This window comes from Mauremys reevesii, linkage group 6 (genome assembly GCF_016161935.1).
Source record: "Mauremys reevesii isolate NIE-2019 linkage group 6, ASM1616193v1, whole genome shotgun sequence".
Taxonomy (NCBI): domain Eukaryota; kingdom Metazoa; phylum Chordata; order Testudines; family Geoemydidae; genus Mauremys; species Mauremys reevesii.
In genome coordinates, this window is record NC_052628.1 from 62,417,474 (window position 1) to 62,489,562 (window position 72,089).

Consider the following 72,089-nt stretch of genomic DNA (forward strand, 5'->3'; position numbering starts at 1 on the left):
TTTCAAATCATTCTACAAAACTGAATAATTTTTATTTTTGGCAAAAATAGTTGATATTTGGTAGAGATCGTTATTATTACAGCTGGTAATTTTCACATTTGTAATGAAAAGAAATGAAACTATTTTCAAGATTTTTAACTTGCTGCAGAGCTGGTTAGAATTTTTTGCTTTTGAAACACTTTGACAAAAATTGTTATTAAAATGTAATTTTGTAAATCTGGTCACATTTTTTTTTAAATCAAGAAGTAATTCACTGGTTTTTGACCAGCTCAAGATTCTCACTTGTGCCAATTAAGCAACTCCATGTATCTGCAGAGAGAGAGCCCATTTACAGCTCCCAGTCTTGAGGGTGGGTCTATGCTGGCCTAGTTCCTGGAGTAGTTCAGAAGGGCTGTACTAAACTACACCATCTGCCAAGAAAGGACAAGGACTACGCCAGTATTGCCAACCCTAAACATTCAAAAATCATGAGATTGGCTTAGAAATCACTTCATTTTTAAGAAAGGGTAAATTTGGGGCTCATTTTATTTTTCGTTTTGGTTTATGAGCTTTTGGAGTGCACTTGAATCACATTTTCAAAAATTTCCCCACAACATAATGGACAGAAATATACTTTTTAAAACATGAAAGCTGAACTTCACATTTAATCATATGACTCCAGGAGCTAGAGCTTTGAGAAAAAAACATAGAGCAGGGGTTCCCAAACTTGGTTCATGTCTTGTTCAGGGGAAGCTCCTGCCAGGCCACGAGACTCTTTGTTTACCTGAGCATCCACAGGTACGGCCGCTCGCAGCTCCCAGTGGCCATAGTTCCTGGCCAATGAGAGCTGCAGGAAGTGGTGGCCTGGCCCGCACCAGTTCCCACAGCTCCCATTGGCTAAGAATGGCAAATTGCGGCCAGTGGGAGTGCGAGCGGCTGTACCTGCGGATGCTCAGGTAAACAAAGTGTCTTGCAGTCCCCAAGGGGCTTACCCTGAACAAGCTGTGAACCAAGTTTGGGAATCCCTGCTCTAAGCTTTGCAGCAAACATTTGATTAAAACGAAAAACTAAACTGAGAAAATCTGATCAAACAAATTCAAATATGTTATAAAAACTAAAATAAAAGGAGTTACAGTCAGGTACTTGGCTAATTCACTTTTTATGGTGTCAAGTATCAGAGGGGTAGCCATGTTAGTCTGGTTCTGTAAAAGCAGCAAAGAATCCTGTGGCACCTTATAGACTAACAGACGTTTTGCAGCATGAGCTTTCGTGCAAGTCATCCGAAGAAGTGAGTATTCACCCACGAAAGCTCATGCTGCAAAACGTCTGTTAGTCTATAAGGTACCACAGGATTCTTTGCTGCTTTCACTTTTTATGGGAATTCTACATTTTATAATCAAACCACCTGCTTGGAACAGCTAGAGAAGTGACCAAGAACATCCTATGAAAAGATTTTAGCTAATGCAAACTAATGGCCAAATTCTGGGCAGCCCTAAAGAATTTTAAAAACACTTAGATGACCACACAGGAAATTTTGAAACAAAAGCCATTTTGAACTGAAAATTTTAAGGTTTTTACTTACCAAAATAACATGGTGAAATGGACAAAATTCATGATACTTCTCGGTGGCAATTAATCTGCTTTTTTATTTTTATTTATTTTGTTTTGCCAAAACAAAGTTTAGGTCGAAAAATGTTGCCCCACTCTGATTAGAATCCCCAATGTTCTAGTGTCAAAATATTATGAAGAAACCTGTGCTTTGGTTAAAGAGCATTAAAATCCAAGGATGTTTATAATAAGTTGAAAGGTAAAAATTTAATTAAAGGAGCATGAACATGAATCAACAATTTTCAACAGATTTAAAATGGCAACATAGGAGAGGTTTGGATAGCTTTTAAAAGAGGTTTCACAGGACAGATTTGTCTATCAGTTAATATCTGGAATGCAAAGGAAAGTACTAGCACAACAGACCTTACATTAAAAAAGACTATGGGCAAAGCTGTCAACTGTGAGACAGTAGAACACCAAGCAAAGAAGTTAAAATGTTCCCAGTTCAAAAGGTAAACTCAAACCAATTAGAATTTTTTACTGTGATAAACAAAACCACTCAGCTTGTGCATGCTATTATAAATATGCAGAATGTCACAAATGCTAGATTGCACATAATAAATGGGCATGCAGAAAGAATAACAACACAGGAAGAAATGAACACTATCTGGGAAAGAGAGACAAAAACCACTAAATGAATAAAACAAGAACAGCAAAAATGTGGCTTAGCCCAAAAAGATACTGTTAATTCTTTTTAGGGGGACAAAAATGGGTTAGGAATAACATGTTCAGTGACAAAAACAACATATAGCACAACTTGAAATACCACACTTCTCTTGAACAAATGCAGTGTCCATAGTGAATAATGCTAAGCTACAACTGTTCAACATTTCCCCCTCTAACCCTGTGTCCATTGACTTAATTAAGATAATTACTAGAGTTTGAATGAATAATTCTCAAGAAATAATACAATCAATTTTGCCCTTTCCCCTATTTTTGAAGTGTCCATGACCATGTTGTGAAAGTCTAGAATTTATTTATTTAAATTTATTTGCATATTTCTTAAAGAATAATTCATGCTCTGATGATCTTTCACAAAAGTTTATTATAAATATTTACAGTCTGATCTGTGTCGTTATATAATTCACATACTTTTGTATCCTGAGTGACTGACATACATAAATCCTGCTCTAACAAAGCAATTAAGCCCAAAATTAACTTTAAGCATGTGAGGTGTGCCATTGAAGGCACATGTTTAAATGCTGGATATAGGGCAGGCCCTGAAAAACAAATTGCAAATTACATATTCAATTGCAAAAGCCTTAATTTTCAAAGTTCACTCTGCATTCAATACTTAGGGAAACCATGTGGTATTGTATCTGTTTCCTTAATGGAGGTTTAAGTGATTATGCTAGTAAAACTGGAAAGCTATTATTATTTTTACTGAAAGTGAATATGGTGGCAACAAAATTCATTTTTGATCTTGGACAACTATTCTCAGAAATATTTTTGTTTCATTTGTTCAGCTCTAGTAAATACACAATAGTTTAGAGTATTCTTGTTGTCCAAACAGAGAGGAAAAAACACTAGCTAGAGAAAATTAATTTATTTACCTTTTATACCTAAGATGTAATATAATTCTTAACACACACTAGGATTAGAAGCTAAAAATATATATATTATTTTTTACATGAAACAGGAAGATAATCAGCAGCAACATGTCACTTCTTTCCTGGTCCCTATGTTGCTTTTCTCTTGTACCCTGTATTTACAGTGTAATCTGGGTGTGAACCCCAATAAAAATAATATTTAACAAAAGAAACTTTTTGCTCCCTTTCCCACTTTACTGAATCTGTGTTACAGGAATAGGTTAATGTATTTTAAATCCTTGTTTTTAAAATGAAAATTGTTGGGTCTCATATATTCTACATATCTCCATTGTACCGTGTGTTTGTATTCAGACAGTTTCAACATTGGGGCAGATTCTCTCCCCTGCTCTGCTCCCTTTGCACTATTCAAGATGGTGGTAAGGGAGCAGAGACTAGCTGCAGCCCACAGCTGGGGATTCTGTTGGCATGGAGGAGTCCCTAAGTGGGCTCAGAGCTGGCATTGCTTACAGAATCCCATCTCCGCTTTGCACAGCATAAACTAGGCAAAGAAGAGAATCTGACTGTGTATATTCAGTAAACAGGGTTCTTTGGACCCCATTGTGCCCAAATGTTTATTTCATATTATGTTGGTTGTATAAAACCAGCTAAAGACACAATGTTGATCTTAGTGTGTCTAATCTTCTCCTCTCACAATTGCATCCGGGCAAACTTGAATCAAAGGGGTAGAATAAACATTCACAAGAAAATAAAGAAAATCAGTCTAGATCAAAATATTACCCTGATTCCATTTCAAAGCACATTTATAGCAGCCATTAAAATTCTAATATCAGAGCCTTAGACAAAATTTAAAGATAGGAGCAAATGACCAAACATTAATCAGACCTCTTGACAAAGGTTAAAGGAATGGAAAGTGCTAATAACTTATCCTTGTTATAGTTTTCAGATTATCATCTCATGGCCTACCTGGGTTACTGCACAGTATGCATTCTAAAGTGAATCGAGAGAAACTGGGCCTCTTTCTCCCTCTGCTAGTAACTTTCATTTAAAGATTGAATAATGTTAACTGTATCCTTGTTTTCATAGTTTGAGCTTTGTTATCTTAAAGCTGCTAGCATGAATTCACTAAAGGACTCTGGTTCTCCTATTCTCTAAAGTCCTTAATCTAAACCTTAGGTTTTCATTGCAGTTGTAATAGAGTCCATTAAAATTCCTGGATTTATTGTTGCACCAGCTTCCAGTAAGCAAGCCCCTTATTATGATTATCCTGTGATAGTTCATTGAGAAAGACCTTTGAGAAAATGTAGTCAGGGAACTGCGGCATACTTACCATTATTTATGTTTACTTGTCTTAAGGGGGCAGCAACAGCTCACAGTGAACCTGAAGAGCTACTCTGTCTTCTCTGTCTGTGGATGATTAAGTACAACTCTGTATGATAGTAGAGCTTAATGGGAGTATGGTGATGTTTTTCATATCAGGTCTTTATGAAAACAAAGTCCGGTGTTCCAGCCTGATAGTGTTCATTTTTTGACATTTGTTAAAGACATGTATAATTTACTAGCATGTTGAAGCACTTGGTATGTGTCACAGTAGTTTAGCCAGACAGGTATAAGACTGCTGTTGCTGTGAGCTGCAGCAGTGTATGCATGTTTTCACAAGCATAACTCATCTGGAATTGCTTTCTGAAGTCATTACCGAAGCCTAGGGGACATAATATGGAAATAATAGAATGCAAATTTACTCCAGCATCACTCTTTTAAAAAGCCACAAGGTTTCTGTTCTTTGACATATTGAGTTCTAAAAGACTTACATACAACTTAGTTGATCTAATGCATTCTGAATCACTTCCACATTCCAGTTGAATGTGATATTTAGTAGTCATTTGCATGACTACACAGAAATAAATTCTGAAGTAAGCCAGTATCTTTCTTAGGACAAGTTAATAGTTGACCACTTGGTCTGTTTTATTATTGAATCTTCTTGACGTCATACTGCAGTTATTGCATTAATATTCAGATTTGTACTCCTACCTGTTTAAGAAGCAATGAGTCACTGGAATTTAGATAAGATGCAAATCCATATTAAATGAGTTGATTCAGTCTATTCAAGCAAAGTCCTTGCCTTTAAAAGGCTAAGCAATATCTTAACAAAAGCAGATACTTTTTTTTCTGTAAGTGGATTTGTCTGCAAAATCTTCAAAGGGTTTATTTGAATTTATCTGTTCTTCAGTAACTTTTTGGAAGGCTACATGGTCTTAGGAATATGGAACTTATAGCTAAATCTCTTCATATATTTGATATCAAGCAATGAAACAGCTAATATGCATATCCACTTTTTTTGTGTGTCCTAGTATACAGTTATATTCCTGAATTTCTTACTGTACATGAGTTGTGAAGACCACAGATAGTAATTCCAGTGTTTATTTTACTTGTTAACCACTTAAAGAAACTGCGATGTAGTGATCAATGGCAATTTAATTATAATTGCCACACCTGTTAAACTGAATCTTGGAAGAATGGTATTTAATTGTTAAGAACCGTGCACCAAATTAATGGGACCATCAGGTAAATATAAGATCCTTAACAGGCTTCCGGTAGGAAGTAATTTTGTTATCTTTAAAGTTGGTTTGTTCTTGTTATTTAGATTTGGTATGCAACTGCACTATGTGATAGGCTTTCTTTTATACACAAAAAACAACTTTATTTTCAGTCTGAATTATTTTGGTTTTACATCAAGTGAAACAAAGCAAGGAAGAACAAATTATCTGTGAGAGAGCACAGTGTGCATCTCCTCTGTAACTTGTGGCATCTCTTCTGTATCACAGAAATGGCAGATCTTCCTACAGGCATGCAGAGTCTTTAACAGTATAATACAGCCAGAACAAACCCAGAACAGTTACTTAGCTCCATGTCCTATTATGCTTACTTCCTTAACAGTTTGCAACATATACAGCTAGAAAAAAGATCTAGAAGAAAAAAGGTATCTCAGCAAGGGATGCCTTGGGCTATATCTTTGTAGTAGTATCTGATGAAGTTCTTTGCATTTGTTATTGCCTCTGGCTACCAGTACAGTATTATTCTCCCCCTCTATGCCCTTCTGCGTGGAAGTTGGTGAATTGTGCAGAGCTGATGACAGACAGGCGGAAATATTATATGGTAGGTTCCTTTCTGGACTCTGGGGAAGCAGGAAGAATCAGAGCCCTAGTTCTCTAGAGAGACAGAATTAGTCTGCTGAATGAGCTGTAAACAGGTAAAATAGTGTCAGTTGGAGGTCAGATTGTTCCTTCTCATTTTGCAGAAGTCTCTCCAGCAGTTCTTAGACTTTCAGACTAAGCACATCACATCTAATACACAATATACTTGGAGAACCATGTTTCTAATTTAATTAGTGTAAGCATAATGTATTCTTGTTATGATACTATACTTTGAACCCCAGTGTACTTCCTAATTTTGGCCCATATGCTGCTATATACCACAATTAGAGAACTCTGTTCTCGAATATTGAAGATGTTTGTACAACACCAACAGACACTGACTCCTTTTAATTTTATAGAGTAATAGTGAAAAAGGCCTGCTTCTCTGAGGTACTGAGTGCCTCTTATGTGGGATAGAGCACCTCCAATGCCCACTCATTAAAATCAGTTTGGAGACTATTCTACATGTAACAGAACTGAGAACTAACGCTGTTGTTTTGTCAGAGATGCCACACAGTTCTGGGTACTAGCCAGAATGCATCTCCAATATGATAAGGAGCTCTGTACAAGTACTACTAAGAAAGAGATGAAGGTCAAAAAAGATGTAAAACATGAAGGCCTTTTGAAGATGATTTCATCATTTTATTAGCAATAACAGGGAAGTTTCAGAGCTCTCTGAAGAAGCATCTAATTGAAGCTGTAAGAAACAGGATAAGAACGATATATATAAAAATCAGGTTACAACTGAGGAGATTTACATTGGAACTGTCCATATTTTATTTGCTATTGACTATGAGACAGTTTGAGAGTAGTGGGGTGCATGTTTCCATTAAAAATGTAGATATACCCTATACAACAGCCTTAGATACTTAATTTAAAATTCACTGCCCATACACAAACTAGAGTAGGTATTATCCTTCTAGAGAGAAATAATGGATTGTGGACTATTCAAACAGATCTTCTACAAAACTTGCCTCTTAGAAATGAAGAAACTGATGACTGAGTTTTGCTCTTAAAGAAGGGATATTGCCTGTTTGCTATTATGTATAAAAAAGTTAAGTTAAAATGTTCTTAAGGTTGCAAAAGTAAGTACCAGAGATAAGGTTGTCTATATAACATGAATTTGGCTCCCTTATGTATATTCCTAATGATACAGTCTTTAATTACATGATCACACACTATGATTTTCAGAGCTGCTTGTTGAAATATTGTGAAAGATCCTATATTGTAACATTTTCAGAATTTCCTGCATGGAAATAAGAATTTCCTGACAGTAGCATTTCAAACAGGACTTTTCCGGCAAAAAGTTCCATGAGAAAAAAATCTCAATTTTTCTGTCTGGCTCAGTAAATTATTAAAATTATGATATCAGATTGTTCTGATTACAGACTGATTCAGATCCATAACTCAGGTTACTCTTAAGTGAGGCCATTGTGACATCAGAGATAATTCAAGCAATCATGAACTTTCCTGTCCAACCAGTTTACCTGCTGTAATTCTATTGTCTGAAAAGAGTCCTGGCAATGAGGGAGACTATGCATGCCAAGACTTCTCAATGGTAGAAAATTGGACTCCAATAGTCAAGTTTACAGGTTCCATGGCACACACTGGCTCCTGTGTTTCATCAAAGGATAGTTCTGCACTGATGTTTAGGATTATGTTCATCTGAGTCAGACTCTTATGGCACAAAGTGAACAGCTCTTTCAGAGAATTGGGGGAATAAATATGTCTCCTTTATTTTCCTCCTTTGTCCCTTTCTCTGCCTTTCACAACCCCTCTGCATGCTGAACCTTCCCGTTCATCCCCACACATGACTGCTTCTCCCTCTTACTTGGCTCCCCATGATGCTGTGTTGTGATGTTGGAGATAGAGCTGTGCAATTAACACAATTTGAGGTGCACTGGAAATCCTGAAAAAAAATTGTTTCCAGTTGACTCAGAAAATGAAATATTTCAAACATTTTGATGCATTGTGAAGTAAAAACAAAACATGTAGTTCAATCCAAAATTCAACAATTCATTTTGTTTTCAAGCATTTTAAAGGGTTTTTTTTAATATAAAGCAAAAGGAAATTTTGAAATGAAGTTAATTTGAATCAAGTCAAAACATTTTGATTTGAATATGTCAGAAGAAAACACTTCAACTTAATTAGAACTGTTTTTTTAGGTTTTTCTTTCTGATCAAAACAATTTGGCAAAATCTATATGAATTTGCTAAATTATTTGGTCAACCTAAATCAGGATTTTTTACCAAAAAAAAAGTTTTTGTCAAAAAAATTCATTCAGCTTTAGTTGGGATGAGAAAAGTCTATGTGAAAGGGATGGGGCGAGGAACCTGTATGATTATGATTATGGCATTTTATGTGATCCTAGATTTGATTATACTGATTTTTAAAGATAGATTGGTGTATTTCCATAATTATTGTTCTTTCTTATTTATTTTTATTACTACAGGGCAGGGTTAAGGTTGTTTGCATGCCTTAACTGTGCATTTCCATACCTTTGGATTTTTAACATATTATTAACATTTTTGCCTAGGAATATTATGTATGTCACAAAGAGACTGATGCACTGGTATGTTAAATTGCATTTTTACTTTTAATACCCCCACTATGAATAGCCAATGAGTGACAATATAACAGACTCTCAAAGCCACTTCTGTGAATATGCATGATCCTTGTTACCCTGCTTCAAGTTCCTTACATCCAGCATCCATCAAACTCTTTATCTTCTCCCTCTCCCAACCTCCCTTTTCCTTCACTATCACTTTCCTTATTCCTGCTCTCCCTTCTTTTGATCCTATGACTTCATACCCTCTGCTCTATTAACCCTGTGAACTTCCCCACCATTTCTCCTCACCTCATACAAACAAATCCCAAAACAACAAACCCAGCCTCCACTCTCCAAATCCTGTGTATCCAATGTAACGATCCAATAGTTTCATCACAGCTTCAATTAATAGAAAGCAAAATTACCTACTACGAAATGTACACCGTTTGCCAAAGCAGCAAAAACATAATCCGATAGATAACCTTTGTCCTCTAGCCATCAGATCTCCCTTCCTTTCCCCACCACAAACTATCTGCTTTCATTCTTTGCTTTTTTCTTAGAAGATGAACTCTTTGGGACAGATCATGGCCCAGATTCACAAAGGTACTTAGGCACATAAGTCCCAATTTTAGGCTCCACTGAGATCAATGAAATTCACAATGGTGGCCACCTAACCCTATAGGTGCCTAAACTCACTTGGTACCTAAATTTCTGCCTTTGAGCATGTGCACTGCAGCCTTACTCTAGGCTTGGGATGCCTATTCCTGCCTAAGTTCCAGAGCAATCCACAAATGGACAAAGATACATGGAGGATTACCTAACTCACCGATGGTCCTGTCACCTATAGGATCAGGTCTCATTCAAAATCTGGCCAGAGGAGGAGGTGAAGAGCCTAGCAAACTGTAGGAACTATATGTATATATATAGACACCTCTACCTCGATATAACGCTGTCCTTGGGAGCCAAAAAACTTACCGCATTATAGGTGAAACCGTGTTATATTGAACTTGCTTTGATCCACCAGAGTGCGCAGCCCCGACCCCCCAGAGCACTGCTTTACCGCCTTATATCCAAATTCGTATTATATCGGGTGGCGTTATATCGAGGTAGCAGTGTATATGGAATAATAACATGTATGTTCATATCCTACCATATTGGTTGACAATGGGGACTGAACAGAGACCTTGAGAATTAGAAGTACAAACTGCTACAGTTTGAGTTAAAGAGCCAGTATTGCATGTGATGGGGTTACCCCACATATGTCTGAATGGGTTAATGTGAGGCTGAGAGGCCAGTCAACATATTAGGCTGTATCTGGACAGAGAGTCAGGTTTAACTAATCATGAAGTCCAGCTGGGCAGGAGTAGGCTGGTTACTATAAATAGATTTGTAGTAGAAGGAGGCTGAGTGTGCTTCATCATTTAAAAAAAAAAGAGAGAAAGTAAAAGGAGGAGGCTCTAGGATTACTCCTTGGGAACAGAGTGGCTGTGAGGAGGAAGCCTGGGGAGAGGAAGCCCTGGGATCCTCACCTTACTGGAGGAGGCACAGAGTAGCCACACAATGGGGGATTAAACTGGGAACCTTAGACCTAAAAGTATGGGTTGCTTCAGCTTGAGCTCTCTTGGTGGGACTATAACCAACTCAAATCCTCTGCAGAACAGACGCACAGGGGGACCTGTAACACAAACTCCCCAGTGGGCTACACAGGTACACACACGGTGACATTGGTGTTACACACTGAATCATAGGTTACACCATGCCAGTGTGATAGTTATATACATACATATATATGGTGTAACATTGCACTGTAATCCCGCTTACATATACAGTACACACACAGAGAGACTTTTTTCACACATAAATACAGACATGCATACATGGTGATATTTCAGTTATGCCATCAATCATTGGTTGTGCATAATGGAGTGATACAAAGAAGCTTCATTTATTATGCCAAGACATCAAACACTGTCTGTTATTTTCTATCAATGAAGTCAAAATTGATTATATTTGTATGGGACACTCAAAAGAGACCACTTTATTTACACTACATATAGATTTTATGGTCGCTCTTGCCCATTTCAAATATTGATGTTGTTATTCCTGTTGAATTTCAAAGAATCTTTGATTATCATATTATATGAAGAGTAGTAAACTGATAATACTTTAGCTAACATCTTTTTTTAAATTGTCTTTACTATTTTTTTCTGTGTGCATGAAAAAATATAAAACCAAGTGATTTTTCAGCAAACAACCTCTCTTTGACACTTTCAAGCAACATTAATTGTTCTATGGTTTCTTTTTAAAGACAATGACAAAGAGATTGGAACACTTACATAATAATTCCTCTTTGTGCTGGAAAAGAGAAATAGCAAGCAATAATCAGCTTGATTCCCCCTTCCCCTCCCCCTGAAGTGGTGGTAGATTTACCTGTACATATTTTAATTATAACTAGAGCTTTGCCCAGAGCAAAAATGTTTCTGTGACATGCTAGAGTGAATAGGCTAAGTTAGACAGCACACATGGAGAGAGGGGTACTTAATATGCACATGAGAGGGAATTAGGTATAGAGGTATAGGTTTTCCATGAGTATAGAACAAACCTGTTTGGATTAAATTCATGAACCTACAGAGGTTCTGAACGAGCTGCAGTTGGGGGCCTGATTCTTCAGAGCCCTGAGCACTTGCAGGGTGTGTCTCTAGGGGCTAGATCCACACAGGAATTTAAGGCACCCAACTAGCACGTTAGGCACTTAAGTCCAAAATTTGGATCCTCAAAAATTTTCACTCTTAGCTGCAGCCTAACACTTCAGGTACATTCCCTAAGCACCACTGTTTCCATTGATAAAGTCCCCTAGGTTCCTGAATTTCTGCCAGTGGCCATGTACACAGCTGCCTAAGTCCTGTGGGCTGGCATCTAACTCATGCCTAACCCCCAGTAGGAAACACAAACTAGGCATTCCCCCACCTTCAGCAGTCGATACTCAGAGGTCACATTCGAAAATGTCTACCAGATCAGGCCCCACACAAAGCACAGCTCCCAGAGGAAATGGTGGTTGGGGTACCCCCTTATATACTGTAGCTCAGTGGTTACAGAACTCTCTGAGCAGGGACTGGAACCTGGCTTCCCACCTTCCAAATGCATGCCCTAAACCCTGGTCTATACATTCATTCTCATCTTCTCTTAGGCATAATGAATATTTAAGTATTTATACAAAGTGGAACAGCTTCATCAGGAGAGATTGAGAGAACCCACCAAGAGTTCCTCATAGGCCAGTGGTTAGGGCACTCATCTGGGAGGTGGGAGACACTAGGCTATTGGACAGCAGCACCTTCTCTTTTTTTTTTTTTTGAGGGGAGAAAGGGCTGACCTGGCTTAAGGTGCTAAATCCACGTTCAGGACTATGAATTCCAAGTGGAGGGTGGTGCCTTTCTCTGGTCCGTTAGGCACCTAACTCCCATTGAGGGGTGGGGTTTAAGCCACTCTCTTCTCCTCAGCATTCCCTGATGGCTAGTCTAGGCAGCTGCCCACACCGTGTGCTGCTGGCTTTTGTGAATTCCATTCTTAGGGCCGAACTCTCCTGTTGCATTGTATGGGGATGCTGGGTACCTAACTATTATTTTTAGAAATCTTACTGATTTTGATGAAATTTTATTTAGAAAAAAATGGAAGAACTGTTTTGAAAATGTCATTTTGCTACATTCAGAACAAAACATTTTTATTTTATGCTTTAAAATTACTATATTTCTAAATTTAGATTATTTTAAAGAAAAAATTAAGTGAATATGGGTCAAAATTTAAATGAATCTTTCTGAATTTATCTAAAAGAAATTTTTTCAGAATTTTATTTTTCAAACAATTTCAAAATTTTCTCCTTGATTGGCAAAGACTTTTTAACACTCCCTCCCCCCTTTTTTGGGGGGTGTGTGGGGGAGAGGACAGAAGATCCATTTTCTAACCATCTCTGTTTGACAATTCACAATTTAATCATTTGCTGCTTTAAATATTGATGCTGGTCTGAATTAACCTCCTCATTCATTTTCTGTGTGTGCCAATTGGGCATCAAAATTACCTCAAAGTTATATTTTATATTCACAATCAGCCACAGACCGAAAGAAGAGAGTGATTCATATTCAGGCTCAGAAACCAAGAGGTGATATTTTAAACACATCCAGAACATTCCTGTGAAGTTTTGCTTGCAAGAATGAGAGATTTTTTCTTGTTATTGTTATTATTGTTGTTATTGTTGTTGTTGTTGTTATTATTAGGAAAGTATTACTCTGCAAACAGATCCCAAACTGGAAAAGAGAAACTCCTCCAGAGGCTCAGAAGATAGTAAATGTAATGGCTATAATGCTTAGACTGCAAGAAACTTCAGGATTGTTCTGAACCATTGGTGGAAACTGGGTCCTGGCATTCAAAACACATGTGTAATGGCAAGGTGACAGAATAGGGCCAATCAAGGAATGCACTCCCTTAGATAGAACCCCTAGACATGACAAGCAACAACAACTAAAAAAGAATATGAAATTGTCCAGGAGAATGGCAAGACACCTGTGATCTGCACAGAGGTAGGAGTCTTAAGCAGTAAAATAAATACAGATCTCTTTTACTGTAGTAGTTTTGACAGTCTATGTTATAGGTTGTGTCAAAGACAATCTATAGGGGAAACTGTCAACTTGAAGAAGGTCACAAAGTTAAACTGTCCACCATGCTGATTCAGCACAGCAGCATTTATCATAGCACAGAGGGTTCTCATAGCAAACACAGCCTTCTCAGACAGAAGAAGAAACCTGGCATTTTCTGCTTCCTGCGGGATCCTGGTTTTTGATGCCAGGAATGGCATCTGCAGAAGCTGGCTAACCGTGTTGGCAGACCACGGGGCATGCCAAGGAGAGTGATTTATTTCCTTTCTACCAGTGTGTAGGAGATCTGTACCCAAGTGTTTATCTTAAAAAAAAAGTTCAGGAGAGTGAAATATTAAACTGAAACTTTCCTAGGGGCTAAGGTAAAGGAAGCAAAATAATGTCCCCAGACTGACAAATTCAAGTATCTTAAATTCCTACAGCCACACTGGCTTTCTAAATAATTCTTTTTTAAAAAACAAGCTTCTACATTTCAGTTATATCCCAGCAGGTAACTACAGCAATAATAAAAAGTTTTCCAGATTCTTTCCTATAATTAATTTCCCTCTTACTCTAAAGTAATAGCCAACACAATCACATAATATGGACTAATTTTACTTCCTATTTGTAAGTAGCTTTTCATGAAAGCTTAATTTATGAGCTGTGGTTGTTTCATAATTTATTACCCTGAAAGCTTTAACTTTACCTTTTGGGAATAAATCTATGACAAAAGGTTGAAGGTAAGAGCTTTTATTAGATTAACAGGATGCAAGTATTAGATACACATTTTCAGGATCTAATTATTCTAGCCCTTCTTCAGGGTTTCACCAGATGTTGGGGTTGAGGTACCAACAGTTGAGTGAAGGCAAGTTAAACCAGAAACCAGGAGCAGGTTATGTAAGATCTCAAGCTCTTGTGCATAATACTGTTAGGTCAGTAAGTGATATGACTTTCCATGCTACTTGTAAAATCACAACACATAAAGAGGTTGGTATAGTGGGCTATATTTTCCCAAATGCATCTTCACTCATGTGTGTGCAGAGGCTAGAATCTGCTGGTTCAATACTGCCTCAATAATAATTTTATAAACTGGGGCGGAGGGTGGGGGGGAAAATTGAAAAGTATTTGGAAACAGAATTATTCTTACATTCGGAAAAAAAAGAAAAAGGACACTGATGTAATAGGCACACTCAAAAGCAAGTGTGGAGAGGAATCATTATGTATTGTGGTTGCCAATGTCCTGGACTGAGGCAGGCACAGCACACACAGATCTATACTTTCTATTGCACATTGTTGCACATAAAAAAATGTTAATTTTCATTACACTTTTTGGGTGGATGCAAATTAGGAAAACATATAATTTCTCCATTAGCTATTTCACCACATCTGCTTATGCCTGAAATAGCACTCAGTGGCACACTTAAACGTATATGTCCACAAACCATGTAGTGATACCTTCTAATCTAAAAAATACATCTTCCTTGCTAGATATGCAACTGCATGACCTGCCTTTGGAGCATGGAGATTAGGACTGGAAATGACAAACTATGTATCTAAATCTGAGTTACACTAAAGCCATTTGACTTTTGGGCCACAGCATCACATTGGGAACTCATGTTCAGATGATTATCCACCATGACCCCATATCTTTTTCAGAGTCACTGCTTCCCAGGATAGTACCATCCTGGAAGTATGACTTACACTCTTTGTTCTTATACATTTACATTTAGTCATATTAAAATATACATTGTTTGCTTGTGCTCAGTTTACCAAGTTATATAGGTCGCTCATTTCAGTGACCTATTCTGTTTATTATTTACAACTCTCCCAATTTTTGTGTCATCTGCAAACTTTCGGTGACGATTTTATGTTTTCCTCTACGTCATTAATAAAAATGTTAAATGCCATGTTGCTCAGCACTAATTATATTCTCCTCCTTTTATTCTTTATTAATGGAGTCTTGTATTAGCCACTATATTTTCTTGCCTTGGGACAATGTCAGACCAACAGGCTTATAATTACCTGAGTCATCCTATTTACCCATTTTAAATACTGACACAATATTAGCTTTCTACCAGTCTTATGGAACTTCCTTGGTATTCCAAGATTAATTGGAAATCAAGTTTGACAGCCCAGCAAGCTCCTCAGCCAGCTCTTTTAAAACTCTTGGATGCAACTTATCTGGCCACGTTGAGTTTAAAAATGACTAATTTTAGTAGCTGCTGTTTAACATTCTCCTGAAATACTAGTGGCATAGAAAAAGTGTTTTATCACGATATGATTACATCATCTGTTTTTCCCAAATATGGGCCAGAAATATTTATTGAACACTTCTGCCTTCCCTGCATTATTATTGATAATTCTACCTAGTAATGGACAAATACCACTGTTGAGATTCTCTTTGTTTCTAATATACTTGGGAAAACTCTTTCTTATTGTCCTGGCAGCCAGGCCTGGGAAGGGAGCAGGACAGAGCCACTCCTGGTTGCTGCTCTATGCAGATTAGCCAACTTCCTGGTTGGGGAGGGCAGCAGCGACAGCCCATTCCCTGCTCAGGCTTGAATTCCAACGACAGGGGTCAAGCAAGCCAGAGCGCCTCCCCCCGGCTCCTGGCATGCTCAGTGTGCAGCAGCAACTGCATGGGAAAGAGCCTGGCTAGGGATAAGTGGCAGCACGCTCCCTGCCCGGGCTCGGCTTCTGGGGACAGGCGCTGAATGTGTGTGGGGGCTCCAACTTCCTTGGCCATTGTCCCTGGAAGCCAAAGGGGGCAGCCTGCTGCCACCACAGCTAGGTTCTCTCCCAGGCGGCTGCTATGGGTAGCATTCCAGAGTGGATGGAGAGGCTCTGGCTCCACCTCTTCCTCTCCCTGCCTGGGTGGCTGCTGGGGGGTACTTGACCCTCCATGCCCTTCCCCCCCCCCGATGTGTCACCTCTGCACTGAATATATATATCCCTGATTAAGTCTTTATTCTTTTTATACATTACAGATATGATGAAGTAATGATCACTTGTACCTAGATTACCTTTCATTTTTAGTTCCCGGATCAGTTCTTCTTTATCAATGAAGATGAAGTCTAATAAAGAATTCAACCATGCTGGATGCAACACTTTTGAGATATGAATATCTGGACCAATGTCTCTATTCCAAAAGTTTCTACATAGATCCTGGCTGCATCAGAATCTGAAACCAACTGTGAAAGTCATTAGGATTATTTTTCAGTTCATCCACTCTAACACCTGTAACAATCAGGTCAATTTCAGAATAGAGATTCTTGCTCAGTCTAAATGAATTCTAGTTAATTCCCGAAACAACAGATTCAAGGTCCACTAACCAATTAATAAAAGGCTAGATTGAGAAAGTTTGTTCTCACTATACTATACTGACCCATACGAATGCTATATCCATAAAAACAACTGAGCAGTAAAGAGTACAAAATGTCCCTGACCTCCACTCTCTGTCAAAATGATTATGTTAATTTTTTGGCATTCCCTGTAAAATTTGTCTCCTTCTCAAAACAAGTCCTTACTATATCAGAAACTGATACTTGATGGAATCATAAATTTGTTAAACTAGAAATCACTTGAGATTATCATGAGGATAATTAGAGCAGCACATCAAGAAAAGATTTCTTCTGTCCACGTGAATGAACTTTGCCTGAAGTGTTAAGTCCATTAGACCCAAGATAACTTTTTCAGTCTGCACTGGAAATGGGTCTCAGTATTTACAGTTTGGAGGTTGCTAATTTTTTACGAAGCAATGAAAACAAATAATTAAGGTTATATATAATAACTTATTGCCTGATATGAATTTTCATGGTTATGATAATATAACCAATTCCTGAACCATGTGATTTAAATGGTAATTGCTGATCAGTGCTTCCTGATTCATGGTTTTATCCTATGTAACTGATAAAATTACTGAGCGAAATGAAAATATACATTTGGCATTGTTTTACTGATTACAGTGTTGATTTATGTTTTACACTAATTACAACATGCAGTAGTTTGATAGTATGAGTTAGAGACAATGGGGCAAATTTTTTCCATCATTTATACAAATGTAAATCAGTGCTAACTATTAAAGTCAAGCAGCCTAATTCTGATCTCAATTAGAATATCAGGGTTGGAAGGGACCTCACGAGGTCATCTAGTCCAACCCCCTGCTCAAAGCAAGGCCAATACCCAGACAGATTTTTGCCCCAGGTCCCTAAATGGCCCCTTTAAGGATTGAACTCATAAGCCTGGGTTTAGGAGACCAATGCTCAAACCATTGAGCTATCCCTCCCCTCCATAATTTTACACAGGTGCAAATCTGAACTAAAGTCAGTAGACTTATTCCCAATTCATACTGGTGTACCTAAGAGCATAGTTTATCCCAGTAAAGTTTAAACGAATGAAAATCTGGGATAAGTGACATCAGAATCAAGCATATGGGTGCCATAACACTAGTGAAAAGTCTAGTGTTTCTAAATAGTGAAATATCTTCAAGTTTGAATCCAGATGGGTCTTGCCATTCATTTCACTACTTAAGCACAGGCCCAATTCTGCCTACCACCCCTAATTTCCATTTGCAAACATTCTGCTAATAACAGCCATGAGTAGGTAGCAGGTATTTTATACACAAGTATATCCCTAGACAAATGAAATCTCCTTAATCGGGACACCCTAATCAATGGCCTTTCATCTCATTTAAGTGGAAATCCCAATTAAAAGCCATTGTTTCCTAACTGAAATTGTTCTCAATGGTTCTCAAATTACTTTGTTCACATCAAACCTGCTGGCTCATTAAAGAGATAAAGGTGACACAGGTCTGCCACAGAGAAAAAAGTCAAAATGATTTTTTTTTCAGCTGTAATGAAAGTCTTGTGATACTGCCAGCTTGAAGAGAAAGTCATTTCAAACAATGAAAGAGTCTATAAAGGAAAATTAAATCAGTGTTGTTTTGTTGGACCAACACTGGCAGAGGTCTTTTGTAGGAAGACAAAGCACCATCTCTTAGCATCACAATGACTTGCTATCACCCTTTGAACAATATTTAATCACCTTCTGGTGTCCCAATTGAAGAGAAATTTTTGCCATAAAAGATCTGAGTTTCCAAAAAAACAAAAAAGAGAGAGAGAGAGAGAGAGAGAGGGTCCATATCCAGGTACTTTGTGTATACATAGTGAGCATTTGCATGGAGAAATGGCTAGATAGGTACCTATCTGTGCTTTTGCATAAAAATACCTAAGTTTCACACACTATTCTAATCTAGGTAAGCAGATGCACATTAAAAATGTGAATGCAATCAGGCCTCTAATTTTTTTTTTTTTAAATCAGTCCTTAAATAACTGGTCTTAATTCAGTTCCCTATAAAATTCCCCAAGAATGTGGATTTCCCAATTAAGTATCTCCCATCTCAGGGGAGTGTTCTATGCAACTAGAAAACTACAGTCCAGATAAACTATTTGCTATTTCTTTGTGAAATATAATTAATGGTGTATTTGCCATATATTTGATTAAGGGATTTTAACTCCCTCTCATAAAATACAATTATACTGGTTTTGGAATTGATCCCACAAGCAGGAAAGGGCCCTCGACTCCTTAAGTCTTCAATGAGAGTTGAGGGCATGTCTGTATTTCTGCAGGAATAGGCCTTTCGTTTTGACATTAAACATAACTGTTCTTTCTCTGATCCTGCTTAGTATCACTGGCTACAGTAGAGCAGGATAAACTATTTGTTGCAAATATATAATTTCCCCTTTTTTTCTGTTTGAACATTACCAATAAACTGACTTAGACTTTTAGAAAGTTATTTGCTATTCAAAATAATTCAACCTAATATTTTAGGGAGATATATTTCATCCTATGATTGATTCTAAAACTATTCACTCCAACAGTGTCTAAAATTATTTGTTGTGATAGGTCACGGGAGTCACATAGGACTTTGTATAAACAGGAGGAGGAAAATTGAAGAGATTACAAGATGAATGAATGAATGCTTCTGTTGTGAACCCTCACATGAACACAACGTGTACATTTTACAGAGACTTTCCGTTCCTAGGAACTTTCTTGAGAATGAAAATCACTGTTATAAATATTTGTGAAAAATGGTGTGAATCTGTCACAGCAATTTCATGGCATTGTGCAAAACAATGTTTGCAAGTACTTACGTACAGTGTTTGCCAGCCAGCCTCTATTGAACAGCCTCCTTTCTTTTGTCAGGCATTGGTTCCCTGGAGAGCAAAAACATTATTTTTGTTTTAAATGAATGAACTGTAAAAACAAACAAAAAACAAACCCACTACCTTTTTCATTTCCGTCTTTCAACTTCCCCCCTGTCTACAAGACTAAAACCTCACAGAGAGAGCTGCTGTAAAATTGAGCCATGTATCATGACGTCCTGCTATATCCAGTCCAGTCACATCTCTGGAGCTAGTGAATGGATTCCCACTGTACCTTTGTACTGCATGACAAGTAAAGAATCACCCTGTCAGGTCTCTCCCCCTCCCCCAAATTGACAAAAAATTACTGAATTACACTGTTCCAAGCCCTCTACACTGACAGGAGGCAGTCAGGCCTGACAACCCTTTCCTTCTTGTCTGTTATCTTGAAATCAATTGCACAGCCTGGTGCACAGAGTAATGACTGTGGACTGTTCTGCAGGACTTGGCCCATCTGGTCACTGAGGAAGTCAGCAACGTGGGCTTCTCATCGATCTGAGAGGCACACGCTGCTACACAGAGGTGACCTCCAAGCCTCCACCTGGCCCTACTATACAGGAAATCACTGTCTGTCGTGCACTCAGATAGAAATGAAAATAACTTTTACACTAAGGCATATCCATCTTTGTTTTTAATTAAGAGCTTGTGATTCAGTGGGATTAAACAGTGGTGAGCAAGGAAATACGAGGTCAGGCTTTCTACATGTCATGGACAAAATTTTACATAAATGCCTTATTTACAGCACAGCAGGACCATTGCATTTTGACATTAACTCTACATAATCAAAACGGGACATATTATTCACACAACATATTTAAAAACTGATAACATTACTGTTCCAAATGATACGTTTTTATTAATAATGCTGTCTACAGTTACAGACAGAGATTAAGATTTCCCAAATGACATGTACTAAATGGATGATAGACTTACTGATAATTATTTGGTCAATTATACAGGTTCAGTGTGTGTGTGTGTGTGTATGTATATATATAAACAAGTGTACACACACACACACTCTGTTTGGTTTTTTAATTGACTTTGGAACAGTTAGGAACACTTAATGAGATTAATATTGCAAATTATGTTTTTCTGTAATGCAATTTAATGCAGATGTGTGCGCATTACAAAAACATAACTTGCAATATGTAATATCATGAAGTAGTTCCTAGCTGTTCTGAATAGTCAGAAAATTAGCAGTTTCAAAGAAAAAGTTTTGAGGTCTAGTCAGAATTTTTTTGTATAGAAAATGTTGATGAACTCTACATAGAAAAACTGAAATCCAAAATATTTGGCTAAAGCCAAAATAATTTGATTCGGAAATGCCACTGTAGTACTTCTTAGGAGTTGTTGTTCACATGCCTCATGCCTGCATTCTACTCTATAGGCCACGATCTCTGGCTGGAGTACATCTTCCATGATACTCCATGATAAGTCACCTTGATAAGAGGAAGCAGTGCATCATAGAAGTCCCATGGCTATCATGCTTCATAGGAGATAAACTCTCATGAGTCACTGTGGTGGAATATCTGAATTGAAATATTTTGGTTTTCATGGATTTTTTCATAAAAACATACAGTTTTCTAGAAGAAAAATCATTTAGTTGAAACCCAATTTTCCACCAAACAACATTTCCATTAAAGGTACCTGATGGATAAAAAATTGATCAGCACTAATATATACATTTGATTATTGGGTAGTTGGAGACGAATAAAACTAATTAGGGCCGTGCAAATAAAATAAAAGGCAGGTGTTTGTGGAAACTTTTCTACAGGGATGTGCTGTTGAAATACTCTAGTAATGACTCGTATCACACAGCTATTCCCATTCTTTGCTAAGGGTCGGGCTAGACTAATACTGTTTGATCATTTGGTTTAAATATAGATAAATTCCCACTAGAGATCATATTAAGATCACGTAACCTATTTCTAAATACACCACAAGTTTTAAACCTCAATTTAAAAAAAAAAAGCAGACTACATTAATTCATTAATTTGCACCTATCAAAATGTATGTTTAATTTATGATCAGCTTTTCTGTGGCACTCATCACTGTAGTATTTCAGCCCATCACAAGCATTAATGAATGTATTGTCACATGTCCTGATGAGGACAGTTGAAAGATTTCTCTGAGATAGGAACTGTCAAATAGATTATATAATTTGCCCAAAGGAAACAGGGAGCAGGAAGAGCTGATCCCATCCTACCTGATAAGGTACTAGACTGGTTAACTACCTTCCTTTAAGTCACATTATTTTGTTTAAAGTTCTGATCCAGCAAATATACTTAAACATGTGCAAAATTTTAAGCATGTGAGTAATCAATAGGGACACTCAGGTGTTTAAAATTATACAATTGCTTCAATTCTTTACTGAATCAGGGCTCAGTGAATTTGAATTCTTACCATTTCAGAGAGACAGGAAGAATAGACAGAGAACAAGGTGAGATGAAAAGCTCCATGGTAAAAAAAGAATCAGGAGAGATGCAATATGTTAAGTAATACTGAATCAACACAAATAAAGAAGTATGACTTTTATATTCACCATGGTAGAGTACATATCACTTAAGCTTTTTATATTGAGTTCAGTGAACTTTTTGCTGCAACCTCAGACATATATTACTCTTACAGTCTTACAGTCTGAGGGAACAATTAGATTGTATTAGTATTATAAATCTCTATCTCTTTCTCTCAGAGAGTTAGAGTTAATTAAATATGTAGCAAAGAAATAATTAATTTATCTTAATTGTTGCAAGTTAATGTTAAAGTCTGTCGTGACTGGCCCAGCGACTGGAAAACAGTTCTGCAAGTGGCTGCAAGAGTCCATTCCAGAGATGTTGGGAACATATAGAATGCAAGGAAATGTGATGGGGAAAAGGTCTTATAGAAACTGCCCTATGGAGAAAATACCATGTTGTTTGTTATATGAACTTTTCAGAGCCCGAAGGATGAGGAATTATTGCCAGCACCAGAGGAATTCAAGAGGATGGTTTCATAATTCAGTTTGATAAAATTATTTTGAATGAAAACCAAATTAAAGCAGAAGAGTGAAGAAGTTCCTTTTTCTCGATCCAAGGAAGTTCTGCTTAATCCTATTCTACGCCCAATGAAATTAATGGACATGAAAGTCCTCAGAACCTCCCAAGAGCTATCTAGCTCAGCACCTGTAGGGATAGGCCTTTTGGGGCTTTGGTTTGGTGCAACTTTCCTTGAAATGTTGTGGGTTTAGGAGCCAAGCAATACCAAAAAATGTAAAACCATTATTGTCTAGGGCTGTTTTTATTATTTTGGCATTTGTTAGAAAAAGTCCCGGCCTGGTCATGGTGAAATCATACATTTATTGAATACTTGCAACTTCTTTCCTTTTATCTGGTGTGGTTTTAATGTTGCAGACAGAATTTGTGTCATGTAAGTCCCATGTGAGGTGGAAGGTGGATTCAGCATTTGTGCCTGTCTCCCTATAGCAATTCCCAGCTGTGATCCCTCTCTGCAGTTAGGCACTTATACCATTTTAGCAAGAAGCCAGACTCGGGGTGCGGGGAGAGAGGAAGGAGGCCCTCCCTCAGCTTTTAGCTCAATGGTTAGGATATTCACCTAGATATGGGAGACCCCCAGTTCAAGTCCTCCCTCCTGGGGCGGCTCTAGACATTTTGCCGCCCCAAGCATGGCGGCATGCCGCGGGGGGTGCTCTGCCGGTCACCAGTCCCGCGGCTCCGATGGATCTCCCGCAGGTGTGCCTGCGGAGGGTCCACTGGTCCCGCGGCTTCGGTGGACCGCCCAAAGGCTTGCCACCGAAGCCGCGGGACCAGCAGACCCTCCGCACACATGCCGCTGAAGGCTGCCTGCCTGCCGCCCTCCCGGCAACTGGCAGAGCGCCCCCCGCGGCATGCCACCCCAAGCACGCGCTTGGCGTGCTGGGGCCTGCATCCGCCCCTGCTCCCTCCACCTGAGAACAAGAAAAGATTTGACCCGGGTTCTATCTATCACCTGTCAGGTGAGTGCCTGAACCACTAGGCTATGGGATATCCCCTCATGTAGAGGGGGGACTAAAAGTGTGGTTCTCACGCATCCCAGGTGAGTGCCTTAACCTCTGAGCTCAAAGTTAAGAGGGAGCTCCTTCTTCTATTTATTTCCCCCCACCCTCCAGCTGTTTTGTGTAAACTTGCCTGATGGTCCTAATTCCATAGGTGTGCTCAAAAGATGCCTACTAGACTGGGTCCTGCGTTGCAATTTGAACACCTATCTTCCCACAGTTGTGAATCACTCTAAAGCTTACACAGGAGATAGGCATTCAGACATCTAGAGTGGGGCTTTAGTGCGCATGCCCAAAGACAGAAACCCTAACCCTAGGGAACTTATACCCTGCAAAATCTTAGATACCTAGTGAGTTTAGAAACCTACTGGGTTCAGTGGGAGTTAAGTGCATCTCAGAAGTCTCAAAATGGGACTTAGGCATCTGAAACAGGGACTAAGGTGCCTAACTCCTTTTGTGTATCCAGGTCTAAGTTTTCCAGAAGAGTTCTTCTGGCCCAGCCATATTTCCTCTCTACACTTGCTGATTGTCTGTTTGGGATAGGGAGAGGACTGGTGATATTTGGAAGGTCACTTGGTGGAAAACTTGAGGCTTAACACTTCCTCCTAGTGGTGTGAGCAGCTTTGTCTAGTTATTATATTTGTAAATTTGGTATCATTAGAATGCTCCTCGTATTTATCTTACATAGATATCTGGTGAGTGAGAGATGCTCCAGGTAGTTCTCCAAAGTAGCATCTTTTTAATATCAAAATCTCCTTCCTCATTTATTTTCTTGACTACTACTGGAAAAAGGGAAAACACCATTAAGAGGTTGACTACTGGTCACCAGTATCGGAGCAGTTTGAGTGGAAGGAATTTGAATAACTTGCCTTATTAGTTAAAATTGTCAAAACAGAAAGATTGTATGGTAGGTATCAGAATTTATTCATTTAATTGTAAATATTGTTCCTCTAGTGGAGGACCTTTCTATTTTTTTTTTTTGTAAATGTCGTGTCAGATAGATATTTTGAAACACCATAGGGAGGATTAGCAGCTACATGAAAAGAGAATATAATAGCCAAGACATATTTTTTCTTAATTCTTTTTGAAGATCAGGTTAATATTTTGGAACTTAAAGATATCAAGATGAGCAGTGTCTGATCCACTACTGCTGAGTGTAAGGGGCCAGAATTATGAAGCATCTATTACTCTGCTGATTATGATAACTGAGCTCCTTAAAGGAATTCTATCACATCAAATTTGTCCCTGAATTTATGTTTAGTAAGACAAATTTTTCAAAAATGTAATACCTCCAGCAATGTTTTGTTTATTTTAAAAACCACTGGAAATTAAATTAATAAAAAAAAGAAAAAAGAAAAAGCAACAAGAAGTAACATTCTTTGCAGTGTTTTAACATTGTTTGAGCATTTTGCTAATGCATGAGAAATGAAAGGGAAATTACTATATGAGATATGAAATGGAACCATCTATTTTCATTGCCCAAACTGAAGGAAAGGCAAATAAATAAATAAATAAACAAACAAACAAATTAAATAAAATCAACTCACTGCCTAAGTGGTGTGAACAAATTTGGCTTTTTAATATTCCTACAAATTATAATAGTTTAGAGCAATTTTTATTAACAATATAACTATGGGTTAGACAATATTTGCTTGCTTTTTAATATTTTTTTTAATTGGCTATTTTTCTAATTCCAACCTTTGTTTAAATAAATTTACATGTCCAAAATATTATTGAGCCCTGAGTTGCTCTATTCTTGGGACAATAGAGAGAGATCTTAGTTTGAAATTCTGACTACTGACTTTTGACACTTTTTTAAAATACTTTTTTTTATCAATGTCGATACGGCATTGATTTTAATGAGGCTCTGCATTAAAGCAGAGGTTTTGTGATATCTAATCCTAATGCAGAATCAGGACCACAGACAGGCCCAGATTATCCCATACTCTGATCTGGTGTCACATTAATCTGCCATTAAAGAAAGTATTTAACATGAAAATATACATGCAGGGATCTGTTCTAGGGGATCCTGATGAAGGATTAGGCCCCAAATCTGTAAAAATGTATATAGAAACAGAGCCATGTATTTTTTCATAACATTTTAAAAGTCTTAAGGATTTTTCTCAATATGATACAAAGCCATTCCACCAATCTGAAACAATTACATTGAAGTTTTACAATATTAGTAATATTAGTATATATTACATTACTGGAAAGCATGTTAAGCCTTATCCAGTTTAATTACAGTATATAAAACATGATATGCTGGCTTACTACAATTATACAGAGACAAGGCAACATACACCCAGTGATGTAGTTGTGAAATTCTTAGACAAGGTAAACCAAAGTTCTTGAAGCTTTAGACCATGAAAGCCAATATGCTGAAAAATATTTAGCAAGAAATAGGTCAAGATGCCAAAGAGAAAGGAAAAAAGCAAATCCCTGAAAGCGAGGGAAATTATTAAAGGTCTGATTTTTATGAAGTTCACTGTCCATGTATGTTTTTGTGTGTTCATATATTCATGTGCACAGATGGTTGGGAACCTATCTAGCCATTTGCACATGCAGATTACCAATTTACCTGTGCACTTGTGGTGATTTTACATGAAAATGTAGGATGCAGAAATGTTTACACAAGTGAACCCCTTCTTAAGAAAATTAAAAATTGGCCTGGACATTTTTGCAGTTGGGGTACACATAGTTTGAAGGTTAGGAATAATTTCCCAGGCTTCCCCAAAACAAATAAATTCCTGTGTATGGGATACAGTCAGGGGCGGCTCTAGGCACCAGCAAAACAAGCTGGTGCCTAGGGCGGCAAAATGTAGGGGGCGTTTCCTGCCGCCGGGGAGGGGCGGCGGCAGGCTGGGCCGGCGGACCTGCCGCAGTCATGCCTGCGGGAGGTCCACCGGAGCCCCGGGACGATCGGACCTGCCGCAGGCATGACTGCGGAGGGGGCGCTCATGTCCCGCGGCTCGGCTGGACCTCCCGCAGGCATGACTGCGGCAGCTCAAGCGGAGCCGCCGGACCCGCGAACCGTCCGCAGCCGTGGGAGGTCCAGCCGAGCCATGCGGGACCAGCGGTCCCTCTGCAGTCATGCCCCCGGGAGGTCCGCTGCTCCCGCGGCTCCGGGGCGCCTCCCACGCATGACTGCTTGGGGCGGCCAAAAACGTAGAGCCGCCCCTGGATACAGTATGTGCCCAGGATTGCTCCCTTTTAAAACAATGGAAACACATCCATTGGCTTCATTGGGATCTGTATGGGGAGAAATATCACCTATTCTGTTTATGGAAGGGACACATATTTTACTCATAAAGAGCCAGACTGTGAGAGCTCATTGTGTTGAAGTACAGAGAGAAAGTGATGTGGCTCTCCCCTCCTGTGTGACAGTATAAGGGCCTCCCACCATATCAGTCCCTCCACTTTTTCCTGCCATCTTTTCCTTAGTCACATTCTCTGACTCAGGGAAAGGAGATAATGGTGGAGCATTAAACCACCCAAGGATTTTGTTACTTGTGATGGAGTGGGAATTTTTAATAATATTATGTGTGAATATGGTGTTTGCCTCAGTTTCCTCTATGTGTTGCATGGTTAACTAGGTGTGGTGAAAAGGTTGTTTACTCTTGCAAAGACCCAGATATCCAGGTGTGACTGTTGCTTAGCTGTCTGGGGCCTGGGCCCGGCCATTTGGTATCTAGCAACTAATGACAAGGGGGCCCACCCTCTGCAGAAAGCCAACCAGTTGTGAACAGCTGGAAAGCAAATAGACTAAGGATGCTGGTTAGGTGTTTGCCTGGGAACAAGAACAAAGATCAGAGGTGGGACCTTGGGGGTTGTTACGTGTGGGCTGCTGGAAACAGGACACTCTTGGATTGGGACTCTAAAGGTGGTCAGAGGAATCTGGGCTCAGGACTGATCCAGATGGACTTTGCTGTAACTCTCTGTATTAACCTAAAGACTTCCTATGCTGTATTCCAGACATGTAGTAAATCCTTCTGTTTTTACAATGCTGGCTGAGAATCACTCTAGAGTCATTAAGTCAGGGGTCCATTGCTCCCTTTTGGTGTGAAAGCTCCCAGGAAGTGGCTGCAAGGTCCCTGAAGACCCTAGGCGCATGGCCGGCCAGGGAGACACTGCGCTCTACCCTCGCACCTGCAGTTGCAGCCCCCACAGCTGCCAATGGGAGCTGCAGAACCAGGGGCAGAGACAGTGCGCAGAGCCTCCCTGGCCACATATGTACCTAGGAGCTACAAGGACATAGCGACCGCTTCAGGGAGCTGTGCAGAGCTAGGGCAGGCAGGGAGCCTGCCTTAGCTTCAGTGCTGACCAGAACTATCAGGCATTGGGCGTTCCGGTTAAAACCCAGATGCCTGGCAACCCTCGCCAGCTTACAATCAGATAGAGCATGGCCACTTGATGTTCTATGAATGTCATATACTGGCTAAGACAAACATTTTCAAATTTAGGTACTTAAAATAACATACTTTAATAAAAGTGGCCTGATTTTAAGACATTCTAAGTATCTGCTGCTTTTATTGACTTCTGAAAAAACATGTCACTTACTTACATGCCTGAGGTTAGGTACTCATTTTTTAAAACTTGGGCCTATATTTGTACTAATAAAATTAAACATGTATTTTCCTGTGAATCTGACTCTAAACTGTTATTTATGTGAGGGAAATGGTATCTTAAAATTTGAAGTTCCTGGCCTTTGGGGAAATCTTTAGGGCTCCTTTCCTCTCCAAAGTAAGCACAGATGTATAATAATCAATGCACAAATATTATGTTGTGTGCCTTATTTACATGCATAAGTACAGTGATTGCATATATCAGCTAATTGTACACATAAATAGCTAGTTAGACTTAACTGGGCATATGCACATTCAGTTGAGGTAGTTGTGTACATAATTGCATCCATCTAATTTTGAAAAATGCTTCTACCATTCCTATTAATTCAACTACAGTCCTGTAACACCTTTCAAAACTGCATAAACAACAGTCAGAGAATATATATTGGGAAATACTGCAGCCCTGAATACTGATAAACCTTCCTGATTTTTTCCCCCTTTTGGCATATCTCACCAGCTGATAAAGTCCCACTAGGTTGGTGAGTGGCTGTCATTTTTTATAAGTGGCACCTTTCATGTGTCAAATTTTTAAGCACCTGATGTTACAGCAGTAACCTCTGTTGAAGTGTTGATGGAGTCAGACTGAAAATGTAGTAGATATGGTTTCAGGCAGAAATAAAAGTTCTGAATAAGGCAAAACATACGGTATATATTTAACCCAGTGGCTTGTCTGATTGCTAATGACTTTGCTATGGCTTTGTATTCTTTTCTCATCAGAAACATGTACCTTCAGATTAAGATTTGTTCAGAGAGCTTTTGACTGAGGTTTAGATTTAGCTCTGTTTCCAAAGTCAGAACATTTCTGAATAGTCCTAAGTGAACTTCAGGCCTGCAGTGCACTGGCTTTTCTTAATCTCTTTCATTCTCCAGGTTCATCATAAAACATTTTCCAGGCTCTCTTCAATTCTCCTCTGGCCTTGTGGTCTGTTCCAACACCTCTTTTGGGATCTCCCAATTGTTCCTCCAGCCGTTACAGAAGTTCCTTTTCCTCTACTAGCTCTCAAGCCTTTTCCAGCCTTTCTAGATGCTACTTTGCCTGTGCCTGCCCGTCTCTTTTTCTCTGGTACACCCAGGCCAACATCCCCTAAAGACAGCTGATTTGCTTTGATTGCCTATATAATAATGGTATCTCAGACTTTGATTTCCAAGATGTGAATGTTTAGAAATGCTCTTGGCCACATCTTGATCAAGGATTGTTGATTATGTGAAATATGTTACTAATGCATCCGACGAAGTGGGTATTCACCCACGAAAGCTCATGCTCCAATACGTCTGTTAGTCTATAAGGTGCCACAGGACTCTTTGCAGCTTTTACAGATCCAGACTAACACAGCTACCCTCTGATATATGTTCATAGAATCATAGAATCTCAGGGTTGGAAGGGACCTCAGGAGGTCATCTAGTCCAACCCCCTGCTCAAAGCAGGATCAAACCCAACTAAATCATCCCAGCCAGGGCTTTGTCAAGCCTGACCTTAAAAACCTCTAAGGAATGTTACTAATGATAAGACTAACCTACCACATCCCATCAACTTTAAAAAAAGAGTAATATTAATGAATTAGACAATTATATTGATATTTGTGAATGCACCCTCCTAGAACTGTAGGGCTGGAATATTCAAGGAATATTGGGGTGTCAACAGAGGAAAGAAATACAAATCAGAAGACATACTTATGACACTGTTGTGAGCCTGTGAACCTGCAATATTATACAAAATTTCAGATCCTTCTTTATTACAGTGCAGATGGTAAAAGGTTTCAGAGGTTAAAATTAGGTGAAGAAGATGGACAATTATATTTATATTCTTTAGGGCTCAAATCCTGACCACGCTGCTCCATGTCTGTAATGTGGCCTGGCTACAATCAACCCAGACTCCATACCACTAGAGCAGTCAGCAAATCCTGAGAGATATGGCTTTGGTAGTAGACTTGCTCTGCCCCATTCCTGGGGATAGAGGCATTGACGCTATGCTAAATGGCCGTATGGCAGTGAGGTCATTAGGTGATCTTGCCAAGGTTGGAGGTGGTGCCTTTCCTGATATTCCAGTATGGGTGGTAGGAGAAAAGGTGATGTGTCTCCCTGGTGGAACTGTCTGTATGCAAAGGGCCATTGGGTAGGATGACAAGAGTCAATTTTTTCACATTATTTACTCACAACCTTTTTTCTGCCGTGCCATGAATTTCTAGCATGTATATCAGTGAGTACAATGGACCACATCCTCAGCTGGTCTAAATGGCTCTGATTTTATTTCAATTAATATATGCAGATTTACACCAGCTGAGCATTTGGCTAATATTCCAGCTAATGGGCATACATGAGTCTATAGCCCATACACCAATATTGAAACTACACCCACTGACTGCTGCTCACTTAATAAATGAATGTGAATATGATGATTACAAATTTCGCTGTTGGGGTGATTTGAGGATCAATCTTTTCCTCTTATGCACCATTTTTTACTACAAAGGGAATATTAGGCCCTGAGTCTATAAAGAAGATATTTACAAACTTTTAATGAAGCACAGATCAGACCTTTGTGTTGGATCACTTGGCAATAGTTGTTAGCTTAAACTCTTGGTTCAGGGCTTCTCTCTCTCTCCCTTTCTCCTTTCATCTGCCCTATCTCCACCTTCTCTCAGTGTGTTATATGACATAAGAACATAAGAACATAAGAAAGGCCGTACCGGGTCAGACCAAAGGTCCATCTAGCCCAGTATCTGTCTACCGACAGTGGCCAATGCCAGGTGCCCCTGAAGGAGTGAACCTAACAGGCAATGAACAAATGATCTCTCTCCTGCCATCCATCTCCATCCTCTGACGAACAGAGGCTAGGGACACCATTCTTACCCATCCTGGCTAATAGCCATTTATGGACTTAGCCACCATGAATTTATCCAGTCCCCTTTTAAACATTGTTATAGTCCTAGCCTTCACAACCTCCTCAGGTAAGGAGTTCCACAAGTTGACTGTGCGCTGCGTGAAGAAGAACTTCCTTTTATTTGTTTTAAACCTGCTGCCTATTAATTTCATTTGGTGACCCCTAGTTCTTGTATTATGTGAATAAAGTAAATAACTTTTCCTTATCCACTTTCTCAACATCACTCATGATTTTATATACCTCTATCATGTCCCCCCTTAGTCTTCTCTTTTCCAAACTGAAGAGTCCTAGCCTCTTTAATCTTTCCTCATATGGGACCTTCTCTAAACCCCTAATCATTTTAGTTGCTCTTTTCTGAACCTTTTCTAGTGCTAGAATATCTTTTTTGAGGTGAGGAGACCACATCTGTACACAGTATTCGAGATGTGGGCGTACCATGGATTTATATAAGGGCAATAATATATTCTCAGTCTTATTCTCTATCCCCTTTTTAATGATTCCTAACATCCTGTTTGCTTTTTTGACCGCCTCTGCACACTGCGTGACATCTTCAGAGAACTATCCACGATAACTCCAAGATCTTTTCCTGACTCGTTGTAGCTAAATTAGCCCCCATCATGTTGTATGTATAGTTGGGGTTATTTTTTCCAATGTGCATTACTTTACATTTATCCACATTAAATTTCATTTGCCATTTTGTTGCCCAATCACTTAGTTTTGTGAGATCTTTTGAAGTTCTTCACAATCTGCTTTAGTCTTAACTATCTTGAGTAGTTTAGTATCATCTGCAAACTTTGCCACCTCACTGTTTACCCCTTTCTCCAGATCATTTATGAATAAATTGAATAGGATTGGTCCTAGGACTGACCCTTGGGGAACACCACTAGTTACCCCTCTCCATTCTGAGAATTTACCATTAATTCCTACCCTTTGTTCCCTGTCCTTTAACCAGTTCTCAATCCATGAAAGGACCTTTCCTTTTATCCCATGACAGCTTAATTTACGTAAGAGCCTTTGGTGAGGACCTTGTCAAAGGCTTTCTGGAAATCTAAGTACACTATGTCCACGGATCCCCCTTGTCCACATGTTTGTTGACCTTCAAAGAACTCTAATAGATTAGTAAGACACGATTTCCCTTTACAGAAACCATGTTGACTATTGCTCAAGAGTGTATGTTGTTCTATGTGTCTGACAATTTTATTCTTTACTATTGTTTCAACTAATTTGCCCGGTACGACGTTAGACTTACCGGTCTGTAATTGCCGGATCACCCCTAGAGCCCTTTTTAAATATTGGCGTTACATTAGCTAACTTCCAGTCATCCGATTTAAAGGACAGGTTACAAACCTTAGTTAATAGTTCCTTCACATTTGAGTTCTTTCAGAACTCTTGGGTGAATGCCATCTGGTTGACTTGTTAATGTTGAGTTTATTAATTAATTCCAAAACCTCCTCTACTGATACTTCAGTCTGTGACAGTTCCTCAGATTTGTCACCTAAAAGCCAGCTCAGGTTTGGGAATCTCCTAACATCCTCAGCCGTGAAGACTGAGGCAAAGAATCCATTTAGTTTCTCCGCAATGACTTTATCATCTTTAAGCGCTCCTTTTGTATTTTCATCGTCAAGGGGCCCCACTGGTTGTTTAGCAGGCTTCCTGCTTCTGATGTACTTAAAAAACATTTTGTTATTACCTTTGGAGTTTTTGGCTAGCCGTTCTTCAAACTCCTCTTTGGCTTTTCTTATTACACTCTTGCACTTAAGTTGGCAGCGTTTGTGCTCCTTTCTATTTGCCTCACTAGGATTTGACTTCCACTTTTTAAAGGAAGTCTTTTTATCTTTCACTGCTTCTTTTACATGGTGGTTAAGCCACGGTGGCTCTTTTTTAGTTCTTTTACAGTTTTTCTTAATTTGGGGTATACATTGAAGTTGGGCCTCTATTATGGTGTCTTTAAAAAGGGCCCACGCAACTTGCAGGGATTTCACTTTAGTCAATGTACCTTTTAACTTTTGTCTAACTAACCCCCTCATTTTTGTATAGTTCCCCCTTTTGAAATTAAAGGCCACAGTGATGGGCAGTTGGGATGTTCTTCCCACCACAGGGATGTTGAATGCTATTGTATTATGGTCACTATTTCCAAGCGGTCCTGCTATAGTTACCTCTTGGACCAGCTCCTGCGTTCCACTCAGGATTAAATCTAGAGTCGCCTCGCCCCTTGTGGGTTCCCGTACCAGCTGCTCCATGAAACAGTCATTTAAAGTATCGAGAAATTTTATCTCTGCATTTCATCCTGAAGTGAAATGTTCCCAGGCAATATGGGGATAATTGAAATCCCCCACTATTATTGGGTTCTTAATTTTGATAGCCTCTCTAATTTCCCTTAGCATTTCATCATCACTATTACTGTCCTGGTCAGGTGGTCGATAATAGATCCCTAATGTTATATTTTTACTAGAGCATGAAATTTCTATCCATAGAGACTGTATGGAACCTATGGATTCGCTTAAGATTTTTACTTCATTTGAATCTATACTTTCTTTAACATATAGTGCCACTCCTCCCCCTGCACGGCCTGTTCTGTCCTTCCGATATATTTTGTACCCCGGAATGATTGTGTCCCATTGATTGCTCTCAGTCCACCAGGTTTCTGTGATGCCTATTATATCAATATCCTCCTTTATCACAAGGCACTCTAGTTCACCCATCTTATTATTTAGACTTCTGGCATTTGTGTACAAGCACTTTAAAAACTTGTCCCTGTTTATTAGCCTGCCTTTTTCTGATGTGCCAGATTCTTTTTTATGTGACTGTTCATCATCTGATCCGGCCCTTACATTATATTTCTCATTCCTCGGCTCCTGACTATAACCTGGAGATTCTCTATCATCAGACTCTCCCCTAAGAGAAGTCTGTGTCCGATCCACACGCTTCTCTGCAGCAGTTGGCTTTCCCCCATCACCTAGTTTAAAAACTGCTCTACAACCTTTTTAATGTTTAGCGCCAGCAGTCTGGTTCCACTTTGGTTTAGGTGGAGCCCATCTCTCCTGTATAGGCTCCTCCCATCCCAGAAGTTTCCCCAGTTCCTAATGAACGTGAACCCCTCCTCTCTACACCATCGTCTCATCCACGCATTGAGACTCTGAAGCTCTGCCTGCCTACCTGGCCCTGCGCGTGGAACTGGGAGCATTTCTGAAAATGCCACCATAGAGGTCCTGGATTTCAGTCTCTTCCCTAGCAGCCTAAATTTGGCTTCCAGGACATCTCTCCTACCCTTCCCTATGTCATTGGTACCTACATGTACCACGACCACCGGCTCCTCCCCAGCACTACACATAAGTCTATCTAGATGCCTCGAGAGATCCGCAACCTTCGCACCAGGCAGGCAAGTTACCATACGGTTCTCCCGGTCATCACAGACCCAGCTATCTACATTTCTAATAATCAAATCTCCCATTACTAACACCTGCCTTTTCCTAGAAACTGGAGTTCCCTCCCGGAGAGGCAACCTCAGTGCGAGGCAACCCCAGCACCATCTGGAAGGAGGGTCCCAACTACGGGAAGGTTTCCCTCTGCTCCCATTGACTGCTCTACTTCCCTGGGCCCTTCTTCCTCCTCAACAGCACAGGTGCTGTCTAAGCGGAGGTGGGACAATTCTACAGTGTCCCGGAAAGCCTCATCAACATACCTCTCTGCCTCTCTCAGCTCCTCCAGTTCCGCCACCCTGGCCTCCAAAATCCGTACATGGTCTCTGAGGGCCAGGAGCTCCTTGCACCGACTGCACACATACGCAACCCGCCCACAGGGCAGGTAATCATACATGCTACACTCAGTGCAATAAACTGGATAGCCCCCACTCTGCTGCTGGGCTTCTGCCTGCATTGTCTCCTAGTTAGTGAAAGGGTGGTTTACGGAAAGTAGTTTTGGAATGTAGTTTGGTTTATAGGTTTTAGGATTTTAGGGGGGGCTACAGGGAAGGGGTTATGGCCGGCGGTTATGACCACTTCTCCCATACAACTGATATGAGGTTTTATTACCTCTGGGCCTCATACTTGTAATCCCTTCTAGGCTATGTTGAATCTAAATTTTCTTTGTGCTGAGTGGGCTATAAAATCCACTTACCTCTACACTTTTCTCTTTGGGCGAGCGTAGCCGTCCCCCTCCTTTTTTGTTTTGTTTTTTAAGTCTTCTTACACTGAACTGGCTCACCCCAGTGTTGCTACAACTGTATCCTTGTTCTGAGATGTGGCAGAGTACATGCCCTAGTGGCAGGTGGGATGGGACTGTGTGCACTGTGCCTGGGTCTCCTGAATGGGCAGATGAGGATGAAGAATCAGTTGTGGCAGGGGGGGTACTGGCTGTGTGGAAGTGGGCGAGATGAGCTCTTGCGCCGGCTCCCTGCGGGACACCAATTAGAGGTCTCTAGGCCAATCTCTCCAACTCTCCCAAGTGAGAAGGAGGGGCCATTATAGGGCGGGAGGAGGAGTCTGCATGGCCTGGCAAAGTTGACAGCTCCCCCAACTGGGGCATTTCTGCCTACAGCACACAATGTCAGAGCAGGAGTTCATGGCACTCTCCTAAATATACACACTACCGGCCCTCGATGAGCAGGGCTCCCAGGCACATTCTGCGGGTGTGAATATGCAGTCGATAGCAAAGGGAGCCAAGGGACACACACTCACTAGTAACCCCAATCCCAGTGCATGCCCAAAAGAAACTCTTTGCACTGGCTGTGCTGGCGGAACTCGCAAATGCTTCACTGGCAGTTAAACAATTACCCACGTGGCCTTACGATATCAAGTCAGCACATGTAACCATGGCCATAGCAAGTTCCAAAGGGAGCACTGTCTGTCCTCCTTGGCCGGCAGGACTGGGAGTGTTCTGGTGTGGGAGGGAGGGCTCCCCATGCTTCATCCAGGATGGGGTCCCTGCTTGGAGGGGAATCCCTTAACACAAGGCTGAAGGCTGCCACAACTTTTTCTCTCAGTTACTCAAACAAGTACCTGTGATGCTGCTGTAACAGCACTGGAATCTCATGGGCAAAGTGGAGGACACCTCTGCAGCCTGGCACAGCAAGGAGAAGGGGTAGCTGGCAGAGTGAGGGATGGCAGCAGGGGAGCCTTTCTGCCAATTCAGTTCTTCCTAAGCACTCTCCCTGCTCTCATCGCTCTTTGCCAGTGCCACATGTGCTGCTTGGGCTCTACCTGGATTTGCTGCTTGTGCAATTGTGCAGCCAAGTGAAAGGGGTAGATCAGACAAGCAGGGAGGTTGGACAGAGCTATAGTCCCACCCCCAAACCCAGCATTCAGGAGCCCTGGGCAAAATGGCTCAATCACTGGCTCTTAATCGCAGTGGGCAGTGACCCACAGTAATCCTTCCCACTGTGCCTATGTTGAAGGGGAGCTTTGGGCCCAGCTGTATGTTCCAGGTTCCAGTGCTGCTGTTCCCACTTCAATTCTGTGAGCTCCACTACACAATGGGATCCATTCTGAACCTTGTCTCTCAGTGCTCCAGAACTCTGCTGGGTTCAGATCCAGGCAGTACACTGGTCCTGCACAGAAGAGAACTACTGGGGAAGGATGTTCATGGAGTGTGCTGCACCCTCCCACCCTTTTGAGTGGTAGATTGTGAAGTATGATCAATGCAAGATTGTTGCATGGCCAGGCACACATGCATTTTAGGGGCAATGTTGTTTCTAGGTTTCTTTCATAGCTATGAATGATTGGCATCGATCTATCTACATAGGGTTTTGTACACATACAGGGGGCTCATCACCATCATATCTGAAGACTTACAAATTCTAAATGTATGTCTGCATGACAGCGGCATAGATACAGCACTGCAGCTGTACCACTGTTGAGCTGTAGTATAGATGTGTCCTACATCGATGGAAGATTTATCCATTGATGTAAATAATCCAACTCTCAAAGAGGAGGTAGCTAGAGTGACAAAAGAATTATTCTGTTGTTCTACTTTAAACTATAGCGTGGGTTAGGTTGACCTAACTAAGTCACATAGTGCATGAAATTTTTCACAGCCCTAAGCGATATAGCTAAGTTGACCTAAGTTTTAGGTGTAGACAAGGCCTAAGAGTATACGTAATAAAATATGTTTTCCCTTTACATGCCCAGTCAGCATGGTTTTGCTTTATTATTATGTGATGTCTGGATCAAATAAATGGGTTTTATTTTTTTCTGTTCTGAAGACATTTGGCTTTTCTAATGTCATCCAGGAGTGAGTTCTACTCACGCATGGCCCTGGCTTCTTGCTTTCCACCAGCCTTTCTTCACCTTTCATCATTCTCTTCTTTCAAGCTTTCCTTATCATTATTTATTTGTAATATGGTAGGAACTTACAGACTCCAGCTATTGTGTTAGCTTTTGCACATATGTGGAATAAAAGCTCCCAAGAATTTATTCTAAATAGACAAGACAGATGATGGGTGGAGGATAAGGACAGAACTCACAAACAAAGGATTGGGAACTAAGACACAAAGATCCTCTCCCTCTTTTCCAGCCTGTTTATACTGCATAAAAGGGTTTGAGCATTGTAAGTGTCTCTAAAAGTCACATATCTGGCTAAGGAAAGATTCCCCCAGACCAAGAATTGTTGAAGACAGACATAAAGCTGCCTCCTGAGCATCCCCTCCCAAAGCTCAGTGTAATGGGTGGGGTGACAATACGCAGCTGTGAAGAGATTCCAGGCAGTGCTGTGGCCACCATGGCAGCCCATAACTTAGCTATGTCTACACTGCACTTGGGAGGTATAATTCCCATCTTAGGTAAACATACATGTGCTAGCTTTGCTTTAAGTAGCGTGCTACAAATAGTGATGTGGCTTCAGCGGTACATGCTAGTCGCCTTAGTTCAACCCTATCCAAGTGTCTAGGTACTCAGGTAGTAGCTCGAGTTACCACCCTTGCCACAATGGCCGCACAGCTATTCCAATACTCTAGCATGGGCAGAGGTAGCAAGTGTTGGTTTATTCAAGATGGGAATTACATCTCCCAACTGAACTGTAGACTTACCATCAGACAGGAATTAGGGGGTGACTAAAAGTTATTCCAAGGGCCTCTCTAACCACTGCCATGTGTCTGACGAAGTGGGTATTCACCCACGAAAGCTTATGCTCCAATACATCTGTTAATCTATAAGGTGCCACAGGACTCTTTGTTGTTTTTCACAGATCCAGACTAACATGGCTACCGCTCTGATACATCTAACCACTGAAGTAGCCCATGATCAGGAAAGTGCAAAGATGGCTTCAAGGTTTCTGGGCTTCAGGGTCTTATAGGTGCAGCATAGAATCTCTCCCTAAGTGACTTGAAAAGGTCTCCTAGGAAGCTCTGGTTGAACTGGGAACTTAGCTGAGATCTTCTGAGAATCAGTCAGGTGCCTTAAATGCAAACTATTCATCCTTCAAGCCTCCTTCTCCTCAAAATTCCAGGCTTCCTTTTCCTCTTTCAGAGGTTAACCTCCCGATCGTACCTGCTGTTCTTCTACTCACATGCATGGATTAACATTAGGTATACTTGTCATCCTGACAGGCACTCCAGAAAGCCCCCTACATATAGCCCATATTTTGCCCTCTTTCTACTGGCACTATCTGTTCTGCCCTTTGCTTTATATGGCTTAGCCGGGAGTTGTGAATCTATCCCAGTGTTAGTCAGTCTTAAAAGCTGTGAGCAGTTCCAGATGAAATTTGAAATATTGAAGTGAGTTAAAATATTGACTCCAAATTTGGTCCTGCTTTCCCTTTTTGATATATCTCTATAATATTATCAATGCCAATATTAATATAAGTATAGTTATAATAATGGAAATATGATACAAGGCAAAGTAGACAAAATTATATTACCTTAGGCTACTTAATATTGACTTTTGTTCTTGTGGAAAACCTCATGTAACTTTCAGAAGAAGAATTTATATGAGGTATCATAAAATATTTTAAATTTGGTTGAACTCCCCCCATACACATTAATCATTGCAGATTTACTTCCTCGAGAATGGCTATAAATCATTGGATTGTATAGTTACTATTCAAGAAAGATACTTTACTTAAAGGAATCTAATTCATCACAGAGCAGTTGTTCGTGCATACCTATCTCTTCTAGATCAAAGTAATTTAATCCTGTAAACAAAAGGAGAAAATCAAGTTAAAAACAAAGCTAGATTAATTACAGTGGTTTAAAAGGTATATCATGTACCACTTTAAGCTCATATTAGCAGAGTGTCACTCAAAAATTCCGTATTAAAACAAAAAGCTCTACTTTCAATCTATTCCGCAGCATCATGAGCTGATCCTCAGCTTGCTTCTTCAAGGGGAAAGGAAAAGAAACCCAGAACACAGCTGTGAAGTTAGGCTGCACTTTACAACTATAACTGTTATGGTGTCAGTTGGAAATCTTTGTACTTTTTATGTTTAAGAATCTCTCTCCTGTCAAAACTAGGGAAAAATACCCCTGACTTACTTTATATGCTCCCATGGTACAAGCATTGCTATATGTAAACTAAAAGATATTTAATAACTTCAAAAGTATTGTAAGTCTTATGGTTTTGATAACAGAGTCACATGCATACAGAATCCATATGATGCACAGATACTGTGATGAAAGGTGCCCTAGAAAGACCTAAGATGATTGACAGACAGGAAGACTTATGAAAACTTCCACTTCTGCAGGTGATTAATGCCACATGGTTCTGCTTCATCAAAAAAGTGAAAGTAAATGTCATTACAAATACAAGTTTATTAACAAGGTATTTGCTGGGGCATTTTTGCTTAGGTTATTGAAGCATAAAGTACTGCCAGGACTTGTGATATGATCACATTTTTCAGATGTGGCTCCTCGTGTGTCATGAATCATAGATATACATACACCTTAAATGTCAACGGGGAATGTCTGTTTTAATCCTTTCTTTTGCAGACAAACATGCCCTTGGTGTTTCTGCTACAGATTCAATGATGCTGTCTAATTGACAGTTTGAGATTTGCACATGCTATGCCTCTATCCCTAATCCCCAAGCCATATTTATGTCTTCTGTGAGTCATAAGCAGGCCAAGGACACTGAGGTCTTACAGTTTCAACAGCCCATGGGATTCTTTTGATGAACATTAGTCTTTACACAGGCAACCTGCTCAAAAATTTCATTGGTAATCACACTAATAGGTGCTCAGTCTGTTGGTGGGGTAAGAAATACACTTTCAATTTCAGAAGTAAAATGTCAGTGTGCAATTCAGTTAAATGGGCTTTTTGCAAGGGTGCATAGTGGCAGTGTAATACATAAGAGTGTGTCAGCATTTCCATTTTCTCAGGTTGTAGTGACACATAGTTGATGGAGCTAAAATCTTGGAATACAAAGAGCCTAATTTTGAGAAGTAGCTTCTAAAGATTTGCTTACAAAAGTGTGTGTGCAAATAACTGGGGGTAAATTTTAAAACATCACTTTAATCCTTAATTACTGGATTCTGCCTACCACTGGATTCTGCCTATCTCCACTGAGCTTTTTCTTAAAATCTCCTATCCATGCTGTAACACTGGAACAGCCCCACTAATGCTAATAACACAGAAAGCTCATATAAACCATCTGATTATTTACCATCATCATAATGGCCCCATAGTACTTTACACAAGAAAAAAATACACTATGTTCTAGGGTATGATGCCATAGTTCCATATAGTGAAGCTATCCAAAAGGGCTGATATGGACTATTGGATCAAAATTACCCATAATGTACTTTAGCATAATGTATTGTACCAATAAAAGTTTGGGCAGGATGAATGTGTAAAGATGCTAAAATAAAAAACACTTTTAAATGGACTGTATATAAAGAGCCCCTGTCTTCACAGGGTGGCCTTCACAACTTGGTATGCAAGATTCTTGAGTAGGGAATACAGACAATCAGCATCGCATTGTCTCACATATCCTCATAAATGTTCCTTTCAAATGTAACAGGTGAAAATGGCTCCTTTTTTGTTAAATCAGTGATACCCAGGTAGTTTGATATCTACTGAGGTTGGGTGCAGAGAGATTCTGAGTGTCAGCCAAAGATTTATGCTTAGGATTTAATGTGTTTGAGGAAGATTTAAGGTACACAGGTACTGCCCAGCAGTTGGAGACAGGTTTGTATGTGTTGAGAAGTCTGGCTGGAGCGGTTTCTTTCTTGGAACTCTGAAAGTGCTATTACTCTGTCACAGTGCAAGCTTTGCTGCTTCATTTTCTGTCTTATTATTTCTTGTGGAAAGCATTAATAAGGAAATATGACCACATTTTTCAAATGTGTGTCTGAAGCTAGGCACCTACATCCATATTTAGGTACTTAATATAAATAACCTGATTCCCAAAGGAGTTGAATACCCATGGCAGTTCAGAAAATCAGGTTATTTATTTTTATTTAGATGTTAAATATAGATGGTAGATGCCTAAGTTTATGTACTCACAAGTTTGGCCTACAGAAGAAGTACTTAAAATGTATTTGCTGGTTTGACTCAAACCAATGAAATCTTTCAAAATAGAAGAAACTGATGACTGTATGCTCATGTACATAGGAAAGACAATCCTAAGTCTGTGCCCATGGCTGTAGGCCAATGTGTGGGCAAAAATATCCTGCCTTTTCCCCCACCCCTTTCAGGGTGGCTAAGTGGGAGCATAGAGATGGTGACTGTTTTCTGTTCTTTCTGAAACCTCCTCCTCCTCCCTGTGCACTTTCCCAACAAGGAATCAAACCATTCCCAGCCCTGAATTGAGGGTTACATGATCAGCACAATTTGTCTGTGAGGTCTTCTATGTGCCATGTCCATCTAAAGTGTCCCATAGGGTGTTGTCAGCTGACACAGCTGCCCTAACCTGTGTTAGGGGACTTAGCTGTAGTGTAGTGACTCCAAGCTAGAGGAAGCCCAAGATGCACTGTTGTGTTTCCCTTTTCCCTTCAGCTGTGCTGAGTGTTCCTCTGCTCCAGCCAAGGACCTGGTCCCAGATGATCAAACTCTTTTTGATTACATTGAAGATTGGATGTGTTTGTGACAGATCCCAAAATCTAAATGATTCCAATAAAAATGATATTTGCTGTACATTTAACACAGTCTAAATAGTATATTGTCATGACTTCGGAGAGTGAGATACACAAATTCAATGTGCTAAGATTTAGCCATACAAATCCCATTAACATCAATGGGAGTCATGCTGCTAGATCCTCATGTACTGTTTTGGAAATGTATAACTTGTTGACTAAAGCTGTGCTCTGACTTGGAGGTTGAGACTCCTTGGTATCGTCAATGTCATTTCAAAAATGTGTGGACTCCAGTAAATCCCATAAGAACATAAGAAAGGCCGTACCGGGTCAGACCAAAGGTCCATCTAGCCCAGTATCTAGCCCAGTATTTGTCTACCGACAGTGGCCAATGCCAGGTGCCCCTGAGGGAGTGAACCTAACAGGCAATGATCAAGTGATCTCTCTCCTGCCATCCATCTCCATCCTCTGACGAACAGAGGCTAGGGACACCATTCTTACCCAGATCATCTTTGTTATATATTGGGCATGAAAGCAAGCAGGCATTAGCTCTTCTTTCTATTATGAAAGCAAGAGACATGGACACACTATTCCTTTACAATATTATAAATACCACTTTACTCCTAACATGTACAGCACTTCATATGTTCAAAGCACTGGAGAACTATTGCTTAAATAATATACACAACAGTCCTAAAATATGAGCAAGGGTTATTATTCCAATTTTACTGTTAGGGTAACTAAGGCAGAAAAATGAAATGACTTGCCCAAAGCCACACAGCAAATCAGAACCAGAGAGAGAGGCTTAGACTCAATACTTCTTGGCTCTTACCCCATGCTCATTTCTCCAAGCCAGGCTATTTCCCCTTTCTAATGATTTTTTTTTTCAAAATATTGTGATCAGACATCACAAACAAAGAAATTTAGCGTTTGGTCTTTTTGTTTAGCATCCACAGTTTTCCCCCTCCTTGAACCACTATGCAGGGTCACTCTGCTAGGGTTACTCATCTGGGAATGAAGCAATAAACGTAAGCAGATATTGACTTCTGTTGAGATGAACTGCAAGATGTGTTGGCCCAGGAGATAAATATTGACCGAGGTGACTGTCGCCTTCATTATATTAGCAATTTAAAACAAAAATTAGTTCTTAATGAGAGCCTTTAGAAAAAAGATTGCACAGACTATTCCTTATGAGCAGCACACATGAATGCAGTATTTAGCTGTAAAATTTTCTGTCAAGTCCAGATACTGTTTCTTCCTATTTGTCCTTCACTTGACCTCAGAATCCCATTATAGAAAGTAAATGTCCATCTAGATAGTCCTAACACAGTTATATGTTTAGCTGAAACTTTTGCATAAAACCCTCCAATTTTAATTTAGAAGTGCAAACCATAAAAAATGTGGTTTAAATTGTTATTTAAAGAATGTAAATCCAAAATGAAAAAAGAGCCAAAAGAGAAGACTTGAAAATGAAATTTGATTAAAGTTTATCTTTTTAAAAATATTGCAAGTCACTGGCTATTTTGAAGATTAAAATAGATTTTAGCACGTTTCTCTAGCTTTATTATTGGAATAATTCAGAATTAACATCAGAATTCAGAGAACATTTACTCAGTATATATTTCTATATGTGCAATCGTGTATAAATAGTGTATATGTATCTCTGTAGGTCTTCATAAATGAAGAGGCATGTGGCTGAACTTGAAGTACATATGGTTTATGTTATAAACTTATTCAAGCTCAGAATATTAATATACAGTGCCAGGGGACTTCTGTGAATCCTGTGTGTTTATTTATTTATCCATGGTGATTTTGAGCTATGACAGAAGGATTCATTTCCTAATGATTATAGTCTTTGTGAATAACTAAAAAAAAGCATGGCAACACATGAGATGCAGAGATATGGTGTGAACTTAAGATAGAAAGGGTAGTCATGCAAAGTAAAATTGAATGTATTCATTTAAGTATAAGACAAAAATGCTTTCTAAATATTCTCCCCAAACTTGTCATCTTTGAGTAGCTACAAAAATAGAGTAACAAGATGTACGGTATGATGAAAACCTAAGCTGTTTGATGGACCCAGAACAAGAAATAAGATTAACTGTAAGAATATTTGCATAGTTTTTAGCCATATGTAGGGAGTGCTCAGAAGCTGCATTGCTCCAGGAGGAGATAAGGAAGCAATCGTGCTGCAGAAACAACAGCTCAACTTGGAGCTACTTGCTGTGCATGGCCTGCACACTGCACATTGCTTCAAGATGGCTCAGCCTGCTCCCCCAGAGCACACCCAGCTCCACAAACCAGTATGGGAGACACGTGCTACACCTTCTCCTTGACCCTTTGGGTAGTTTGTGTCCCTAAGACAAGGAGTTAGAGCAGTCCCTTGTGCTTCCTAAAGCAGAGGGGAAAGCATCTTTCTACTTGCCATTCCTGGATCCCAGCTGTCAGGAAAGGCTTTGACAAAGGAAAAAAAGGAGACCAGCCTGAGGGGAAGTGGAGAGGGAGAGAAAAGGTGACCTGGAAATGTATCCAGCCATTAGGAAAGCAAACTACCTGTACTGCTTTAACTATACCAGTATAGTCCAGTATAAAGCCCACTTTAGAGGCACTTAACCTGGAATAGCTTATTCTGGTAAAAGGCACCTTTATATCAGTATACCTGGGTCCACACCAGGGATTGTGCCAAAATAACTATTTTGGATAAAAAAAGTCACATTCCTAACTGAAACAGTTATACTGGCCCCAAAACTGTGTGTAGACCAGGCCTACAGAACTTTTGCTCACAGGGTTGGGATGCAGATTCATTCATTTCACATTAATAAAAAAAAAAAGTGAGTAGGCCAGAGTTTCCAAAACAGTACAGTACTACTACTTTGCCACCTTGCTTTTTCCCAGGGCTACTCACTACATCATCACCATTATGGCATACAGAGTACACTTATAAAGTTTGCGGACAATACCAAGTTGGAAGAGGTTGCAAGTACTTTGGAGGGTAGGATCAAAATTCAAAATGATCTGGACAAACTGGAGAAATGATCTGAATCAAATAGGATGAAATACAATAAGGACAAATGCAAAGTACTCCATTTAGGAAGGAACAATCAGCTGCACACATACAAACTGGGAAATGACAGCCTAGGAAGGAGTATTGCAGAAAGGGATCTGGGGGTCATAGTGGACCACAAGTTAAATATGAGTCAACAACGGAACGCTGTTGCAAAAAAAGTGAACATCATTCTGGGATGTATTAGCAGGAGTGTTGTAAGCAAGACACAAGAAATAATTCTTCTGCTCTACTCCTCTCTGATTAGGCTTCAACTGGAGTATTGTGTCCAGTTCTGGGCACCACATTTCAGGCAGGATGTTGACAAATTGGTGAGAGTTCAGAGAAGAGTAACAAAAATGGTCTAGAAAACATGACCTATGAGGGAAGATTGAAAAAATTGGGTTTCATTTCCAGATGGACTTTCTTCCATAGGAAACAATGAGTTTTGGCTACCATGCACAGACACAATGCAGAACAATCAATGTACCACAAGTTATGGAGGCAGGTGTCCTGTGAGAGAAACGTGTTTTTTTCTACATTGATAGTTATTTCTCACTAAAATGTTTTGAGAAAGTCCAAAAATAAGTCATGAGAAATCTAGAAAGAAACTTTCTACGGCAAATTTTTGGATTTCTTAGGCTCTGTTGTCTTTGGAAAGAATTATCAGCATAACTTTTTCTATCTATGTCAAGATGATTAATTTCATTATTTCTATTATGGTCGAGCCTAGAGGCCCAGATCAGGCCCCTTAGTGCTAAGTGCTATGTAAATATGTAAGAGAGTTATGGTCCCTACCACAAAAATGTTATAAAAGCTACAAAAATAGCTACAAAAGATAGCAACGATGTTAATTTCTGCCATCTTACAATTATCTATTGACAGTGATCTCAGTTGTTAACTAGAATGGGCTGAATAATAGGGAAAGTGTTTTGTGTTCAAATTCTCTTTGCTTGTGCTTGTACTGCCTTGTGATTTGCATTAGCTGAAATTAGTTGTGGAAACAATATATTTTAGTGATGTTTGGTTCTCAGAGTTACATTAATTCAGCCAAGGAAGAAAACCTAATAAGAGAACTGAAACTAAACCAATACCATGTGACCTCTGTGTCCACTCAGAGTGAAGAAACACCTTTCAAATTCTGAATATTGAATAACTGAACTGCTTGCTACCAATGTATGGGACAATAATTATTTAGTTTAGGGATTCTGAAAATAATTTTGAATAGTGAACAAATCAATGAAAATGATATGTTCTTTGCAGTCAATTCATGGGTAGATTTTTTATTTACTGAATAGATGTTTTATTGTGAATTAAATATGTAGAGTGAAATCTACTCCTGTCCAAAGGGCAAGAATAGTATCTATGCACAAAAAAGGCCTGATGCAAAGTCCTTTGAAATCAATTGGTAGGATCTTTCCATTTACTTGCAGTGGTTTGGATTAAGCCATAAATCTCATTCAGACACTCAAAGTGGTGTTGAAATAGAAGTTAACTGATGCATAACCATTGTGTTGGCTCTATGTACTGAATTTCATTTGTAGTCATCAGCATGATTAAACAATTTATTTGATTCTTTTTCATGAAAGCTCTCGTGTGCTACAATGTTTTCACTTTCTTGAACTGTATGCAGTTTTTCATTGATGGAACTACTCAATGTCTTGATGTTTTCATAGATTATAAAAGAATCAGGAGGGAAAAACCTGAATCCAAACAATAACTAGGGATTAATAAAACTCATCTTATCTTCAGAGACAGTACTCATGTACTCAGATGAGAAGTTCTAAAGAGGAACAGTTCCAGGAAGACATATACCCCATTACACGCACTGTTCAAAAAATGTATTGGCATGAAATAAAAGACAAGGGGAAAAAATCTCATCTTCTCCAGAATTATTGCTGTACATTATTGAAAGTTTTTAATAGGATTAAGACAGAGGTGTCATGAAAGTCATGATTTAAATGGTTTCTGAACATTTTCTTTTTGGCACAGCCCTGTAGAAATATGCTAAAGATCCTGTCTAATGTCATATCTGTCTATAAATGTGCCGCATACCTCACAGATTTTATCTAGATAAAATTAAGTTTGTGGTTTTATTTTATAAATAGCTTTGAGTTGGAAATTCTATGTTTACTGGGATGGTGTGAACCTAGCAAAAAATACACTTGAAGGAATTATAAAAAGATTGTACATGGGTCCTGTCTGTTCATGAACAACTTTGGAAATGTCTGGAATTTGAGACTCAATAAACATTTATTGTTATTATTTAACAATTATAGTAGAGCCTACCAAACACAGGGCTTCACAGTTCCAGGCACTGTACAAATGGAAAATATAGTTTCTCTTTGCAGAGTTTATAATCTGAATAGATGTGACAAAGAGTGGAGGGGAAACAGAAGCACTGAGAGAAGAAGTGACATGCCCAATGTTACACAACAAACTAGTGACAAAGCTAGGATCAGAAGTCAGGTCTCCTGATTCCCTGTTCAGTATCTATCCACTAGACAACACTGCTTCTAGGAGATTTAAGTGGATTTGAGGTTTGCTGAGATGATTTCACACAGCTCCATTTCCCCCCCTTAAAAATAATGTTCAATTTCCATATTGGTAAATATTTAAATTCACGTTATGTAAACTATTTAAGCATTCAGAGCATAACCCTGAAGACTTCCTATATTTTTTAAAATAAATCTTGCCTGGATTTGGTTTTAAATGAATGCTGATAAACTTTAACTTCAGGTGTTCATTAGTTCTGCCTAGCACACACACAATTTTAAACCACTAGATTAAATGCTTCAAGTTGATATAAGCATAAAGCTCAGCAGTGGGGAATGCCCTGTGTAATTTACACATAGTGGTAAATGGCCTGATAAATGCCTGATTACAACTGAGCATAACTTCTGCAGTGCCTTACTCTCAAGAAGAGTATATCTGCACTGCAATTAAACACCAGCAGCTGACCTGTGGCAAGAGGGAGGGTCCCAGCATCCAAGCTCTAGCCCGAGCCTTTACATCTACACTGCAATTTTACAACCCTGTAGCCTGAGCCCATCAAGCCCAAGTCAGTTCTCACAGGCCAGCCAAGGGTGCTTAAGTGCATTGCAGACATACTTTGCATATTATTAAAGTATTCAAGGTTGCTATGAATAAGCAGCCAACATTTCAGGTGCTGTTCAGAAGCTTATACAAACTGAAAAACTGGTTGGAGATGTCACTGGATCTGCCTTTCTTGTGAAAAAATTGACTGGATGCTGATGAGATCAGAGCCCCTGCATGTGACTGGCCAGGTAGGCCCTGCCCTGCTGGAAGCATTGCACTAGCTTTGATATGGATCTAGGAATTGCCATACTGACAGTTTAAGTTAGGCTCTTTCACCTATACTAGGTGTAATCAGAAGCACTAAGGACTAATTCTGCATCTTTCCACAACACCTGATTCTTATTGTTTGCCAGCGAAACACAAAGCTTCATTGTTTGAAAAAGGAAGGGATATAGGGTATTAAATGATCTTCACCCAAGACCTGGTCTAAATCTAGGTCTCCCCTAATGGTAGTGGAAGCACCTGAGATTACCAGGTTTTCAGGTTTTCAGCTGCACAGGAAACATTTATTTTAAGGTTTGATAAGTAGTTATTCTGAATCTTTCTCCCTCCTCCAGTGTCTTTATGAAAATTCTTTATATCATGTATGTTTTTTTCCAGATGATAACTTCTCTCTCAAAAAGTGAAACAAAGAAGCAAAAGCCATGAAAAGCCTGCCTTCACACTTACAGTTCGCCACTCCAAATTTATTTTTTTCTCTTTCCTGCCCCCAGTCTATATCCTGTCAAATGCAGCCTCCTCCTAAAAACATACATTATCTTTTTTGAAAACTGAGCAAAGAGGTAGGCTAATGAAAATGAGTTAGTGGCTAATTTTTGTCTTTCACTACCAATATTTTATATTTTCCAAATTTCTCCTACACAACATCTCCCATTTTACTACTCTTTGTTTCTGGATGCCAAATGCCTACTCCATTTTGATACACTAGTTGATGACTTATGTAAACTGTAAAGCAATTTTGGATGCTGGCAGACCGTCATGGGAACTTATTATTTACTCAAAGGTCATGGGAACTTATTTATCATTTTATCTTTCTCTTTTTGCAAAGCTGACAAAAAGCCAATAGGACTTTACATAAGTGCTGAACACTTACAGGTTCATTGACTTCAACTGGAATTTTGGGTGTTCGGGACTTCTAACAATCAGGCCCAAAATTCTTATGTTCTTTATTCTCCAAATTTTACAATTCTACTTTTAAAGTGCTATTTTGGGGCTCAGCACAAAATGCCTTCTCTCTTATTATTTCCATCTGCTCCACTCAAAATCACTCTAATATGTAATAAAATATGCACTTTAAACTACTCTTTTGGTGCTCAGTTCATGTGTCTCCCAGAATCCACCCCTTCATCTGTCATATGCTCCATCCATATGTACATAAGGAGAAAAAAATCACTTTCAGAACCAACTAAGAATCTAGTGATGTCACTCTAAGTATTACATTGTGTGCAATGTCTCCACCAGTGCTGGCCCTCATTGCTGTCTGATATCTCCTGGCAGCTTTTTGGCACTATTTTAAGGCAGGTCACTCATCATTGTGAGCTTAATTGGTGAACAGTAGTAAAGTGCATAATTTTCAGCAGATTTTTTAGGCTGGTTTTTTATTGCAAGTCTAATGGGCAAACAGTTCACTGCATCTCTAGCTGCTGGCATATGGCATCCAGGAGGACAAGTCAGCCCATCAGATTAACCATGTAATAGACCCAGAAGCAGATTTAAAGCTGTAAAACAAAATTGCTTATGGAGTCTGCCAAAATGCCAGATGCTACTGCTGGAAGAAATATATTCCAGTGCTTAGCATCTGGCTTCCAAGACTGCCAGTGAAAGATGAAGAAAAGTGCTAACCCACTATCTACTATGCTGCTTTGGAAGTAATATTTTTTTTAAATGAGAGAATTTTTTCAAAGGATTAAGAAAATATTGCTGTGTATGCATAAGAATCTCAAAATTATGTGAATTAAATCTAATGTTTAGGTTGACAGTAATCTAGGAAATCTGTAAATGAATGGGTGATTAGATAAGCCATTTGTTACACACAACTTCATAGTAAAATATATAAGTAGATTTTACACAGGAATTGCTATACCACAGCAGAGCAGCTGTCCGCCCAGACAAGGATCTTGTCTCTGATAGTGACCAGAAACACATGCTTTTGAAGAAAATGTAATCTCTTTTGTGGTTAATTGGCGGGCATTTCTTCCAAATCCCCATCAATTAGTGGCTGGTGTTTGCCCTTAAGCATGAAGGGTTAATATCCTGTGTAGATGTTTGTCCTGTCTAATATAACTAAAGAAAAAGTTTGTCCTACCTTATGTAAATATGAATATCCTTACTAGCCATTTAAATGTGTAATCTTCTTGGGAATCCCCCTAAATTCTTGGCTTCACAGATATCTTGTGGCTATGATTCCACGGGCTTATTATATCAGGTGCAAAAGGCAAAATATATTTGATTTCTATTATATGATGAGATGGGCAGGCGTGTCCACATTTTGATTGTTGGCAAAATCTCAGTACTTGTGTTTTGCCTTTCTTCTTACGAAAAACAAAAGCATCCATAGGCTTGCATTTACTGGGCTAAATTCTTCCCTCAGATACATGCCCAGATCCCTGAAATTGGATGGTGCATGTTCACCCTTTCCATACATGAAGGGAACTTGAGGAGGGATTGTGCCTTCTTAGCCACAATCTGGTCCCATGGATCTCCACTGGGCATATGCAGAGCCATGCCAAAAAAGCACATTCTAGTCCTAATGGTAGCTTCATCCTGAGGACTTTTATCTAGAAGAAGAGTATTAACAGTAGCAGTATCATGGTAGTCATCTGGTTAAGGTTTAAAACAATGTAAATGAGAATATGAGCTGGATTTGCATTACACTTGCTATATTTAAAACAAACATCTAAAATGAATAAAATGTAAGATAAGTGATGACAAAGGACAGATATCACAGGGTTTAACACAGAAACATGGTCCTTAAGATTGCTAGATCTACATGACTCTGGAAAGTGTCAATATTAACCTTTGATTGCATTAGTAATGTTGCTATAATAGAGTTTAATAACATACCAAAAAAAGAAATAAAGTTGTTATTTGTAATGCAAAACTGGAATAACTTCATTTATTTACATTCTCACTTACACAAGTTTGAACAGAGTATCTTTGTTGACTTCAGTTGAATGAAGAGCAGAATCTAGCCCATCTATTAGCATTCTATTACATCTTCAAAGATATTCTTCCAGAAGAGATGCCATGATTGATTGCAAGGAAACAAACCAATATTTTTATGCATTCAATTTCTGATACATTATTGTAGCTTTGTAAGGTATTATGGCAGATGTCATCCAACTGCTCTGCAGCTGCATGATCAATGTTATCATTTTTGATTGATGTCATTGACATGCTGTGGCATTGCCCATTTAAAGCGAAAAATTTGGACATGCTTTGAGGAGAAAATGAATATAAAATTATGACATGAAAAAATGACTATGGGCAGGTATTGCAATTGCTCCAGTGAACGTTAGACTAGCTGTAGTTAGATTGTCCTTATGTGAAGAGAGTATGAGTGCAGCAGGTCTAGGAACTAGAGATATACAGAAAAGTTGGGCTACATATGATTTTAGGTTATTTCTATAAAAAGGCAGCTCCTTCCCCTTCCTTTGTAAATGAAACTTACTTATTTTCACAGTAAAGAAAAGGCAGTTGTCCCAAAAGCTTCCCTTTTGTGTTCTATATAAAATCAATTGTGATCTCAGTCCAGTCCTAATGGACTGTTGCCCACATCAACTAAATTATTACCACAGTTCACACTCTTGTGAGCAATGTTCATAGAGAAACCAAGGACTGAATCAGCAGACTATTGAATTAATTTCTCACACCTAAAAGTAGTCTTCCCAAATCAGAATGGAAGCACATTGGCAGAACAGTAGGGGGAGGGAAATCTTGTCTGTCAGGAGAAGACTTTGGTCTCCAGGGCTCGTTGTCCAGCATCTTCTATGGTCAGTTAAATGTATTAATGTTTTAAATCACCAAATTTCTTTTTGTTGGCATACTTTTATACATCATCATTTAGAGCTGGAAGCAGATGAAAGACATTGAATGGCACAAAGAATATTCCAACATGTTTGTGGACTGAATCTTGCCTAAATCATTAGAATCAGTGTGATATACCATTGGAGAGACAAAAAAAAAATATTGAATGGGGTGCCTGGAGAAAAGCTGATTAGGAAAAATGCTACAAGCAAATCACCATAAGGCAAAGAAAAACATCCGCAGCTGGACTGTTCATTTTCTTTTTTGTTTTTGGCCTCAGAAGGAAAATATAAATTATATTACAAACACATTTATTTCAGTGGTGCTATTTTTTGAAGCAGAATTATGAAGAGGCGTGGAATGCTGTGAGTGTGAATTCCCTGCAGCAACAGAAACATGGAAGAGAAAGACAGAGATAAAACAAAAGTGAATGGAGATGGAGTGACAAACAGTCTGTACTCTTTCAGCTGGTATCAACAAAGCCATGCCAAATATTTCCTTCAATTAAACACTTTCTAAGCCAGAGGAAAACAGCAGGGAGATGCTTCTGCTGTCAGGCAGAAACAGTGTCTGATCTAATGTCTTGGTAGCCAGTGGAAAGACCATCATTCGTTTTAATGGGCTTTGGAATTAGGCCCTAGATACAGGTGAAGCAGTACTAGGGATCAGAGCAGCAATGGCAGCAAGTGCAGTGATGTTGTTGGCATTATACATACTATCTCCTTCTCTGACAGACTAGAGTCAACAGGCACAGGAGCTAATTCTTCTGCCTGTTCTGTGAATAGAAGGAGTCTTCTCTCACCCTATCAGAATTAGCTGTGATGTGCTGTCTCTTTCTCCTATTAGTTTGGAGAGAATGAAACTGTATTGCAAGAACACCACAAATTTCCCAATGAAGTCAACAGTATTGATAGCTCCTGTTTATGTGTGGGGGCATGTGTGTGGGGGGGGAAGATGTATATCAGTGAGCAGCTTCAGTGATTTTGAACAATCCTTCTCGCTGCTGGTTGCTAAGAGGAGTGAAGGTGTTGGTGCTGTACATACAAACAGGATAAACCTGATTTTTGAAAGCCAAGAGTCAGGGACAAAACTGAACAGAGGCAAAGCTCTTTCCGCTACAGAAGAGGCATTTAATAAGAAACAAAGGGAAGTTTTGAATAATCATTATTTTTAGTTAGTGAATTTTGTGCTTATGAAAGGTGCCATATTGACAACACTGCAAAAAGTCCATCCATAAAATTGGGCAGCAACAGTACCTCAAAACAGGCCTAAAATGAATGTGATTCAGTTCTATGCTCATCCATTGAGCATTGGCCTTTTTACTGAGTTGATCGAAACGGTACTAGAACTAGTGCCAACATTGTGATCATGATGGTTTTCTGGTATGTGGTCATCTCTTAACCAGGATCTGGATTTTGTCCACTATCTCATTGTATGCTGCTTTAGTGAAGTACAGAGAAACTTAAATGACAGTGAGTTTGCAATGATTTGATAATACTGGACACATCCCAAGTGATTTTTGTTGGTAGTTGCAGACAGCTTAACTAGTGCATAGATTTGGTCATTCTTCCCCACCTTTAAAGATTTCCTGGGATCACTCACTGTCAGAACAAAACAAAAAAACCCATACTCTCATATAAAAACAATTTGACAACCATACTCTTATTGTTTTGGGTTTATCACTGAGGAATCCTAATTTGAGTGGATTTAACATACCATACAGAAGTTTTTTTCAAAATAAAGGCACTTTGGGGTGCAAACTATAGACAGCTTTAATCCAGATAAAGTTCTAATACCTCAGCTGCCCATCCTAGAAACTATCCTGGAAGCGTTCCACTGCTATGAGTTACAGTGTATTTTGCCAAAGATAAGGTCTGAATAAATAACATGCCCAATGCTTCTAATTCCTTAAAATCAACATAAAACCCTTGCAAGCTATTTCATGCCAGCTTTGACGGGGGTGATAATGTTTTAGAAGGCACAGGATATACTGTAGTGATAGTAGTGAGTGGTGACAGATTAAGGTGTGCTAAGTAAGGGAGCTGAATAAACTCGGGTAAGTTAAATTGAAATGTTTCATAACATACCAGTTTGTCAAACTGACTTTGTAACTGTATCTTAAAGTACTTTTCAATTCTTAAAAGTTTTAGGGATGATAAATGAATAAAATGTAATGGAGAAAATGACTTGTAAATGTTGAGGGTCACAGGGATTTGAAGGAATCAGAAAACTGCTTTAGAAAATGAAGATTTTTTGATCCATGACCTTGCTAGCTCTGTCAAAATCTTTTTTACTCAATTGCTTTATAATTTCCACTAATTACAGGTTCCCTCTCAAACTACATTATGAACCTTAGACTGTCAACATGTAGATCAAAAGTCCTGTATGTGCTTTGTTCTGTTTAGAACCAGTACTAAAACAAGACTTTTTTTCCCTCCCACTCGTATGGTAAACTATGTCTGATTGTGTATCAAATTAGAATAAAGATATCTTCTTCTTAAGTAGGATGTGTTAATGCAAATAGGAAAAAGTAGCGCATGCATAACTTAGCTTTTCTCTGACAAAAAGAATAATGACTAAGTATCAATATTCACGAGGAAAAAAAATCTCAGTAAAAATGACGCACTTTCAAATATTTCCAGTGCTGAGGACTAAGCGTTTTTTTTAAATGTCTCCATTATATGTGTGTTTCATTGGTTAGTCCCTTTTCAGATCTTTGGCGCAACAGGAGAGCACGGCTGTCACAACTAACTGCACTACAAGGTGCAATGAACGCAGGGAATATCCAAAATCTAATAATTGGTTTCTGCGCAGGAGCTGGCCAAGTGTGTATTTGAATAAGCTCTGAATCAATAACATGCCCAGTGCTTCCAATTCCTTAAAATCAGTACAAAAGCCTTTCAAACTATTTCATGGCAGTTTTGACAGGTAGTGATAATGTTTTAGAAAGCACGGGATATATTATAGTCATACTGTGTCCTGCAGGGGATCCAGATCCAGCACATCACCCCTGAAGGATACAAAAGGAGAGGATTTATAGCTCTGTGGCATCATCCCCTTTTCTTCTGATTCCAGGGAAGATTCCTCCATGGATCATCCATGTAGATTGAACTCCACATGTTTGGAGGGTGTGAACCATAGCTTGTGAGGGCTATACACAATGGCATTGTTCTCCACCAGCCCTTAGACAAATGCATTCGCACCCCCCTGCTTATTAAGAGATTTTTTCTGGGGAAAAAATTTCATGTTGCCAACTATGCACCATGATGAGGGAGGAAGAGCAAAAGGAAATTGCCAAGGGAATGAACTAGGGAGAGAAAAGAAAGGAGAGAGAATGGATGAAAGATTGATAAACAACTTTTGGAAATAGGCTGAAGAAGACAACTTTCAGAAAGGGGCTGAAAACAAGGAGGCTTCACAGAGAAGGAGAGAAAAAGGATAAAACATTGAGAAAAGCAATAGGAAGAAAGAATAGAAATAAAAAATAAGGAAAAAAAACCTTCAAACTATATAGAAAAGGAACAAGAGATTAGAGGCAAAAAGGAGAGTGGGAAAGAGGATAGATAAAAAATAAACAGATTAGTTGCAACAACAAAGATAGTAAGATAGGGGACCCATGTACGGATATATCACAAATGGGAGAAGAGGGAGCTTCAGCAAAAAATACAAACAAATAAAATAAAATTTGGGAACAACAGCCTTAACTTTTGAAAATGATTTATTAAATGGAAATGTCTTTACAATACATGCAAATAAAAATTTCCACTCATCATTCCTCTGAGTTCAGCACAGTGAAGCAACACTTAGTAGAGTTTAAATTTCACATAATTTTTATTAGAGCTGAACAATGATTCTTCTGTGATCCCAAACTCTGGGATAGCTCCTGTGGTGGATAGCTCCTATATGTCTAGGCTTACTTCTGCTATTTTGAAATTGTGTCCCCTAATATTTTCTAATTAAGAATTGCTTTCACTAACTACTGCATGCTTTTTTGTCTGTGTTTCTAAATTAAAAAAATATTTTAAAGTGAATTAGTACTAGTGAAAAGTTTGGCACTGACAGCATTGGAGACTAATGCCCTATTTATCCACAGAAAAAGCACAACACGGATAGAGGAACAAGAAGCTTACCCACATTACCTGTAGTAGTGTGCTAATAGCCTGTTTTGGGGAAAAAATGTGGGGCTGCTCTGATCTCACATTGATGATAACATCTGTAATACTATCAGCAGAGTTACTGATGTAGCTGAGAACAGAATTATAGCCTATGTTTAGAACTGAGAGGGCAGTTCATTCTCCGTGTGCTTTTTGCAGAGATGGTCAATAAGGTACCAATTAATATTAACTATGAGAATTATTTTTGTGATCTATTAGTTTTGAAGTTCTTATATTGGTGCCTATCACCACAATATCTAAGCATATGGGGATACATTGTAACTAAGAGCACCAGCCCATTTAAATATACATTCCCAAACAATCATTAGAAGATCATGGTCCTAGTTCTCCACTCACTTACACCAGTATAATCAAGAGTAGCTCTTGACATTGATGGAAACTTTTGATATTTACATTTGTGTAAATCTGATGGAAAAGGAGAATTAAGCCCCAAGATCTTCAGGCAATCTGACAGTTACACCACTCATTTAAATATGGCCACATTTAAGATTTTACTGTTCTAGATTTTCATGTGACAGAATACAATAGAATAGAGATTGTTCATAAGGAGAAATCATAAAAAAGTGATACAGAATATATTGATCAAATAAACTGTATTCCTGGACTCTATATATTTTATCCTTTTAACAATAAGGCATATGTTATGAGAGGTGAGAAGATGAATCATAAACATATACATATATATTTATGTATTTGTTTCCTGATCATCTATAGACCCTACAGATTCAGGGGAAAAAAATCTTATATAATGCCTAATATGTTGTTCTATAAATAAACAGCTAGAAGCCTGTCCTGGATTGGATAACCGGACTAGGATAACAAGGTGGACAAAAAATGTACAGAAACTCATATATAGGCATAGGGGTTTTGGGTTGCATTATTTTCAGAAGCAGACTATTTACTGCAATAAAATTTTGGATGGAAGCTTTCAAAATAAGCAGAATGGATATTTGGAATGGACAGAATAGCAAAGCCTCCGAAAGAAAACAGTAAACACTGCGGTCTACTGACTAGCTGAATTATACTGGAGCAGTTTACTGAGACATGTCAAAGACTCATATAGCCATGGAATTTCATTTTCATGTGTATGTTCAGAGGAGAGATGGTCTGGAATCAAAATACTCTACATGCTGCCCTCTTGTAGCCATGTGCTGAACCAGAATTCTTACAGAGAGCGTATACAAAACTGACAGCATCCTATATATACCACTTCTGATAGACTATGCTTCTGGGGACGGTTTTACAGATCTAGGCAATTAATTATATGTGATTCTGCAGTGCCAGGGTGCTATTCTGCTCCAGCTGAAGTTAATGGCAAACTTCCCAGTTGAATTCAGTGGTGCAAGATGATTTACTCCACTCCCCATCCTTTGCCTTTCCTCCCCTTTTTAATCAAAGTGCTATTGTCTTAAATGGTACCTCTCAGAGTTAGTTATAGTTTGTAACACCTAAAATTGCTTTAGGTAGCAAACTATTTGCCATTAAGTATGAGTGGCCCTCATAATATATCGCAAATTATTTTGGGGGTTTGCTGAGTTCCCTGAAGTAGTTTCAGCTCGAGAACCATTTTTACCCCATATTTTAAATAAATTTTCAGACAGTTCTCTCCAAGAAAACATATTTGAAAAGTAGTCATTTAACTTCAGCTGCATGTCACCTGAAAATCAAAATGTTTGAGTCCAAAAAACAAGTATTTTGCTAACCAAAAGCACACAAAATATTTTGGTAGTATAGCTAGAAACGTCCTACTCAGTTGGAATAGCAGGACATTTCAGGTTCAGAGCAATACAGCCAGCTTCGTCTATTCTCTTCTTATGTACAGTACTGTATTAAACCCTCTGCTACAGACTGCACAGCTCCATGTCAGCACACAAAGAAAAACAGTATGAAAAAGTCAGCATTTAGAATCCCTGTGGTCTTTATAATCAAACCAGAAAGGGGATTTGTAAAGAATTATACATAAAAGCTACTTTGCTTCTATGTTTGCAAATAAGCTGCTGCTCACTGACACTTGTCAGGGCTCAGCTCCTATTCATAGAAGTCAAGGAGACGCTGCGCTTCTCAAAACTCTGCCACCTGACAAGCCTCCCTGTTTCCTCAGCACAGTGAGATAATCTTTGCTCATTGTATGGCTGAACCACCTCCCTGGACCTGGTTTCTAACTGCTACAGACCTAGGCCTGGTCTACACTAGGACTTTAATTCGAATTTAGCAGCATTAATTCGAACTAACCGCTCAACCGTCCACACTAGGAAGCCATTTAATTCGAACTAGAGGGCTCTTTAGTTCGAATTTGGTACTCCACCCCGACAGGTGGAGTAACGCTAAATTCGACATGGCTAGCTCGAATTAGGCTAGGTGTGGATGCAAATCGAACTTAGTAGCTCCGGGAGCTATCCCACAGTGCACCACTCTGTTGACGCTCTGGACAGCAGTCCGAGCTTCGATGCTCTGAGCAGCCACAGAGGAAACGACCCGGGAAAATTTGAATTCCTTTTCCTGTCTGGACAGTTAGAATCTCATTTTGTGGTTGGACATCGGGGCGAGCTCAGCAGTGCTGGCAGCAATGCAGAGCTCTCCAGCAGAGGAGTTCATGTAATCTCTGAATAGAAAGAGGGACCCAGCATAGACTGACCAGGAACTCTTGGATCTGATCGGTGTGTGGGGCGAGGAGTCTGTGCTTTCGGAGCTGCGCTCCAACAAACGGAATGCAAAGACCTACGAGAAGGTCTCCAAAGCCATGATCCAGACAGAGGATACAGCCGTCATGCAACGCATCGCCGCGTGAAAACCAAGGACCCCAGACAAGGCTACCAAAAAATCAAAGCGGCAAACGGACGCTACGGAGCCTGCCACCACTGCCCCACCAGTGACCGTGGACTCTGACGATGGGACAGTGTCGACGGCCAGTTCCTCGGTGATGTTCGCGGACGGGGAAGATGAGGAAGGGTTTGTGGAGGACGAGGCAGGCGACAGCGCCATAACGCTGGTTCCCCGACAGCCAGGATCTATTCATCACCGTCACGGAGATCCACCAACAACCCTCCCCGGCCATTAACCCGGACCCTGAATCAGGGGAAGGAGCAGTCGGTAAGTGCTGTAACCATGTTAACTTTTATTCTTAATATAACAGGAATCTGAACTGTGTGAAAAGGAGGGCTCTCTAGATATGGGGATAGAACAGAAATCATCCTTGGAGATCTCCACGAAGCTCTCCTTGAGTTAATCGAAAAGCATCAGCAGGAGGTTCCTGGGGAGAGCTGCCTTATTGGGTGCTCCGTGGTAGCAGAGTTTTCCGCGCGAGGCTTTCATGAGGAACTCATGGAGCACTGCCTCCCCGAGCACGGCTGCATCGGGCCCTGGTTCGTGCTAGCTTTCACGCAGCATGCGCTCTCTATCTCCTTCAGTGACCCTCCTCAGGGTGATCTCGCTCAGAGACTCCTGCATCTAATTAGGGTAATTACTGTAATTTTACGCCTGGTCCAAAGTATTTTTCAGAAATCTACGGACAGACGGCATAGCACAGACTCAGCACGCAGCTGCGTGACGAGCGTAACGGAAAGCCAAAGAATATAATGGACGCTCATGGAGGGAGGGGGGAAGGAGGACGCAAGCTATCCCACAGTTCCTGCTGTCTCCGAAAAGTATTTGCATTCTTGGATGAGCTCCAAATGCTTCTAGGGTCAAACACAGTGTCTGCGGTGGGTCAGGGCATAGTTCGGCAATTTGCGCACACACCCCACCCACCACTGGAAGTGAAAACAATCCTCTGTTGACTCTTTTACATGTCACCCTATCTTTACTGAATGCTGCAGATAGACGCGATGGTGCAGCACTCAACACCAACATCCTTGCTCCCCCCACGCTATTGATGGCTGACGGTACAATAAGATGGAAATCCATCCTCATCATCAGCCTCTTGGCATATGGGGCAGTGCAAAAGGGCTGGTAACCATGCCGACTAGTATCAGTACGGTCGATCAAGGGCGCCTGTCCCTAATTTTTGATGGCTGATGGTACAATATGGCTGGTAACCGTCCTCATCATTGCAACAGGGGGCTGAGCTTCATCAGCCCCCACCCTTCATTGTAAATAAAAGATTCAATTGCCCCTGGACTAGCAGAGGGATGATGGGCTCCTTCATCCACACTCCTTAATGTCCTGCCTGGACTATCATTGCAGCTGGAGGCTTCCTTCCAGTCATTTCTCACAAACAAGTCACTGTGTCTTATTCCTGCATTCTTTATTACTTCATCACACAAGTGGGGGGACAGTGGTATGGTAGCCCAGGAAGGCTGGGGTAAAAACGGAATGAACAGGTGGTGTTGCTGCAGGAGCACCCCCTGTGAATAGCATACAGCTCATAATTTATGCAGGATCAGACACAGAGCGGCTGTGCTCTCTGGTTCTATGATACACTGGTTCTCTAGTACACTTGCCCATAATCTAGGCAGGACTGATTCTATTTTTAGATACCAAAAAGGAGGGATTGACTCAGGTAGTCATTCCCAATTTTTGCTTTTGCGCCCCTGGCTGCTCGGCCAGGGGCACTTATGACAGCCCCAAATGGGGCAGTGCAAAAGGACAGGTAACCATGCCCATCTTATTACCATCTTATTACCAATTTATGGTATGGTTGATGGTACAATATGGCTGGTAACCATCTCTGCTGTCATGCAAAAGCAAAAACATGCTGCTGTGTAGCGCTGCTGGCCCGCCTCTGTCAGCGGCATCTAGTACACATACGGTGACATACACAAAAGGCAAAACACTGTCCATGGTTGCCACGCTATGGCGTATGCCAGGGCAATTCTGGGAAAACGGGCTTGAAATGATTGTCTGCCGTTGCTTTCCCGGAGGAAGGAATGACTGGCGACATTTACCCAGAATCCACCGCGAAAATGATTTCTGCCCCAGCAGGCACAGGGGTCTCAACCCAGAATTCACAGAGACAGCCTAGACTCAGTTAATTGTTCGCCAAAATGTATCTTTGCAAGGAATTCACTCCCTGTTTCCCATCTCACAGCTTCCACTGTCTCCAGACCTGCCACAGCATCCCCCTCGCAGAGGCTGGCGAAGATTAGGCGGCGAAAGAAAAAGACAAGGGACAAGATGTTTGAGGAACGTATGGGCTGCTACCTAGCAGAGGCGGACCAGCAGAGCCAGTGGAGGGAGACCGTCTCTCTGTGCCAGCGCTCACACAGCGAACGGGAGGAGAGGTGGCGTGAGGAAGACAAGCAGGCAACTGAAACGCTGCTTGGACTAGTGAGGGAGCAAACGGACACGCTCAGGCGCCTTGTGGATGTTCTGCAGGACCGCAGGAGGACAGAGCCCCCCTGCAGTGTATCTGCAACCGCCCTCCCCCGCCACAAAGTCCCATACCCCCCTCACCGAAAATAATCAGGAGGAGGGGCGGCCGGGGACGTGAATACTGTCACTGCACCACAGCACAGTGCTCAAGTACCCAAAAGCTCTCATACCCTACAGTTGCCGAAGTCCTTCACTTCCAGACTCACAGTAGTCCCAATCCCAGTCCCATCCCCTAACTGTCTACTTAATTAATAAAAATGCTTTGCTGTTAATTACTGTTTCCGTTATGTTTTTTCAAAGAAGACTGTGTTTGAATGGGGGGCGTGGTGAAGGGTGTGGTTAATTGCATAGGACAGTCACCTTTCCCAGGGTACAGACATGGGGGCAGGATCAGCAGCGGGTCTCACACATACGGTGCAGTCAGTAGGCAATCTGGTCGGTTTTTGGAGGTGGTTTCCAGGATCTGTGTGGGCGGGGGAGATGTGACTTTGCAGTGGGGGAGGGCGGTTACAGATCTTATACAGCGGTCCTTGTCCTGGACCGCTGAGTCACGCAGCTGAGGAATCTGTATCCGTCCTCCTCTACCACAAGGTCACATATCCGCCCGCACACAGAATTCCATAAAGAGGGATGGCAGGCTCCGTTGAAAGAAGCCTTCCGGCACTGCGGACCGCTCTAGGAGCAGGAGCCTGTCATTCCTTGAGTTTAGAGGCGGTCTTTACATCACCGCACACCCTACCCAGCACAGCCTGCATCCCAGCACAGCCTTTCACGAAAAGTCATGAATAAAGAAACCTTTGTTAAGTAATAATGGGACATGTATTTTATTTTTACACGTGTGCTGGAAGTGGGGGTAACGGGGTGAACGGGGTATGTAACCGAAGAGGAGAGTCAACAGTCAGTGGGTAAAGAAACAGGGGCAGGTTCAGCTTCTCTGTAAAGAAACTGAACAGTCACAGGTCACGCTGCTCGCTGGTATTTCAAGAGTTCCTTGTCGCTGTCCCAGGCGCCTGTATAGGGCTTCATGAGCAAGTGCATTAGAGGGCAGGCTGGGTCCCCGAGGATGACTATAGGCATCTGCACATCCACAACAGTTATTTCGTGGTCCGGGAAGAAACTACCTTCCTGCAGGCGTCTGAGAGCAGCCCACAGTTCCTGAAAACACACGCATCATGAACCTTGCCCGGCCACCCGACGTTGATGTTTATAAAACGTCCCGTATGGTCCCCCAGTGCTTGCAGCACCATTGAAAAGTAGCCCAATTTCTCAGCAGCTGACTGTGGAAGAGGTGGATGATAAAGTGCGAGGAGGAGAAAACGGCGATGATCGCAGCGGGCTCCATGCTTGCAGTGCTGTGGCGTCCGCGCTGTCACTGACCAGAAAAGTGCACGAACAGATTGCCCGCAGGTGCTTTCACGGAGGGAGGGAGGGAGGGAGGGAGGTTGTGATTGATGGTTCAATGACGACACTTACCCAAAACCACCCTCGACACATTTCTCCCCCCAGCAGGCATTGGGGGCTCTACCCAGCATTCCAATGCGCAGCGGGGAGTGCGGGAACTGTGGGATAGCTTCCAAAGTCGACGCTGGCCCCGTGAATGTGGACTCCGAAATTCGAATTACTGTATTTAGTATGGATACACAAATTCGACTTCATAAGGTCGAATCCACAAATTCGAACTAAGTTGATTCGAAATAGTCTTGTAGTGTAGACAAGGCCCTAGACAAAAAAAAATCATCCTACAGCAAAATCTGAATTTTCATTTCATCCCAAATTGGCATGAAAAGTCAAAATCTTGGAATGTTTTTGTGTAGCAAAATATTTTGTTTTGACTTTATCAAAATGTATTGTTTCAATAATCTTGAAACTCTTGGGCTGAGATGGAGAGACAGAAAAGGTTACGGGTCCTTTTAAAAAAGATATGAGAGACTAATGTAATAGTAATAGATCTCCATAGGAAATTTCTCAAAACACTTGGTAATACATCCTGTTCATCTTATGTAAAAAATTGGCCATAGATTTTCAGGTATACATACACACAGAGAGAAATATATATACACATACCTATTTCTGTATCTATCTATAAAATAAGCTGAGACAGTAGGATCAAGAGTATTTCTTAACTACCCCTTTCAAATGTGGAGCATACAGCTATTTTTTATCTAGAGTTCCCAGTCAACATCAGAATTCAGTAGGAAGTTAAAGACATATATGTTTGCCTTCAAAGTTTTTGTGAATAATTGTTTTCTAAATGTTGTTAATTGTAACATCACTCTGAACTTCCTGAAGGGGGACATTCTAAAAGATCAAGTTGTTGTTCTTGTGGTAAAAGATCCATTGGGATGACAGGTTTTATTATTCCTGTTGTTATTATATTATAGCACATGCACACACATTGTTTCTCAATTAAATTTTTATGTGGACTGTGAACTATTAGCCTGTTTATTAGGGGTGTCTGAGTGGCAGATAGACTGATAGCTAGACTGGAAAAATCAGGAATATTTGTCAGGGCGAACAGGTTAGACTGGACTGGAACAGATATGGTGTTCTGTCAAGTCAATAATCTACTAGTAAGAAAATAAGAAAAATTAAAACCTAGTTCATAATGACTCATTTGGAGCTGTTATAGTCTATGGGGTCAAAATCCTACTTATAAGAAAAAACTATTTATGATATGACATGGTAGATGATTACAAGAGCTCCTCTGAATTCTGCTCCAGGAGAACAATTTTCCAGTTTCCTTGAGAAATCCATGGCTGTAGTCAATTATTTGATCTTGACCACAATTGAACAAAAGTATAAATCTCTATAAGCAATCATACTGCCTCTGTCCCATTTATATTGCACTAATTCAGGTGGGTTGTTTTCAAATACTCTTTGAAAAGTGGTTGCACTTCCTAATAATTCATAAAAGTACAGTCTGATTAACCCTTGAAATCCAGCTCTAAAAAGTAAGGTTATTGCACATCTCAGGGTGTACATGCTTTAAAACATAGCTTTCATTTATTTCACTAATCTAGCAATTAAAATATTAACAGAAACATTTCAAATGTGATATTGTTGGATTTTCTGGGTAGATTGTAGCTAGAACAAACTGGGATAACTTGTACAAATGCTGAGCAGACATTTGGATAAATCTAGGCAGCATGGCAAGGTGGCTTTAGCAATACCTGTTGTGTACTCTTATTGGTGCATAATGAGTGTCCTGTTTAATTCTAGAATTAGCTGTGTCAGTGGTGAGTAAGTAATCATATGCGGTCTATACAGTGTTGTGAAATGAAAGGTGCTAGTGTTAGACTTACTGGGTATGAAAAGTAAAATTGTATTTTTTCAATTAGTTTGTGAGTCTCCCATTTCACCTGGTTACAAGCAGCAACATTTTGGTGGTGTCCACAGAGCAAACTTTTCCACAACAAGACTGTGTGTCATAAATGTTTGTGTCCACAACTACCAAGCCTAATTGTGTTCATGACAGTGCATTCTGGGAAAATCTGGGCACTTATACTGTTATGATTCAGTAGGGGATAAAGTGCCCAGAGGACTCGCAAACAGAGTAGCATCAGCAGCCCATGGACAATCTGGATGTCCTGCCACACAGAGAGCTGTGAAGAAGGTTAAACAGGCACGGTTAGTCCTGTCTAGACAGAAAAAAAAAACAGTGAAGGTTAAATAGGAGTGGGTGGGCTAGGGGCAGTATTAGGTTCGAGGATGGGGGAGATGTATATCCTAGCACCTGGCAGAGATTACAGGGAAAAGATAATGAAACCTCTTGTTAACTTTCCCATGTAGCATCCTCCATACTAGTTATATCCACTGAAGTCACACTACCAGGGTGATAGGGGACCCAAATAATAATCATTTCTGGAGATCTTAGAGATCCATTGAGTTTGTGTGTGGTTTCCATGGTCTGTTCTTGGGGATGTGGTGGTGGTCTAAACCCTTATACCCTGATGCAATGGTAGGGGAGAAACTCTGCAAGGAGCACCTCCTAGATATGTCCTCCTTCCAAGATCCATCTTGTGGGTTTACCACAGAAGAGGCCATGCAGCCTATTACCACTAACTGGATATAAACAGTGAAACACTGTTAATAATAGACCATACTTATTATTAGAACTGATTAGAAATTTTCCATCATAAAATGCTAAGTTGTCAAAAGTGAAATGTTTCATGGAAACATCTCAACTGTGACTAATTTCATTACAAAAGAAAAGGTGAAAAAAATGATTTGGATAAGATCAAAACATTCTATTTTGACCATTTTGGAATGAGACATTTTGATTTTCCATTTCAAACTAACTTTTTCTTTCAATTTTTTAAAATGTATAATATATAATATTACATTTAAAAAGTCAAAATTGGAATGAAACATTTGATTTTATCTCAATGAAACACTCTGATCAACACACTATATATATATATATATATATATATATATATATATATATATATATATATATATATAAATCGTGTTCAGTGGGAAATTTAAAAAAAAATCTGTTTAAAAGGGATTTTTCTTTTTTGAAAGAGTAGATTTTCCCACAAAATGAAAAATCCAGGTGCTTGTTGCCCAGAATGCACTCCTTGCTACAAGGTAGGAACCATTTCCCTCCTTCCTCTCTTTTCAGTTCTGTTCTACTACCCACCCAATTCTGAGTTTCAGTACAGTTATGGTGATTTGTCAGGGCATATAGGTTAGACTGGAACAGATTAGACTGGACTGGAACCTCACCTCAGTCCCTGGATAAAATCATGGAGCAGGTCCTCAAGGAATCAATTCTGAAGCACTTCAAGGAGAGGTAAGTGATCAGGAACAGTCAGCATGGATTCACCAAGGGCAAGTCATGCCTGACTAACCTAATTGCCTTCTATGATGAGATAACTGGCTCTGTGGATGAGGGGAAAGCAGTGGACGTGTTATTCCTTGACTTTAGTAAAGCTTTTGATACAGACTCCCACAGTATTCTTGCCAGCAAGTTAAAGAAGTATGGGCTGGATGAATGGACCAGATGACAGAACAAGGAGTAATGGTCTCACGTTGCAGTGGGAGAGGTTTAGGTTGGATATTGGAAAACACTTTTTCACTAGGAAGATGGTGAAGCACAGGAACGGGTTACCTAGGGAAGTGGTGGAATCTCCTTCCTTAGAGGTTTTTAAGGTCAGGCTTGACAAAGCCCTGGCTGGGATCATTTAGTTAGGGATTGGTCCTGCTTTGAGCAGGAGGTTGGACTAGATGATATCCTGAGGTCCCTTCCAACTCTGATATTCTATGATTCACAAAGTGTCACTGATAGAATTCTGTGTAGAAAGCTTATGCAAAAGAAGCTTTCTCTGTTGCCATACTTCACCCTATTCACAAATTGATGGGGCCGAGAACTCCTTATTCTCTAGAGCTTCAGACCACACGGTTTACATAACTATAAGGGATATGTGTTTACTTTTAAGCTCAAAATCATCAGTGTCTAATAAAGTAAGAACGGATTCATGCTCCCACAAAGTCATTGGGAATAGTCTCAAACCCTACCTAGCTCCCTTCTTTTGTTTAAAAATTTTAATGAAAGGCCTGCAATACAGAAAATTTTAATACAATCATAAAAGTTTGCTGTGGAAAGGGCCTATTATGTAACTTAAATCATCCACTGACCAATGCAAGATTCTTTCCCACTGTATATTTTCTAATGTTATTTTCAATGTTGTTTTAAATATCTTAAATAAATTTAAAATGTATAACCCAGAGGTGAAGATGGGCCTCAATCACAGTGAGATGGGGTTTTATTAATCTCTGAGATCATTCTGAGTGATGGAGAAAGTTCCTCATGAGCTAATGGTGGCCCATCAGATCTGCCCAACAAGCTTATCTACTCATTAAGATCTCATTTTCACACAACAACCACAAATAGTTATCTGGCTGCTTGATTGCAATCACATCTACATACCAGAGTGGCTGCCTGCTCATGGCTACAAGTACCTGTAATATAATCTTTTCCATTCTTAATAAACCAAATACTTTCCTAGAAAGTCTGAATTGTTTAAAGAGGTTTCCTTTCCCCTGTTTATTCAGGATCAGACCTCTTGTAACTGTTTGCACAGAGAGGCATATTAGTACTAAATAATTACAAAAAAACAGATAGAATTACAAAGTTAATAGAAGGGAACATAACAATAGCAATATATGTGGATTAGAGGAAGGCATTTGATACCATGTCTCACTAAACCTTACTAGAAAATCAAATTTAAGTCATTTGGATAGGATCACAGCCATGCTGAAGAATTGTAAACAAAGAGCATAATGAATGGCAATATCTCAAGTTGAGGGGACGTTTCTGGTGTGGGGATGCAGGGATCCCTATTAAGCCCAGGCTTCTTTAACATCTTGATTAATGGTCTGAAAGAGTGAGTAAACAGCATCTGAATGAAATTCACCAATGATATTAGATTGGGAGGAGTTGCTAATATCCAGTGGAAACAGAGGGATACAAAATGATTAGAAAAATTCACATTAAAATATCAAAAGGATATTCAATTTTGACAAATGCTCGATAACACATTTGAGGGAAAATAATCCAAAGTGAAAGTATTCAAAGAAGGGGAAAATCTGGAAAATAGTAATTATGAAAGAGGTCTAGGAATTATGGTGGAAAATAAAATTAGACATGAGTCTACAAAAGCATATGGCAGAAGAAAAAAGGTGATTGCATTTTTAGGCTGTTTATGCAAAAACAAAACATCACTGAGTGGAAAGATAACAGCTCCTTCTCCATGGTCCTGATGTAATGTCCACTGAAGTTCATGGGAACCATTCTGCTGCTTTCAATGAACATTGGATCAATCTCTAAATGACTTCTGTGTGATACATAATGGGGCCCTTTGAATTGTGACTTATGTGGGACTTAATTATAGCCTATGAGGGGAGAAGGAAATAGAACCCCTGGAAAATTGTCTTCATTTCTGCCCACTCCATTACCTTAGCAAACTGGAAGTAAACAGAAAAAAAGGAGAAAAATGCCAGAAATATATTTTTCCTGTACAACTTTTCTAATTCTGTCCTTATCTCTGTCCAGATAGCTAAAAAGCTTGTCCAACCCTTACTATCTCCTGGCTTGATTACTGCAACTAGCTTCTTTTTGACATTTCCAACATACACATCATCCCTTCTGTGCCATAAAAAAGATGCAGCTCATCTTCTTTGCCAATTATTCTGATTTTGTCACTCTCCCATGTTAAATCCCTCTACCTTTCACCACATCAAGTTCAGTTTTCTCACCCTTAGCTCCAGAGCTCTTCACAAATTTGCCAACTCCCTAATTATATGCTCTTGTCTCTTATCACTTAGCCCTCTATCTCCTCAGTTCCAGCCAATAATGCCAGCCTCAATCTCCTGTTTGTCAGCTTCTACAACAAGCTCCATGTTTTCTTCCATGCTATCCCCTATACCTGGCATTCCCTTCCTGATCTGATCAGGCCACTATACTCTTCTAAGTTACTCTTGCTTAATTCCCACTTCCCTCATGACACCTACAAGAAATTAGTCCACAGAGAGGGAAGCTGTGTGGGTTTGTTGGCAATTATTATTATATTTTTTATGTGTATATTGTTTCTGCATGTTTTCGTCACTCTCCCTCTGCTTTCCTTCATATGACACTTGTCTTCTTAGTTTAGGAAATCTTTGGGGCTGGCACTGTGTCTTTTAATCCTTTTGATTCATGCCCGGCACATTGTGGGTACTAGGGGAATTACAATGCTAAATAATAAAACATAGTAATAATAGTAAAAAGAAAGATTGAGGGAATGATTTATGAGGGAATATTAAATGAGGTGAATTTATACAATGTGGTCAATTAAAATGATTGGGCAACAGGGGATGGATCACTTCATGATTACCTATTCTGTTCATTCCCTCTGGGACACCTGACATTGGTCACTGTCAGAAGACAGGATACTGGGCTAGATGGACCTTTGGTCTGACCCAGTATGGCTATTCTTATGTTCTTATTTTTACTTTTTTTTCTATTCATTATTATTGGTATAAGTAGTTATTCCTATTGCTAAAATGGGGAACTTTGATAATACTCAGAATATCTTCCTGAGTAGTAAAATGTCAAAGCTTTAAGGATGTCCACTATGGCTTTGCTAAGTAATAACTAGGGCCCTATCAAATTCACAGCCATTAAAAATCTGACTATGAAATCTGGTCTCCCCCGACAAATCTGATCTTTTGTGTACTTTTACCCTATTTTATATAGATTTGATGGGGGAGACCAGCATTTCTCAAAATGGGGATTCTGATTCAAAAGAGGTTGCGGGGGGTTGCAAGGTTATTGTAGAGGAGTCACGGTATTGCCACCCCTACTTCTGTGCTGTCTTCAGAGCTGGCTGGCTGGAGAGCAGCGGCTGTTGGTTGGTCACCCAGTTCGGAAGGCAGCGTCCTGCCACCATCAGCACAGAAGTAAGGGTGGCAATATCATACCATGCCACCATTACTTCTGCGCTGCTACTTTCAGAGTTGGATCAGGTCCTGCAGATTCAACACTGTGAAATTCCAGTTTTAAATACTGAAATCATGAAATTTACTATTTTTAAAATCCTATGATCATGAAATTGACCAAAATGGACTGTGAATTTGGTAGGGCCCTTGTAATAACTAATGGGGAACATGATGGCAATCCATAACTATTGGAAGGGTTTAAATACTATGGAAGAAGAGGGATTATTTATATTAATTCAGGGTGTATGATCTAGGAGCAGTGGCATGAAATTAAGAAAAGAAAAATGAGGATGAATATCAGGAAAAAGCTTCTTGATAGCGAGATCTGTTAGGCTGTGGAATAATTCCCTTGGGATATTTAAAACTAGACTGAGCAAAGCACTGCTAAATATATTGTAGGAAACAATTTTGCATTGGCAGATGAGGGACAGGATGACTTAGTATGTCTTTTCCATCTGTGTTCTATGAATTTATGAGGTCTCAGCCTGAAGAAACTGGGAAAAGAAAATAAACTTGCTTTAGTATCAAGCAGTTCATATTGCGGGAAAAACTAAGGGTATGTCTACACTACAAGACTATTTGGAATCAACTTAAGTCGAATTTGTGGAATCGACCTTATGAAGTCGAATTTGTGTATCCACACTAAAAACACTAATTCGACTGTGTGAGTCCACAGTAACAGGGCCAGCATCGAATTTGGAAGCGGTGTACTGTGGGAAGCTATCCCACAGTTCCCGCACTCCCCACTGCCCATTAGAATTCTGGGATTTCCCCCCAATGCCTGCTGGGGAAAAAATGTGTCGAGGGTGGTTTGGGGTAACTGTCATCATTGAACCGTCAATCACGCCCTCCCTCCCTCCCTCCCCAAAAGTGCCTGCGGGCAATCTGTTCGTGCACTTTTCTGCTCAGTGACAGCACGGTCACCACAGAACTGCGAGCACGGAGCCCGCGGCAGTTATGGCCGTTGTCAACTCCTCGCACTTTATCGTCCACCTCTTCCACAGTCAGCTGCTGAGAAATCGGGCTACTTTTCAATGGTGCTGTGAGCACTGGTGGACCATGGGGGACGTTTTACCAACATCAACGTCGGGTGGCCAGGCAAAGTTCATGACGCGCGTGTTTTCAGGAACTCTGCTCTGTTTAGACGCCCGCAGGAAGGTAGTTTCTTCCCGGACCACAAAATAACTCTTGGGGATGTGCAGATGCCTATAGTGATCCTCGGGGACCCAGCCTACCCACTAATGCCCTGCCTCGTGAAGCCCTATGCAGGCACCTTGCACAGCGACAAGGAACTCTTCAAGTACCAGCGAGCAGCGAGCAGCGTGACCTGTGACTGTTCAGTTTCTTTACAGAGAAGCTGAACCTGCCCCTGTTTCTTTACCAAGTTACTGTTGACCAGCATCTGCAGTTACATACCCCGTCCGCCCCGCTTCCCCCACTTCCAACACACGTTTAAAAATAAAATACATGTTCCACTGTAACTTTACAAAGGTTTCTTTATTGATGACTTTCCATTAAAGGGTTGAAACTGGGACGCAGACTGTGCTGGGTAGGGTGTGCGGTGATGTAAAGACCACCTCTAAACTCGAGGAATGACAGGCTCCTGCTCCCAGAGCGGTCTGCAGTGCCGGACTGGTTGTTTCAATGGAGCCTGCCATCCCTCCTTTTTGGGACTCTGTGTGCGGGGGCTATGTGGCCTTGTGGCAGGGGAGGA

General features: G+C 40.0%; 1 long non-coding RNA gene across 1 annotated transcript; it reads right to left on the reverse strand.

The window, feature by feature from the left end:
- Nucleotides 1-8,132: 8,132 nt before the first annotated feature.
- Nucleotides 8,133-36,667, reverse strand: LOC120408247. The gene is made up of 5 exons (XR_005600563.1): nucleotides 36,235-36,667; nucleotides 35,354-35,538; nucleotides 19,658-19,716; nucleotides 16,525-16,692; nucleotides 8,133-8,237 (listed from the first exon to the last, which is right to left on the reverse strand). It is a non-coding gene; the product is annotated as an uncharacterized LOC120408247 (long non-coding RNA).
- Between the last annotated feature and the right edge of the window lie 35,422 nt (nucleotides 36,668-72,089).